This window comes from Cervus canadensis, chromosome 14 (genome assembly GCF_019320065.1).
Source record: "Cervus canadensis isolate Bull #8, Minnesota chromosome 14, ASM1932006v1, whole genome shotgun sequence".
NCBI classification, from domain to species: Eukaryota; Metazoa; Chordata; class Mammalia; order Artiodactyla; family Cervidae; genus Cervus; species Cervus canadensis.
Window position 1 is genome coordinate 9,353,893 of NC_057399.1, and position 71,448 is coordinate 9,425,340.

Below are 71,448 nucleotides of genomic sequence, written 5' to 3' on the forward strand. Positions count from 1 at the left end.
AGCCAGTAGAAGGTGGGAGAGAAATTTAAGAGACTTGGCCTCCCCCCTCTCTCTCTCTTTCTCCCTCCCTCTCTCTGTCTCTCTCAAGGCAGCCCCCAGCGGTGTCTGTTCTCACAGAGGCCCTAGGAAGAAGGATGGTCACTTGCCTTTCTCCCAGAGATAATTGAAGAGAAGTAAGAAAGTACCTATGTTTGAAGGCAAAATGGCGACAATTAATCTCTAAACACGGGGCCTTGCCATTAAATTCTTTGGAGAAACAAGTTTAGGGGTTTAAGGACAGTCAAGAGAATGGAATTGAATTAAGAGAAATAGTAATTAAATCAGGAAAGAAGTTTTTGCAAAGGGGATGGCGAAGGAAATTAAAACCAGTAATGCTGAAAAATGTGGTGGGCAGAGATGGGGCTAGGGTGGGTAAGCTTTGTGGGGAAGAGGAAAAGAGCAGAGAAGCAAGCGGGTCGGGAGGGGCAGAGGGTCTGGCACTAAGGAAAGGCTTTGGAAACCGGTCTCCTTGCGAGACCAGGTGTCCGGCTCAATTTGGGTCTAAATAGGCCACCTCCTAATGGGGACAAGCTCTCCCTTGGGAAAATAGAAATATCAGTTGGATAAAGTATAAAAGAGCCGTGGACTTGAAGTAGGGTGACCAGGTGTCCTGGTTTCGCCCAGGACCACCCCAGTTTTAGAACTCCGAGTGCTGTGTTGCAGGAAGCCCTCAGTCGGGGGCACGCTGAGGCTGCTGGCCTCACTAACATGGAGGCGGGGTGCCCTGGTTCCCAGCTCCACCGCGCAGTCAGGGGCTCCATGACGCCGGTGAGTCATTCCACTTCTGTGAGCCTCAGCTTTCTTACCTACAAAAGGAGCTGTCCTGGGTACCGCAAAAGATTCAAGAAGTTGCCATGTATCAATGTCTAGAACAACGTGCATGAAGTAAAGCTTGATGAATGGGAGTTGAAGTGAACAAGGTGAATAAAGAAAACATAAAATATTAGCAAGCAGAAGCCAACAACATACTAAGAAGTAAAACAGGGATTGCCCTGGTGGTCCAGCGGTAAGGAATCCATCTGCCAGTGCGGGAGACACGGGTTCAGTCCCTGGTCCGGGAAGATCCCACCTGCCTCCAAGGTGTGAAGCCTACTGGCTCAGTTACTGAGCCCCATGCCAGACTACTGAAGCCCATGCACCTAGAGCCCATGTTCCACAAGACGCCATGGCGATGAGAAGCCTGCGAACCACAGCTAGAGAGAAAGACCCTGCAGCAGTGAAGACCCAGCACGGCCACAACTAAATAATAAAATTATGTTTTAAAAAAGAAGAAGTAAAACACTGTGACTCTTTCAGGGATTCCCCAAGACTACTCACATGTTCGACGATTTTCTAGAATGACTCACAGGATTCATCACATAGTTGTGCTCACATCACAGCCGAGGTTTATCACAGTGAAAGGATACATAATAGGGTCATAGGGGGAGAAAGACACAGGTGAGGTCTGCAGGGACCCACGCAGGCTTCCCATAGCCCTTCCCTCCTCTGAGGGACACGTCAAGCATGATCCCTTGTCTAGCAGTGCAGAATGCAGCCGTGTGTACCAAGTTTCTGCCCAGAAAGCCTGTTAAAGACTCGGGGCCCCAGGATTTTATTGTCAGTGGTTGCCAAGGCATTTTCTGCCTGGCAACTACCAAAGTCTCAGACTCTCAGAAGAAGAACTCGTATACGAGAGAAACCACACCATCAGTCAGCTTTATCAGTTAGTTCAATTGCCAAATCTGCAGACCACCAGTCAGGCTCCTCCCTTGCAAACTGACCTCTCCAAAACTAGCAGTGTCTGACCTGCTATGATAACTCTTTTCATCACAGTGACAGAGTGGAGCTCATTCGGGAATGTAAGGAAAATACACCTAAGTGAAAACTTGAATCTGGACCCCCAAGCTGCTGTGTATAGCCTCAAATCCCAGTGGCTGTTCCAGGCCTTCACTGGTCCAGGCTTTATGATTACTGCATGAATGCCATTCACTCTGCTAAACGAGCTCTAGTTGCTACCAAATTCCCTGCCAAGAATTTACCACCAACCATTGTGGTGTTGGAGAAGAGTCTTGAGAGTCCCTTGGACTGCAAGAAGATCCAACCAGTCCATCCCAAAGGAGATCAGTCCTGGGTGTTCATTGGAAGGACTGATGCTGAAGCTGAAACTCCAATTCTTTGGCCACCTGATGCAAAGAGTTGACCCATTGGAAAAGACCCTGACGCTGGGAAAGATTGAAGGCGGGAGGAGAAGGGGACGACAGAGGATGAGACGGCTGGATGGCATGACCGACTCAATGGACATGAGTTTGGGTGGACTCCAGGAGTTGGTGACGGACAGGGAGGCCTGGTGTGCTGTGGATCATGAGGTCGCAAAGAGTCGGACACGACTGAGCGACTGAACTGAACTGAACTGGAAGTCAGTTCTTGAGTCAGAACACTGGGGTTTTCTCAGTTAGCCATGACATGAACAAGTCCCAATCCAAATAGAAATCATGCTTACCTCATGCATGACATAGGCCACATTTACATTTACATTAGGGATATCTACTTCCAGTGATCCAAAATGCTTGTGTTTCCAGTTTGGGTACCACCTTTCTTAAGATACCAGAGTAGTGAGTCAGAGTTTGCTGATTTCTTGCTCCCCAGGAGAGGCGTTAGGAAAATATAGGCTAGTGGTGGGGCAGGGTTTCTAGAGCTTAGAGATGAAGAGGTTCCATAGCAGCTGTAGACGCCAGAGGACTAGGAAGACAGGAGGAGGGCTGGTGGTTAAAAACATCTCTGAGAATTCCCAGCTGGCTTCCCTTTTAATATGTACTGGTTTGCCAGTGCTGCCATAACAAGAACCACAAAGGGGCAGCTTAAATGACAGAAACATATCGCCTCACAGTTCTGGAGCCTAGGAGTCCAGAGTCAAGGTGTTGGCAGGCTCAGCCATGAGGGAAGAGCCAGTGCCAGCCCCCTGCCCTTGGCTTGCGAGATGAGTGTCCCGAGGTTCACGCGGCACTCGCCCTGTGGGGCTGTCTGAGTCCACCTTTCTCCTCCTTAGACGGGTGCAGTTCACATCAGATTACGGACCATGCTAATGTCTCAGTTTGACTTTACTATCTCCATAAGGACCCCATCTCCAAACGAGGTCACCTCCTGAGGTATTAGCGGTTAAGACTTCAGTGTATAAATTTTGGAGCACACAGTTCAACACAACAACTTGGGAAAATGTAAGTGAAAATCAGAATTACTTTTAAATAACTTTCATTACAGGATTGTGTTTCTTAGCACACTTTTCTTTTATTTATGCAAACAATAGTCCAGGAATATTTGAGCTGTGTACAACAGATGAGCATAATGGGAGAGGAGTGGGGAGGCGGAGGGTCAGGGGAAGCGGAGAAAGAAGGAAAAGAAAGAGGAGGAGCAGTGAGCAAGGTGTCAGACCACCAAGCTGGCGGCAGGTTCAGAGATGAGTGGGAATGACAGCTCACCTAAGTTTGCTTTAATCTGGGTTTACTAAACCCACCAACAGGAAGTGCAAAGGATATGCACACATTACTGCAAACATTTCCCGGCCCCTCACACTGTCACTCGAATCTCACTGAGGTGTTTGCAAGTCTGGTGGGTCCAACAGCTCCTTGAGCAGTGACTCCCTGCTTTTCCACCATCAGGACGGATTGGGAGGGGCGCCATGCCAGTATTTATGGTCCACCCAAGAAAGACATCCTCGCCAGCACAGTCATGAAATACTTGAGGCACTGTTCCTGGTTTTACTGCCTCCTGGGCCCGCCTGAGGGTTTCAGCACGGCACTGCTACTGCGAAAGGAAGTCTGACCAGTGTTTGCTCCTTCAGGCAACACGTGCTCTATAAAAAGAGGTACTGCCTTGAGTGGAAGAGAACTAAAGGGAGAGCCAGACTCTGCGGGTCCTCAGGGCCTCCCACCCCACTGCCAGCCAGCCATGCATGCCGCCAGATCACAAACACGCAAAACGCAGAGTCGCCCATGGCAGGGTGAATTTCCCCAGACACAGCGCAGAGGCTGCAAAACAAACAGTGCTGTGGCTGAAGCCTCAAAGAGAAAGGGAGACTCAATTAATACACTGGTACCTGAGCTGGGCCTGGAGGAAACTACGGGCCCCACTGTGTGACCCCCGTTTTACAGAGCCAGGACGCCCGGTCTGAGGCAGGCCAGACCTGCCAGGGAGCAGAAGCAGGTTCCCCCTAGGTGATTCCAGTGCACGCAAAACTCTGAGAACCCCTGTTTAAATTCTATACCCCAAATCAATTTAGACTGGGCCCTAGGAGAATGAGCTTCCATTCTCTTACTAGCATGCTAAGTCATCTCAGTCACGTCTGACTCTTTGCAATCCCACGGACTGTAGCCCACCAGGCTTCTCTGTAATGGGGATTCTCCAGTTAAGAGTACTGGAGTGGATTGCCATTTCCTCCTCCAGGGGATCTCACTAACCATCTTATGTATATTATCCAGTAGAATAGCTGAGACCATAGGAACCAGCAAGGACAGGATTTACCATCTGCATCGCCTAAGACCAGTCAACAGGGAGAAAAGCAAGTATGTTCACAGGACTAATTTAACCCTTTTATGTGTAATTCAAGTTCTTCTCATGTCTTCATTTGCTTTATGAGGTACAGACTTCCAGACCTTTCCCAAAAGGTCTTACCCGTCTAGACTGGGTATGACTACCTTTGAACCCTATTTAGTTTAATTTGCATATTTTATCTTCAGCATGGGAAGGGGACCGAGTTGCCAGAGCAACCAGGAGTAGTGTTTAAAAGTCCAGCTGTTCCTTTACCCCTGCTTGGTCAGTCTTGCTGTGTTTCTGGCTCACACATCCTCGGTCACGGGAACACAGAACAGTGCAGTTCTACCGGTTGTTTCTCCCTCTTCTGTCTCTCCGTCAAGTCTTAGGAACTTGCTGACTTTCTCCTAAATTTACCAGCATTATTTTTCAGTAGCTGACCTTGCTGCTTTTACTCCTTTCCCTCTGAGTCACACTGCCCACTGACCAAAGCCCACCGCTGGGTTTACCCGGTCGCAGAGTCCAGCCTGCAGACAGGTCAGCTGGCTCATGCAGAGGACCCAGACAGGGCTTGCAGTGCTGCTCGGAGCGGGAGCCTGGGCCCGGAGCGGGAAGCCCGGCTCTGGCCTCTGCTCTGCTAGACCGCCTGCACTGTCTCGGGTGAGCCCCTCTCCCTGGGGCCTCGGAACTCTGCTGTGGGATGAGGCGAACACAGCTCTCAGAGCTTCCAGCTGGAGTATCCCAGGGATCCCCGTCTTCCTGTGTTAGACAAGTGACCACACAGTGTAGATTTCCTGGAAGCCAGTTCCAGTTTTGCAATCTCTGACACCATTGCCCACACAGTGAGCATCCTGGTTCTTAAGCTGTGGTCCCAACTACTGATTTCACCAGTAGCTGAGAGGCCCTTGAAGGTACTCCCTGTCTGTTTTATCCATAATCACACAGCTATTGTAGAACTTGGGGCCCCGGGAGGTACTGGGGTCCTAACACCCAAATGCCCAATGAGCTGCCTCACCACTTCTGAAACCCCAGTTGAAAGGCACATCACACCGTGATCAGTACATGTTTGTTGAATGAATAAACACTATGCTTTCTGTACACGCAAGAGTTCCAGAGAATGAGCAGGGTTCAGGGCAGGAGCAGAGAAAGCAACTTCCACAGAACCAGAATTGAAGCTGGGAAACGCCTGGAGTGCACCCAATCATAGTGGGTGCTTTCTTGGAATTGTGGGTTGTTGTTTAAGATTTATTTTTCTGTCTGCTGGGTGAGTCCTCATGGCTGATGCAGGCCTTCTCCAGTTGTGGAGGGGCTGCTCTTTAGTTGCAGGATGCAGGCTTCTTACTGCGGTGGCTTCTCTTGTTGAGGAGCACAGGCTCTAGGCTCCTGGGCTGACAGGTGTGGTGCATGGGCTTAGCTGCCCTGCAGCTTGTGGGATCTTCCCGGACCAAGGGTTGAACTGGTGTCGCTTGGCATTGCAAGGCAGATTCTTAACCACTGGACCAGCAGGGAAGCCCCAGATTCTGTTATTTTTAAGAGCTCTGTGTGAAAGCTCTGTTGTGATACCCTTCCCTGGCCCTCAACCCAAGTACTTAATAATCCTATCTATGTGACTCTTGTCAGTAAGGCAGAGATCTGGAGTTAAATCCCAACCCTTCCACTTACAAGTAGAATGGTTTAAACTTCAGTTTCCCCTTATGTAAAATGGGGCAAATAGTAAATTCCTCATTAGGTTGTTGATTAAATAAAAAACCAAATTCTAAAACTACTGAGAATGAGCACTCATTAACTGTTAGCTAATTAACAAAGCAACCACTGGATCTTCCTTCTCATTTGGACCTCCTCTTTGGTAGGAATTACATTAGTCATTTACAGCTAAGGAAAATGAGACCCCCAGGACAAGAGAGATACTCATGATCTCCCCTCTGATAAATGGCAGGGCCAGCAGGTGGACCCCAGTCAGAAGCACTGCCAAGCCTGGAAGATGGGGCAGTAAGCACAGTGAATTTAGAAGCCCTAGGAGTCCCCCCAGAGAGTGGAACAAGCTTCGTCCTGACTGGAAGCCGCCTGCTGCAGCATCTGAGGGACAGGGCAGTGCAGCTCTGGGGTTCCCCGGGGAGGAGCGTAGAGGATCAAGAGCGAGGCAACACGTGCCCAGGAACTCCACACACTGTACAGTGCTTCCTGCCGAAATAGCTTTGTAGACATTTTCAGTCATTTTAACTTGATGCCAACATTTGCATTTCAGAATTTTTTTTTTCCAGTTCTTCCTTTGAGAATATTAGCACCTGGAGAAAAAAAAAAAAGTGGCGTCTAGACTAAGACAGGTGTGAAAATAGAAACTATATACCATGTTTCGCCTCTTATCCCAGGAATAGATTTCTTCTCATCTACTGTTTTACTGGAAGGCATTCAAGGCACTGTCGGGCCCAGAAACCTCAGTCTCTCCTTCCTTCACTAGCCTTAGGGACTCCTGGGCCCTTTTCCTAACATGGTTGTTCCCCAATGACTTAAAATGCTCAGCTCAAATCGCAGTTATCATGTAATTCACTTTCCCAGTTGTAAACTCAAGAGCTTCTGTCAGCATGTACTGGCTGTGTCTATTCAGTAAAGGCTAGAATTCTATCCCATAGTCAAGAAAGCTTGAGGATCTGGGGAGCCAAGGTAGCCTCAGTGCAGGTAAACGTCCAATCTGTTAGGTTTTTGAAATTACTGTAAATGGCTCATGATCCCCTAGGACTCAAGAAACAAGTCTAAGCATCCCTATTTAAAAAGAAAGGAACATAAAATGTGATATATACACACAATGGAATATTATTCAGCCTTAAAAAGGAAGGAAATTCTGACATATGCTAAAACAGATGAATCTTGAGGACATCATGCTAAGTGGAATGAGTCATTCATAAAAGGACAAAATATTGTATGATTCTCCTCACATGAGGTACTTAGAAAGTCAAATTCATAGAGACAGAAAGTAGAATGGTGGTTGCCAGGGCTGAGGGAAAGGGCGGTGGGGGGAGCAGTTACTATTTAGTGGGTTTAGAGTTTCAATTTTGCAAGATGGAAGAGTTCTGGAGATGGACAGTGGTGATGGTCACACAAAAATGTTAATGTATTCAGTATCACTGACTCGCACACTTATAAACTGCCAATGTGGTACATTTTATGTTATGTGTATTTTGCCACAATTTTTAAAATTGGAAAAAAAGAAAAAGGAACAGCTTGAACACTAAGACTCTCAGCTATGGTATTAGCATTGTATCATCAGAGCCAAAAACAGCTACATAATAGATGTTGTACATCTTTATGCCCGACCCCCACTGTTCCTTCTGTTGAAGGAAGCATGTTGCTCTGCCACTGAAAACTAGTATTTTCTTAAAAATCACCGGCTCAGAAGTCAGTGACTTTCAGTAATCAGTCCACTAGAGACCGCCCCTCTGCAGAGGCGGCCAACAGCAGAACTGTGCAGAGAATTCACCCCTCACAACCAAACAGCTCCCCCAAGTGGCTTTAGCATCTCCCCCAGAGAAAATCCTCCAGACAAGAGGAACAGATTTCTTTTCCAAATTAAATGTGTGACTTTTAACTGTTAATGGTACTGTCAACATGAATATCAGAAAAAGAAAAATTCCACTATAGATCCTATCATCTTTCATTTCTTCCAAATGAAACTGAGACTTCTTCCTCTTACTTTCGAAATGAAGATGCTTATTTCGTGCAATAATCAATTCCCAAGATCAGAAGGAATCAGTTTTTCATTATTTTTTCCCAATTTGCCACCTGTTAGGATTTACAAAAGTATGCATGCACACATACTCAGTCGTGTCTGACTCTTCTGCAACCCCATGGACTAGGGGGACCTGTCAGGCTCCTCTGTCCATGGGATTTCCCAGGCAAGAATGCTGGAGTGGGTTCCATTCCCTTCTCCAGGGATCTTCCCAACCCAGGGATCGAACCCATTGCTTCCTGTGTCTTCTGCCTTAGCAGGAGGATTCTTTACCACTGAGCCACCTGGGAATTTACACTCACCCATGTATTGCCTAAGGGCTTCCCTGGTGGCTTAGAGGTTAAAGCGTCTGCCTGCAATGCAGGAGACCTGGGTTCAATCCCTGGGTCGGGAAGATCCCCTGGAGAAGGAAATGGCAATTCTTGCCTGGAGAATCCCATGGGCGGAGGAGCCTGGTGGGCTACAGTCCACGGGGTCGCAGAGTCGAACACGACTGAGTGACTTCACTTCACTATGTATTGCCTGAGGAAGTCATTTTTAAAGATATACACTTTCACCACTTAAATTTGGCACTTTGGACCTGAAATTACTTTCAGCCAGGATTTAAGAAAAACACTTATGAAACTGCTTACCTCTTCTAAAAAAATTTTAATAAGCTTAGAGAAAGATGTTTTCCAAATTACCAGTTTTTTAAAACGAATGTACTTCTTTATCATTTTGTGATTCTGTTGGACAACTGGGGTGTTTTACATTCTACTGGACAACTAGGGTGTTTCACACGGATCTCTTAATCTTTAGAAATTCTGGCTTAGAGTCCTAGACTCGGAGTGTACACCTTTGAGCTACTCTTGGTATTTCCTAGGGTCCATCAGAAACTGAAGGCTGATAGCCAGAAGGTGATATAAGCTAAGTGACACTTCAAAAATTTTCATTTTTGGTTAGAATCGTAAGAACTCAGTTTAGAAATTCTGGTATCTCACACTGATTATTAAGGTCTTTAATTTTCAAAATGAAACAAAATTTTATATGAGAAATCCAATTTATCAAATGAATTATTTCAAAAGGGGCTTATCGACAAGTGATAAAATAGATTGAAGCCCCTCATCTAGACTCACAGAATTAAGAACTGAAAGAAAGAAAAGGCAAAAACATTATCTGTGGCTTTAAAGACAAAGAACAGAATGAGCAAACATTTCATCCAAGATTTCTGGATGATTTCTATGACGATTCCGCTGGGTACCAGCTGCCTCTGAACACAGATCTGCCTGATGGAGTCATAGGCACACTCCTTGAAAACCACAGAACACTCAAAATGACAATCATCAGGACGGAAATACCTAGAAGAAAACAAACCAAGGCCAATTACAGCATCTTGGATTTGAATGACTACATGGTCATGTGAGAAACTGTCAATCCAATCAAAAAAAAAAAAACTCCACAAAACGATTTCTACGTATTTACTTGTAAATCTAAAGGCAGACTGACTAAGTGCCCTAGCGTCAGGCATCAGCAATGAAGACTTGGTATAAATGAATTAAAAAGTTTATTAGCCATAGAAAAAAAATTGATTCTTTAATTCTCATTAAGTTCCCTGTAAAACAGTAAGCTTGAAGAAAATTTCTTCTTCATGAACAGAAAATCACTATGTTTTTGGTCCAAAATATGTTGGGATTTTTTCCTTTCTTCTTCAGATGACAGACAGATGGATGTAGCCGAATCTATGAACGAGTGTACTTGCCCCAAATGTGCAACATAAATACAGAAGCGATGAACAGAAGACTCATCACCAATACTGGAACAGGGCCCCTGGAAATAAGAAAAGAAGGCATGCTTAGTTTCAGCAGTAATACATTATAATATCTGTAATATTAAAGACGGCCCAGAGGAAAAGGGAGCGGAAAGCACCCAAGATCCAGCGAAGAATATAATTTAGATCATTTAAAAATATTCCAAAAATTATTACTGTGGATATTTTGAGGGTATGGTGACAGCATTGTGGTTATTTAGAAAAGAGGAATCCTGATCTTTTAATAAAACATACTAAAATATATACAGATAAAAGGATCTGTCTCAGAGACACTAGTCTCTCTGATTTTGTGCATTTGATATTTTTCCATAATTAAAAGTAATTTAACAATTTTCGCAAACTCTTTAAGTGCAAATGAGCCAATTATCAAACTATTATTTCAAATTAATAAAGACAACCTTCATTGTCTAAGTATAATAAACTAGGCATTCAAAGATGAATATCACATTGTAAGTTATGAAGTATTTTTAAATATATGATCCCATATGATCAACAAACTCAAGACACAGGCGAAACAAATATTCATCTCTTTTCATAAGGAAGAAAAACTGAGGCTCAGAGAGATTACTTGCCTCAGAAAACAGAGCCAGAATGGAAAGGAGGGATCTGAACTCAGCTTTTCTGATTCCATACATCACTCATTTTACTGCTTTAAAAAGGTTCCCATATTTAAGGAACAAACATTCTAGGCAACATAAAAAGTTTGACTTTTATTAGTTTACCATAAAGAAAGGAAGTCTCAACAGATTTTACTCATCAGCCCTTCCCTAAATCAAATGTTTTTCAGGTTAAGAATTAGTACATGGGTTTCTTAAAGATAGAACTCCTTGGTTTTATGCAAGCTGTGAATGTTGACTTCAGTCAAAGGTTAAGGGCCTCGCCTTTTTGACTCTTCTTGTCAACACCAGTTTTGGAGAATTCAAGATGTCACTTCACCTCCCAGATATAGCTGGTGGTGGACAAAGACCCCAGGAATCTTTATAATGAAGGCAGCAGAATAACCCAGCGGAGCAGCAGGCTAACGTCAATCCACTAGTGGACAATAATCAATGCACAGGGATCCAAGTCCTTGGTACACCATGTTGTTCTTCCAAAATTTGTACAATTATGAGAGTAAGCAATTTTAAAAGTCCATAGGAAGACATCACCATCACCATGCGCTGGATCACACTCCCTCACTATGAAGCGCCATTACAGTAACATCAGCCAGAGAGCGTGAAGCTGAGAGGGCGGCGCTCACAGTCCGGGCGCTGGAGTCAGGAGACCAGCTCTGGCCCTCACAAGCTGCGACTGTGGCCCTGTGACTCACCTTCTCCAAGCCTCGGTTTCCTCATCTGTAAAGTGGGGATAGTCACAGCATCTCTCTCATAGGGTTGCTGAGCTATTAAATACATTCATACACCAGTCAGGCTGCTAGTAAGCTCCCAGGAAATGCCATCATTATCAACCTGAAAAAATTCCTAACTCCCAGGAAGAGCCAACAAGCTCCAAGATGTGGATCTGTGTCCTTTCACCACAAACCTCTCTCTGTGGGATGACAACACTGCGGTTTATGACACTTCAAAGGATTGGCTTCTGTCGCTCCCCGGGAGGACTCACAGCAGCGGCAAGCCCCACTGCACAAGAGCCCAAAGCAAGCATCAGTCAGACTGACCCATGTAAGGACAGTTGTTTTACCTCCTCGAGAAGGGTTAAAATGTTATACCAAGGATACCCTGAAGAGCAACGGGTTTCAAACTCTCTCTCTGAAATGCTCAGAAAAATTACCTCTAGCAAGGACCAGAATTCACATACCCCCAACCTCGAGAAATTACTTCCTTAAAATACATTCTCACAAGTCTTCATCGTAACAGAAAAAAAAAAAAATTCGATAAATAAAACCAAATCTCAAGAATTCTAGGGAAGTCTTCCTAAATTAAATTTGTGATCCAGGTCAAGCTACTGGTCCAGTTAAATAAACTAACCCAAATAAAGCTGATTTTTGTCTTCTGTGTTGCCAAACAGATGGCATGGAATTTAATAGTCACAAGAGCTGCTTCCATCTCTGGCTGGCTGCTGGTTTCTGACAAGTAGCTTTGCCTCCCTGAACCTGAGGTGCTATGTATACAAATGGGAGTTGCTGTCATTATTCCAATTCCTCATCCGCTGAATTTAGTCAGGAAACAGCTTCTCTGATGATTCAGATGGTAAAGAATCTGCCCACGATGTGCGAGATTGGGCACAGGTTCGATTCCTGGGTCGGGAAGATCCCCAGGTGAAGGGAATGGCAACCTACTCCACCCAGTGTTCTTGCCTGGAGAATCCCATGAACAGAGGAGCCTGGCAGGTTATAGTCCATGGGGTTGCGAAGAGTCAGACACGACTGAGCTACTAACAGAGAGAGAGAGCGGGGCCCAGGAGTCCACCCGGTCAGACACCTGCGGGGTCAGGTCCGCCACAAGGTACCAGAAAGGGAAGTGAGCAAGGCGTGGGGAGCAGTCCCAGGCATAAGAACTTGGAAAGTGACAGGGGTCCAATCACCACCCACCAAAGGCAAGGAGGCCTAAGAACTTTTCAGCACAACCTAATGCAGAAACTCCCATTAGGCTGTAATAATATCAGCTTATGCCTCCAGGAGAGCTTTGAAAAATCACCCAGCTCCTATTCAGATGGTTAGTCCTATTTCTCAGTGTGGGACAAGAACAGCAAATGAAGAGCAATTTCATCTAATTAAGCCATTTTCCCTCCAGTTCTCCCTGTTCCCATCATTTACTCTGACAGAGCTACATGAAGGTGTCCCCCTGCTCTCACTCAATTCGTGAACGGATGTCATTCTGAGCCCTAAAGTAACTGGCCGGTACATGAACAAACCAAACCCAGCCCGCCTGGCGCAAAGAAAGCAGCTGCGTATCATCACCCTCATCAGAGCAAACCCCACTGGGGGCAGAGACACAGCGCCGCCGAAAGGCTCTGCGATGCCGGACAGAAGCACGGTCTGCTCCCAAGACTTACACCTTGAGCCCTGGGGAATCCTCGGTGTAGAATCGCCACATCCCCCCGGTGCCCGCCGAGGTCGTGCGGCCTGCGCTCCTCGTTCCACAACTGGCGTTCTTCCTGTGAGAGAAAAAAGTACGTTACGGACGGCCTTTTCCTGGAAACCCTGATCGGAACATTATGGCATACGCTACCATTATATTTTTAAAGAACCAAAAAATTAACTTTTTCTTTGCTAATACCTTCCGAAGTTTTGCTTTGACTCCACTGATCATGATAACCATTAAGAATTTGAGTGCCTGCCATAGGCTGATGCATATAATAACCCAGAAAACTATTAAGATTTAAAAATGACTGCTTTAAAATCTTTTCAAATTACTGTATTTTCTACAAGAGACCAAAAAAAAAAGTTGTAATCCAGGTCTCAAAACAGAGCACACATTTGTTGAAAATTTATTTTGTAGTCTGTTTTTGTTATTTTGATATACTGATCACAGATCTCAGACAGAGGCAGGATGTGAAAAACGCAGGAAATACCCAACCAGAGCTCGTCCCCCCCAAGGGGACCAGGCTTGTGAAGTGAGCCGTGGGGGGCGGGCAGCCTCAGCACACAGAAGCGTGGACAGCACCAACGCCACCGGCTGGAAGGGACCAGGGACTCCCGCCCGCCCGGGGCGCTGGAAACCCTCCCCAGCTGCTCCTCCTCCAGTTCCACTTCCATCCCCACTCCAGAGTGAGAGTGGGACCCCTTGAAAAGAGGGAGTAAGTGTGAGAGAGGTCACAAGAAACCTTCTTCAGCCCATTTATCACCAACTTCTAAGTTCTAGGGAAAGCAAGAGGAAGGGGAGAGATAGAAAGCCCTGTTTTATCACTGCCCCCACCGTTAACCGAATCCTCAAAATCCTGTTCCAGTTATCTGTGGGCTGCTGGCTCTGGACTTTTGAGAAGACGGGCATACAGGGAGAGACCAAAAGTGAACACCCTACCCCCACCATCTCTTCCCACTGTCCTCCGAACTCCGATCCTGCTCCCACCTCGCCCTACCATGGACCTCACCCCACACTCTGAATGCAGGAAGCACTTGGGAGCCGGCCCTGCGGCGCCAAGTGAAGGATGGAGTCACGGCTCCAGCGCGGGTTCTGGCAAAAAGAGCTGCGTTCATGTTAGAAATCTAACAACAGTGATGTAGGCGCACTGTGCTCAAAAGACTGTATTTCAGACACGTCAATCATGGGCCATGTGGTCAGCTGCGAAGTTCTAACTCCATTTGTATGACTGTTTCTACGGGAAAACTGATTGTAAATATAATTACACAGGGATTTACAGACTAATTCATACCCAGAAGATCTTTCACATACAGATACACATCATCTACTCGGTGGAGTAAGCACCTGAAATCTGAACAAGATGAGAAACCCAATGTGGACCTGACAAGTCTTCCACTGAGCCAAGACTAGGACCCGTGTACTTTCTACGGCTCCCACTTCCCCCCGATTCCAGTTCCTGTCTTCAGCATCTCAAGGAGCCCCCCACCCCCTCATGGAATCAGTCTAGCCTCTTTGAAGATTTCTTACATCTGCTGGCACACAGGACACTTTAATTTTAAACTAAACTTCTTTGGGGTCTACTTTACCCTTTCTTTCTGGCCACTGTGTCACTGGCTCCTCTATACCCTAACACAATGGTTTCCGTCACCAGCGTTTAACACACTCTGTTCTAACTTGGTGGTCTTCTGGCTGTTCCGGGGCATCATCTCCTCCCTCGTCTCTTTTAGGTTTCAAGTCACGTGTCACCTACTCTGAACACCCTATCCCTTCCCACTCTCTATTCTACACCCAACTTTTCTTCTTGCCCCGACTGCCTGAAATTATCTATGTGCCTTGGCTATGATCTCTTACATTGGAATGTAAGGTTCAAAGGTCAAACCCTACCTAGCTTCTCCACAGATGCAGCCTCATGACAGGAACAGAGCCTGGCATGCACCCTCAAGTATCCATGTGATCACTTCCTTAATACCCCTGGCCAGTCCATCACCTTACTATCCCTGACTCCCAATAATCCTGAATACCGTAGCTTCTACAGCTTCACAGTTTGTAATGCATTATTGTTCCTCTTCATCCTAGCAACTTCCTTTTATATGGTAACAACAGAGACAGGACTCTAACCCTGTCCTGACCTTAAATCCCAGAGTTTCTTCTCCAAGGTACTACCTCTATTACCTCATTGAACATGGAGACCAACTGCAAATCTGGGAGCTATCTAATGCATAGCACTATTACTAACTATTAGCTTCAACTTTTTCTTACAAACTCACAAAAAGGGAACAGACTTATAGACAGCCAATATCTATTATATCACACTCATGAAGTAACACTTAAAAGAGTACCAAAATTCTAGCAGGGAACTCTGTAGGGTCTCTCAATACAACCATGGTCTGTCTAGTTACACTGGCACCAGCCACACGGAATTCTAAAAGATGACACCAACACCCACAACTTCATAGGCGACATACGTCCTCCAATGTTTATTTCTCCATTTCACTTGTGCAGCAGTTATTTCATTTTTGTTAAGTAAATAATTTTGTTGTATTTAATAAGTACATGATTTCTTTTTTTTTTGCCCTATGAAAGTTCTCAGATGGCCCAACTTCCCTGCCACAATACTACTAATTCTCATTAACTAGACCCATTCCCCAAGGAACTGTACCTACCGTACATGTTTTCCATTCCAGTACCAAGACTCTCTGAAACCCAGGGTGGAAACAAGACAGCACCCCAGGACCGAATAACCCACAGCACAGCTGGTCCGTCCCTGCCTGGCCGTGAACATCTTGATGACGGGGCACAATGAGTCAGGATCATCTTAGCACTTCTGACAGTTCCACTAAAGTTTTTTTTTTTTTTTTTGCTCTAAGATGAAATCTGTCTCAGGTGAGTTCATATCATCAGTTTTAGATTTACTGTAGTCAATAAGGAAAGCCTCATCCCTCGTCACCTCCTTGAGGACAGTTTTCATGTATCTGTTCAAGTTCTTTTCCTCTCTAGATAACAACCCCCCTTCCAAAAAAAAAAAAAAAATCCCAAGACTACAGGGTGGTGTGAATCCTTCCTTCACTCATCTGTTGTTTTATGGTAAGACAGAGACAACAGGCAGTTTCTATCAAAGTCTAAGGAAGGAGATAAATATGGAAACACAAATGCTGTTAGAAGGGCATGAACAAAATGCTTGGGAGTAAAACAGAAGACTAGCAGCTACTGTTGCCTTTGGAGCTAGGAAGGCCTCTAGTGGAAATAACCTCTGAGCCTGGTCTTCAAGATATACAGAAACTTGGAGGGGGGATGGGAATGGATGTACAGTGAGTTCAGAAACAGTAATAACTCACTGTTGCTAGATCATAAAGAAAGAAGAGAATCAGTTAGACTGGAGGGAAAAAAAGCACCACAAAGAGTCTTGGTAACCTTCTCCCCGGCCCCTGCAGTGTTTAAGCAACAAGAAACTAACACTGAAGCTAATCAACAGTGTGACAGAATCAGAGAGGAGGACACTTCAGAGTGCAAATTACCTGGAGAGGAGACGAGTTAGGCGGAAAATTTCTCTAGATGAGAGAAACTGAGGGCTAAACTGAGGCAGCAGAAAACGGAGAAGCAAAGAACTGACGAGAAGGTTTTAGTGTGCAATATAAATGTATTGAATAAAGACTGAGCATTAAAAAAAATCCAAGATGATGCTGAAGTTCTGGTTTTGGGCGAAAAGTACCATAAGGACGCAGGGAGACATAATTAGGGGCGGGAGCTGAGGTGAAAGGAGGCTGAACTGCGCGCTGAACGAGTCTGTTTGACTGGGTGTGTATGGGACTTCCAGATAGAAACGTGCCAGGCTCAGGTCTAAAGATACCAGTTTAAGGGCGTCAGTTTTCTCAATGCTGTGACCTTACTCCAGTTTAACTCTCCTTTTTCAAGAGTGATCCTCAAAACTGAGCAAAGAAAATGTTGTCTCTCTCTCGAGACATTAAAGACCAAAAACTTTTTTACCCGCATGGCCACATTACAAGAAGCTCGTTTTGCCCTGATAGATCTTAACATTCCGGGGTCTCCTTCTCAAGACCAACGAATTCTTGGGCCCCATCCCTAGGAGCCCGCAGCCGAGAAGTTCGCAAAGATCCTCACCTCTGCCGGACCGTGGAGCCCGCCGCCCGGGCCGCCACCGCTTTGCTGGGAGAGCGCCCCGAGGAGCCCACGTTAGTGCCGCTGGGGGTCGGGCCAGGCTGCAGGGAAGAGAAGGAGAGGCTGGTGAGCGCGGCCGGACAGCCCCCAGGTTCCGGGCCCTGACGGCCGAGGCCGGGACACGCACGGGGGCGCTGGGGAAGGCGAGGAAACGGCGGGAGGCAGGAACCGGGGCGCCCGGGAGGAAGCGGGACAAGGAGGGAGGCTGGGGCCACATACCATGTTGAAGACAGGAGGGCGGCCGGGAGCTGGAGTGAACTGCGGAGGAGCGGCAGAGCTTCGCAGCCAGAGAGCTAACCCAGGTCCCGCCCCGAAACCTGCTGGCGGGGCCCTCGCTGAGTCCAGGGACGCCTGGGCTGTCCCGCGATATGCCCGCAGCAGTTCTGCTCCGAGAGGGTTGATGAGCGGCCGTATGGGAATTGCAGGCCTCCTGTATTTTCCCCGTGGGCCACAACGTCCTTCCTAGAACCAGGTCTCTGCCAATGGGAAGATCTAGCCATGGTCAGGCGAGACGTTTCCTCCGGCAGTTACTAGACACCCACAGATTGGCGCTGATGTGGCCTAACCGACGCACGCGCCGCGAGGGCCGGCTGGGAAGCCGGACCAGGGAGCCTGCGCGGAAGCCCTTCGCAGGGCTGGTGGCGCGGGCGTGGCTTCCGGGCCATGGCGGAGAAGCCGGGCCAAGATGCCGACTCGGCTCCTAAGCCGACCGTGTTGTTCCTGCACCCAGACCTGGGCGTGGGCGGCGCCGAGCGCCTGGTGCTGGACGCCGCGCTGGCGCTGCAGGCGCGCGGGTGTCGCGTGAAGATCTGGACGGCGCACTACGACCCGGGCCACTGCTTCGCGGAGAGCCGCGAGCTGCCGGTGCGCTGCGCCGGGGACTGGCTGCCTCGCAGCCTGGGCTGGGGCGGCCGCGGCGCCGCCGTCTGCGCCTACGTGCGCATGATCTTCCTGGCTCTCTACGTGCTGTTCCTGGGCGATGAGGAGTTCGACGTGGTCGTGTGCGACCAGGTGAGGCGGCCACGCCCGACCCTCGCGGTTCCCGCTGACTCACACCTGCCAGGTGCCCCCCGCCCCCCTGGACCCCTGCTGACCTCTCTCGGTCGGTGGTTCGGAAAGGTGGGAACTGATCCGGAGAGGTTAGCGTGGGAGTGACGCCATGGAGCTCGAACTGGAGTGTGGACACGCTGAAGTGGCAGGTTACTTGGCCCCACCCTCTGGAGTTTTCATCCTGGGCCCCTGAGGTGTGCCCCCGAAATGTGCATTTTCACTGGATCATCGGGTGATTGTGAAGCATATGGGCCTTGGTGCTCGCTCTAAGAAACGCAAATGTTAGAAACCAGCCTTCAGTCAAGTTTTACCTCTCAGTAACTTGTACGTCTTTCCTGTTGGCGTTATTCCCGCTGACCCACCTCCAGGCTACGCACACCCTGTTATAACTTTCGCTGTCAAAAGCCACTCTGTTCCTCAGTAGTGTGATGTGTTTAAACAGCCTAAGCTCAACATGTCATGTCCCTGTTAAAACTTTATTAGCCTTTGGAGAAAAGTCCAAGCCCTTTACCTGGATCTGGACTCTAGCTATTCTAGACCCTTTTTATGTCTCCCCCCCAAAAAAAATTTTTTTTTATTTTAAAAAGTAACATTTACTCAGGACTGAAAATTCAAATACCATGAAAGACTAATGTAAAAACCCCACCCTGGTTCCACTCCCTAAAGACAGACACTGTTAACAGTTTCCGTATGCATTCAGAAATTGTGGCTGTACTAGCATGTGATGTCTGTTTATAGAGGCATCTTTTTGTTTATAATTAGGATTATGACACACCCTACTCTTGGTCAGCTTACTCTTTTTCACCAAGAAGTTTTGCTTAGGCCATCCTTACACATCAATATTACAGATTCACTTCATTCTTCATAATGACTGGAAAATTTGCTTTTGTTTGACCGTATCATACTTTATACATTTTTCTGCTAAAGGACAGTAGCAACGTGACCAGTTTTTTGTGTGTGAATAAATCAGTTTTGGCTTTTTTGTGTGTTTTTTTGGCCTCACTGCACAACATGTAGGATCTAGTTCCCTGACGAGGGGTGGAACCCACACCCCCTGCATTGAAAGAGCAATGTCTTGACCACTGGACCACCGAGAAGTCCCAGTTCAGGGTTGTAGTAAACATAATAAACATCCTTATATCTTTATTTTTTTGTATTTCTGCAGGCATTGTCTTTGAAATTCATAGAAATAAAACTGGTAGGTCGAGAGGTTGTGTGTCTTAGATGACAGTAGCTTGCCAAATGTGCCTTCCCGAGAGGCTGTGTCATTCCGGCCTCCCGCGGTGATAGAGCCTCTTACTCTGCTCTCCCCCACACTGGCTGTTGTAAACTACTTTAATCTTTGCCAGACTGACAGGTAGAAACGGCCCCATGTCTGTGTCTGTGTTAATTGTTACTTCTGGGTCACTCTTGTCATCCTGGCTTATGTGCAGGTTACTTCCTTTTGAGAAACATGGGCATTTGCCAAGCAATCCACATCCATAAAGCTAGTCAGTAAGCATCGGGCAGCTGAGACTGTAGTGGATAAACAGCTTGGCCAGCCTGGATTCTAGTTCCATATCTGCTGCTTTCTAAGTAGCTTTGGATAAATCTCTCAATATCCATAAAGCTCACCTTTTTCAGGTGTTAAGTGAGCTAGAGATTAAGTGACTTGTAAAGATGACTCAACAGGAAGGAAAGTCTCTTGTGACGATTATGGTTAACATTTCAGTAAGTACTGAGCACGTAGTCGGAGAAGGCAATGGCAACTCACTCCAGTACTCTTGCCTGGAAAATCCCATGGACGGAGGAGCCTGGTGGGCTGCAGTCCATGGGGTCGCGAAGAGTCGGACACGACTGAGCGACTTCACTTTCACTTTTCACTTTCATGCATTGGAGAAGGAAATGGCAACCCACTCCAGTGTTCTTGCCTGGAGAATCCCAGGGGCGGCGGAGCCTGGTGGGCTGCCGTCTATGGGGTCGCACAGAGTCGGACACGACTGAAGCGACTTAGCAGCAGCAGCAGCAGCAGCAGAGCACAGAGTGTGTGCTAAATTCCTACAGGTTTTACATAACACCAGTGCACTTAATAATGACAAAAACGATATATAGTTTTTAAACTATGATTGTCACCGCCTTACAGAAGAAGGCCCACAGAGAGGTAAGTTACAGCTAGCTAGCAGAGCTGAAATTCAGGCCCTGGCGATCTTGATTCCACTCTAAACTACACTAAACTATCGTTCATTCATTCAGTTCCTTAGGAGGAGGTAGATTCTGGAGTGACTCCAGTGTGGTAGCCACTAGCCCTGGATGACTATTAAACACTTGAAATGTGGCCAGTCTGAACTGAGATGTATTTTAAGAGTAAAATACACTCCTGATTTTAAATATTTAATGTGAAAAAAAGAATAGAAGACCTCATTAACTTCTTAACTATTGATTATGTTTGAAGTGATAATATTTTAGGATACATTAAAATTAACCTTTAAAAAGTTGTTGCGTAGTTACTAGACTTTTTTATCCCCATTGGACAGTGTTGTTCTAGAGGAAACCACTGGACTTGCAACTTTAAATATTTAGCATGTGTCCAGAAAATGTCTCGCAGCCTTCTGCACACCAGGCGTTGTCCCAGGTGAGAGGCTGGGGGAACGCGAAGCAAAAGCGGACGTTGCCTACAAGGGGCTGATGAACCAGGCGGCAGGGCCGGCATCTGTTCGTTTGGTTTGGCTGAAGTTTAGTTGGCCGGTCACTTCATCTCCTGATTTTTGCTTTGGCTAGGTGTCCGCCTGCATCCCCGTGTTCAAGCTGGCCAGACGGCGTAAGAAGATCCTGTTTTACTGTCACTTCCCAGATCTGCTTCTCACCAGGAGAGACTCTTTTATTAAACGCCTATACAGGGCCCCGATTGACTGGATAGAGGAGTATACCACGGGCATGGCAGACTGCATCTTGGTCAACAGCCGATTCACAGCTGCCATTTTCAAGGAAACGTTCAAGTCCCTGTCTCACATAGACCCTGCCGTCCTCTACCCATCTCTGAATGTCGTCAGCTTTGATTCTGCTATTCCTGAAAAGCTTGATGACATCGTCCCCCAGGGGAAAAAATTCATATTCCTCTCCATCAACAGATATGAAAGGAAGAAAAATCTGACTTTGGCCCTAGAAGCCCTTGTAAAGCTGCGTGGAAGATTGACGTCCCAAGACTGGGACGGAGTTCATCTGATCATTGCCGGTGGTTATGATGAGAGAGTCCCGGAGAACGTACAGCACTACCAGGAATTGAAGAAAATGGCCCAGCAGTCTGACCTGGGTCAGTGTGTGACCTTCCTACGGTCTTGCTCCGACGAACAGAAAATCTCACTCCTCCGAGGCTGCACGTGTGTGCTTTACACACCGAGCAATGAGCACTTTGGCATCGTTCCTTTGGAGGCCATGTACATGCAGTGCCCAGTCATCGCTGTTAATTCAGGCGGGCCCTTGGAGTCCATCGTCCACAGTGTCACAGGATTTCTGTGTGACCCTGACCCAGAGCACTTCTCAGAAGCAATAGAAAAGTTCATCCATGAACCTTCCTTAAAAGCCACAATGGGACTAGCTGGGAGAAACAGGGTGAAAGAGACGTTTTCCCCTGAGGCATTTACCGAACAGCTTTACCAGTATGTCACCAAACTGCTGGTATAATCGTGTTTTTTTTTAAGTCTTTATGCTGTATTCATTAATATCACATTTGAAGGTGATACACCCAGTTTTGAAACCAAAGAAAAAAACCTAGTGTCTAGTACAGAAGAAAAGTTTTTTAAATATACTTGAATCTGAGTCACTTTCCTCTACCCCATACCTCCCAGACTACTTTTTCAGAAAAACAATATCTTTTATGCTATAATAATTCTGAGTATTACCAATGTGGTACAGTTCCTTGTTCAGCAGAATATTTTAATTACATGTTCTCTAGATTACTGTTAGTCTACTTACAAACTTTGAGTCATACTGTGCCTTATTTGGTTTTAATACTTAAAGTGTATCATCAAGGTTGATTAATTTGGCTTCATGAGAAGACAATTACTGTAGTTCCCAGAATCAGTCCCCCTCAGTGTTCAGTGACCTCTGTGAGGAAATTTTTGTTAGTCATACCTTTGCCTGGATCCATAGCAAGAATGCGCTGTGTTTTTTGTCTTTTTACAAAGATGATTTGTGTTTTGCACACAGATACGATATTAAAAGATATTTATCATGGGAAGAGAAAAAAATACTAGATTTCAGCCTCCGTGATCTATTGTGTTGTATTAGGAATGTAGACAGCCAAGCCTTAAGTCAGAAACTAGAGTAACTGGATACTGGAATGAATGGCTGTTGTCACGCATGTGGTATATATTTTGTTTAGGGCAGTGCAGCAGACCTGGGTTTGATCCCTGGGTCAGGAAGATCCCCTGGAGAAGGAAATGGCAAACCACTCCAGTATCCTGGCCTGGAAAATCCCATGGACCGAGGCGCCTGGGGGCGCTGCAGTCCGTGGGGTCACAAAGAGTTGGGCACGACTGAGCGAGTAACAGACTTTTGTTTCCTGGTGTCATCTGAGTCGTCAGCTTCATTAATATTTGTATTTTATTAAGTAGGCACCTACTGAATGTAAGGCAGTAGTGTTTTTTTATCCTTCAAGGCCTAGCTCAGATGCCACTGCTGGGAAGCTTTCCTTGACGCTCCACCCAACTCCCGAACTGGAAGCAGCCTTCCCCGTCCACCTTTTCTGACGCTCTCATAGCACTCAGCAGTCTTAAAGATGGTTATTTACCCGCTGGTCTGAGTGCATGGGGCTCCCATGATGGACGGCTCAGTGGCAGAGACTCTGCCTGCCCGTGCAGGTGATGCAGCCTCGACCCCTGGGTTGGGAAGTTCCCCTGGAGGAGGAAATGGCAACCCACTCCAGTATTCCTGCCTGGGAAATCCCATGGACAGAGGAGCCCGTGGGCTGCTGTCCATGAGGTTGCAAGAGCCAGATACCACGCCACCACCTAAGTACAAATAAACAAAGCAGCTTTCAGTGTATCTTTAAAGCAAAATTCATTTTTAAAAAATAATAAAGATCACTGGCCAAAGGCTCCACATTAATCAACTCTAAGAGCAAAGACCTGAGAGCCTAAGGAACCGATGTGACTTTAGGCAAATTGCTTGATCTCTGGCTCAGCTTCTTCGTCTGTAAATGGAGTAACTATTGTACTTTCCTCATAGGGTTGTGATGAGTTATCATATATATGTAAAGTACTTAAAATAGTAGTTGGCACACAGTATGGGCTATGTAAATGCTACCTATTTTTGCACTTTGGGGATATCAAAAATTACTACAGAAGTTCCACCTGGGTTCTGCTACACCACTGTACTGTTCTTTGAGGTTCTTCAGAGGATGGAGTTTCAGGTTGTGATTTGTCATGTCTGTCTATATGCCAGAAGTGTTTTAATGAAATGACTGTACCAGCAAGAAGTTCTCTAAAACGAGTGTCAGGCTTATTGAGTCTTGTGGAATGAGAAGTTCAGTTGAGTTCTGTTCGGTGTTGTGAAAGCTTGCCATCCGGTAAAGTAGATCATTCCATCTTGTGTGGTTGGTACATGTGTTTCTCAGGGAAGAGCAGCCTTTCCAGAAAGACCTGATGACTCTGTCCACTGGATTTAGGAAAGATAGACTCCGTCATGCTCTGAGACATAACTGATGCTCACCGATTCCAGGCACTAAAACTTTTGCCTATTTGGCCATTTTTATGCAGATCCTTCCAAAGTGGACTACATGAGTCTGTGGGTCTTAAGTTTAACTTCCCTTCATTGTCTTAAGCCGCAGCAGGTGACAGTAAGACCACAGATCTGGGAAGGATGTAGAGCCCAGCCTGAGCTCCCAGCCTCTGGCATATTAACTCCTGCCTCCTGGACCTAGGATGGAGCTTTGCCCATAGGAGTAGTACTCACAGCTTCCAGAACTAAGCTGAAATTAAGGAGCAGAGAAGCACGGAAGACTGGAGTAAACTGCCAGGATGTTAACATTAGTCATTCTAACACTTACTTGTGGCCCGTCTCAGACAGCTCCTTTAATCCTGACAGTTCTGTGAGGTTTCGGTGCTCTCCCCTTTAGAGAGAAGTATGGTTAAGCAGTTGCTTGTGTCACACAGCCTGGAGAGACGGGCAGCATCTCAAGGCTTTCTGATTGCTCAGTCCGCCCACTCTACCTTCCTCAGCGCACCTCCGCCCTGCCCCAGCCCGCGTGCGTTTATCCGGTCAGGAGTCCTCTACCCTGCTGCAGGCACGGCCCTTCACTCCGCAGGTTTAGGAAGGCTTTGTCGCTCATCTTCCCTTTTCAGAGGTGGATATGATTGTCCGTCATTTTATACACGAGGAAGCTCGGAGAGATGAAAGACTTGCTGAAAGGCACAATTGAAAAGTGAGTAGACCGGGACTCGACCCCGATTACCTGATCCATCCACGATGGCACTGTACCAGAATCTCTCAGCCAACTCCCCTTTGACAAGCATGAATATCATATCACCTTTAATACTTTGTGAAATTCAGAATAAGTACAGAATTCTTTGACTCACAGCAAAGCTGGGGGACAGGATACTCTGTCTTCAGACTGATGCTCTGAACCTAAGAGAGGTCCTGGTGTCCCACGCACACCCCGTTGCCAGCCCCATGAGGAACCCTGCTCAGTAGCCCTCACGGACTGACACTGGGTCATTCAAAGTCCTAGTGGAGTTATCAGGGTCATTTGCTTTCCCAAAGCAGAAATCCAGGCTGGTGTAGCTCAGAAGATTTGGGGTCTTTTGGTTTTGTTTTTATTTATTTGCTTGTGTCAGGCCTTAGTTGCATCATGCGGGATGGTTCCTGCAAGGGCACAGACTCCCTAGTTGTGGACTCCAGAGCACCGGCTTCAGGAGTTACCACAGGGACTTAGCAGCCCCACAGCATGTGGGCTCTTAGTTCCCCAGCCAGGGATGGAAGCCACATCCTGGGCATTGCAATCCTGCGTAGATTCTCAGCCACTGAACCACCAGCGAGGTCACTCAGAGGGTTTTAAGAGTTGGGTGTTTGAAAGAATCCATGCCAGAAAATACTGTCATGCCGTCCCCCTGCTCCCCGAGCCTGGGTGATGGGAGATGAAAGGTTCTTTCTCAGGCACTCTCTTTCAGAGCGGTGACTGTTCTCCCATGTCGGCTCATTCCCATATGCACGTGGATGCAACTCTTGACCCCTGTTGCCCTTCATGGATCTCTACCAGTTAGCTCAGCTTCTACATACACACACACACACACACACACACACGCAAGTTGGAGGTGGGTGTCCAGTCATGTACATAGAGAAGATATCCACTCGGTCAGCTAAGGGGGAGCAGTATTGTGGTTCTTCCTGTTTGGAAAGGATCTAATGACTAATGATACTGAAGTCCTGTTAGGGAAGGCTTTAGAGTTGGCAGAGCTCTCTTTTTTTTTTGTAAGTTTATTTATTTTAATTGGAGGCTAAGACTCTTGAGGGTCCCTTGGACTGCAAGGAGATCCAACCAGTCCATCCTAAAGGAGATCAGTCCTGGGTGTTCATTGGAAGGACTGATGCTGCAGCTGAAACTCCAACACTTTGGCCACCTGATGTGAAGAGTTGACTCATTGGTAAAGACCCTGATGCTGGGAAAGATTGAGGGCAGGAGGAGAAGGGGACGACAGAGGATGAGATGGCTGGATGGCATCTCCGACATGAGTTTGAGTAGACTCTGGGAGATGGTGATGGACAGGGAGGCCTGGTGTGCTGCGGTTCGTGGGGTCACAAAGAGTCGGACACGACTGAGCGACTGAACTGAACTGAACTACTTCTAGAACATGGAAAAATAGAATTTAAGATGCTTAGTTACAGAGTATTTGTGTGCTTAAGCATACTGTGTTTGTGGGGTTAGGTGGTGGCAGAGCTCTCCTCAGCATCATCCAGGTGATGCTGTAGCCTTGCTCCGTATGGAGAAGCCGAGGCTTGCAGCCCTGAAGCCCTGGGCCGGGTCGAGAACTCTCAGTTGTGCTGTGGGTGCCTCATCAGTAGATGCCTTGCCACCTTCTGCCCAGCCCAGGATGCCAGTTTCACTTTCACCGTCTTCTTCCTTGAAGGAAATGAGGCAGTTGTACACCTCCCTGCCCTGCTTTCTGCTCATCCCCCGTCCCTGTTGATCATCAGCCCTTCTCCCTCCTCCTCGACCAGCATCACTGTTGTGGGACCTCCTTTCTTTGCATATCCAGGTCCCAGGATCACGTCCACTCAGAGCTGACTAGGACCCCAGAAATCCCCCAACCTAACGTGCTCTTCCGTGGGTGGGAATACCGGCCCCCAGAGTACGGGACCTGCCTGAAGTCACGCGGGGACCGTTGAAGCCCTCCTCTAAGTTCATTCTGCAAGCGCCTCCCGCCTCGTCCGCCGTCAGAAGCCCCTTACTCAGATCTCTGAACTCCGTACTACATGCCTAGCCTCAGTCCCCCGAAGCCGTAGCCCCAGCGGCCTGCGAGGCTGTCACCGTCCCGACACCAGAGCTCCCGTGCCTGCTCACCGAGGGGCAGGGGGCTGAGCTCGTGACTGCTGTCCTCTGGTTAAACAGGAGCCCTGGAGGGCGGGGATGGGCAGAGATGTTACCAGCGCCAGTGGCTGCCGGAGCCAGCACTGTCCTTGCCCAGAGGATGGGCATTGGGTGGAGCTCACAGTAAGGGTCAGCCAGCCTGGTGATCCAGAGACAGGACCAGAAGCAAGTGCTGAACGGTTTTGTAGGAAGCACCATCTCTTGACCAGCCACTGATGTCTTCTGAGACAAACACAGCCTAGACGTCTCTTGGGGGTTGTGTGTATGTATGTGTGTATCTGTGTGTGTTGGGGTTTGGTGGGGGGCTGGCGGGGGACAGGCATAGCACAGTTGTGATTTACCTTTGTGACCTATCACTCACCCAAGAAATGGACAGGCAGAGTTAGGACCGACTGCTAAGTGATGATTCCAGGTCAGCCTTTACTTTTCTGTTATTACTAAAGCCAGAATTTCGGGGTTCCACAGCTATTGAGAAGGTGTCCTAAGGTGGCAGTCCTCAAGTCTAGGTTTCTTTATCTATAAAATGGGTATAATCAGGTCTCAGAAGCCCACCCCATAATGTGCTTGTGAAGAGGGTCAGAGGACTGAATGAAATGATTCAGCGACACTCAGGATGTGAAGCTGACGTGTAAACTGTAGACTGCCACAGAATAGAGTTCTAAAATACATCTGCACCTGGGGTCAGTGAATTTCTGCCAAGAACCGTTACCTCATACTACATGCAGAAACGAACTTGAGGCGGATCATAGGCCTAAACATAAAAGCCAGACTGAAGAAGTTGGAAAAGAAAATCTCCACAGCCTTTGGGGTAGGCAAAGATTTCTTCGATAGGATACAAAAAGCACAAACCATGAAAGGGAAAATTGGTAAGTTGATTTCATCAAAGTTAAAAACTGCTTTTCAAAGGACACTGATGTACAAAAAAATTAAAAAGTCACAGGCTCGAAGAAAATATTTTATATATCTGATAAAGACCTGCACCCAGGATATGTAAAGAAGTCTCACAACAAGAGAACAAACAACCCACATGTTTTTATCAGGGAAAGATTTGAAGGGCCATTTCACAGAAGCTCTACAAGTGGCCAGTAAGCACATGATAAGATGTTCAACATCAGTGGTTCTAAAAGAAGTGCAAATCAAAACCACAGTGAGGTATCAGCGCACACCCATAAAATTGAAGACTCAGTAAAAATGCTGGTGAGAGTGTGGAGCTCCTGGGCTTCTCACACATTGGTGTGAGAAGGAATAGAAAATGGAATCAACTCAGAACAACAGTTTGAAAGTTCTGTACAGACTCAGACGTGACACCATACAACCTGTCAATTCCACTTCTAGAAATTTTGTCTAAAATAAGTGAAAACGTATTTAAACGGTGAACAGATAAACAAATCGTGGTACGTTCATGGGATGGGCTATTTCTCAGCAATGAAGAAGGAATGAAATGCTGATGAGCCCAGCGGTGTGGATGAATCTCGGAAGTATGCTAAGTGGAAGTCAGACACAGAAACAGTTTGTATTGTATAATTCCATGAATATGAAACCTTAAGCAAAGAAAAAGCAAAGTTAATCTATAGTGACAGAAAGCTGATTACTGCCTGTGGCCCAGGATGAGAGATTGACTAGGAAAGGGCACAACAGGAGCTTTTTGACATGATGGAGATGTCCCATATCTTTATTATGGTGGTGGTTATAAGGGTCTCTAAATTTATCAGAATTAATCAACTGTATGCTTAAAATGAGCACATGTTATTGCATGTCAGTTATACGTCATTAAGTTGATTTTTTCTTTTAAAAAGCACATGTGCTGTCCCATTTTCTGTAGAAAATAAAAGTCTTGTAAATGAATAAATGTGAGAATGTATATGTATGTGTTATTTATACTGTTGTTCAATTGCTAAGTCGTGTCCAACTCTTTGTGACCCCATGAACTATAGCACGCCAAGCTTCCCTGTGCTTACTATTTCCTGGAATTTGCTCAGACTCATTCCATTGAGTCAGTGAGGCTACCTAACTATCTCATCCTCTGTTGCCCCCTTCTGCTCTTGCCCTCAATCTTTCCCAGCATCAGGGTCTTTTCCAGTGAATCAACTCTTCACATCAGGAGGCCAAAGTATTGGAGTTTTAGCTTCAGCATCAGTCCTTCCAGTGAATATTCAGGGTCGATTTCCTTTGGGAGTGACTGGTTTGATCTTGCAGTCCAGTCGATTCTCAAGAGTCTTCTCCAGCACCACAATTCAAAAGCATTGATTTTTCAGCACTCAGCCTTCTTTATGGTCCAACTTTCACATCTCTACATGACTACTGGAAAGACCATATCTTTGACTATATGGACCTTTGTTGGCAAAGTGACATCTCTGCTTTTTAATCCACTGCCTAGGTTTGTCATAGTTTTTCTGCCAAGGAGCAAGTGTCTTTTAATTTCATGGCTGCAGTCACTGTCCGAAGTAATTTTTAGAGTCCAAGAAAATAAAACCTGTCACTGTTTCTACTTTTTCCCTATCTATTTGCCATGAAGTGATGGGACCGGATGCCATGATCTTGGTTTTTTGAATATTGAGTTTTAAGTCAACTTTTTTGCTCTCCTCTTTAACCCTCATCAAGAGGCTCTTTAGTTCCTCTTCGTTTCCTGCCATAAGGGTGGTGTCATCTGCATATCTGAGGTTGTTTATATTTTTCCCAGCAATCAGATGGGTGTGATTAATCAGTAGGCATTAAAATCTTATTTTGTTTGCTTGTATTTTCTGATACTCCATAAGCTGATTTTCTCATAAGATTAAACAAAATTCAAATATAAAAGAAAACATAAAATCTTATTGGTCACTTATGTTCTTACAGTATATTTTTAGACATTTGTGTTTCCAACTGTTGCCCTATTTGGGATGTATCGTTTGTCCTGATTAATTCCTTACTATTAGGATTGCTCCAGTTGTTTGCTACTATAAGCAACCTAGCAAGAAAATTATTAACTTTAAATTCTAAAGGCAAATATTAAAATTTTTAAAAGCGAAAACAAGGAAAATCAGAAAAAAGTAGGCATGTGAAAAGGTTGCAAAACTTCAGTAATACAAAAAGATAGAAATTTTCAAAAACAAAATCACTAACTGATGATGTTTATTTTCAAACTGAGTTACCTTGTTGTCCACCTTGCTTTCAGCCAAATTATATGCTCCCTTTCACTGTGGGACCTGGACACCTAAGTTAGCAATTCAGTAACTAATACTAAAAAGCAGAGACATTACTTTGCCAACAAAGGTCCATCTTTTCAAGACTATGGTTTTTTCAGTGGTCATGTATAGATATGAGAGTTGAACTATAAAGAAAGCTGAGCACTGAGGAATTGATGCTTTTGAACTGTGGTGTTGGAGAAGACTCTTGAGAGTCCCTTGGACTGCAAGGAGACCAACCAGTCCATCCTAAAGGAAATCAGTCCTGAATGATCATTGGAAGGACTGATGCTGAAGCTGAAACTCCAGTACTTTGGGCACCTGATGCAAATAGCTGACTCATTTGAAAAGACCCTGATGCTGGGAAAGATTGAAGGCAGAAGGAGAAGGGGACGACAGAGGATGAGATGGTTGGATGGCATCACCGACTCAATGGACATGAGTTTGAGTAGTCTCCGGGAGTTGGTGATGGACAGGGAGGCCTGGCACGCTGCAGTCAATGGGGTCGCAGAGAATCGGACACGACTGAGCTACTGAACTGAACTGAACTGAACTAGTACGATATCATACGTCAGGACATACCACTCAATGTCTTTTTAACACAGATAAAACTTTAACAAGGTAACTGTATTAGGACTCTTTTTTTTTTTTTTTGTATTAGAACTCTTGATTGTAAGTGACAGAAACCCAATTGTAGCTAATGCAGAAAAAGGGAATTTATTTAGGAAGGGATAGATGATTCAAGAAAAAAATTGCATAAGTGAAGTGGGAAATGGTAGGCCTGAGGTTCAGATGGAACTAGGAATTCACGTGCTATCTGAAAACCAGTTTTGACGTAATACATGACATCACTGTCTTTCATTGTAGGCTAGTTTCTCATGACAGGAAACATGACCACCAATAGCAGTGGAGAACCTCCATCTTACTGTTTGCATCACCAAAGAGGAGCCAGCCTTCTTTATCAGCATGTGAAAGGACACCATCAAAGGACAGTGATGGAGCCTTCTTGATTCAGATGTCTTCCCCAAAAGTAAGGAAGCTGGTCAGGAGGCAAGGTACTGTTGTTTGCTGGGCTCAGGTGGGCTCCCGTCCACCGTGGGAAGGACCTGAGGTCACAGTGGGAGGAATCACATAGCTGGGAGAAAGGGTCCAAGGGGGTCCAGAGGAAGGAGGAGGAAGCAGTTCCCAGAAGAAGGTGAGCTGGGAAGATAAAATAGGTGCAAAAAAAATGAAGATCTTACACTCAAGGAGCCCTGGCAGACAAACTATCCCTCCCATATACCTTTAGCCCTTTGCTTCCGCTTCCACAACACATCTGGCTAATATCTGTTCACAGCCAACCGCGTGCAGGGCCTGGGGACAAAGAAATGAAGTTAGCAGTTTCATACTCTTTGACTCTACACTGCTTGATATTAATGTTGCCACACCTGACGTTATTTTACTCATTTCAATTTTGAATATTCTACTTTTTATTTTTATTTATCTAATAAGCAGAGAAACCTTGTATTTAAGGGTTTTTTACCTCAGATCTAAGAGTATTGGCCTTTAATGATTTATTATATATATTTTTTAAGTCGTTAAGGATGACTGGGGTAATTTTTATTATACCTTCATTAAACAGAAGTGCATCATCCTTTGTACCTTCTTTTTCTGTTTCTTAATAAAAGACACTTGCTTTTCCTTTCCCCTTCTTCATTCTTTTGATCTGCATTGATGTATGCCAGTAGCCCATTATTTTAGTAAAATAATTTCTTCCAAATATTTTAATCTTTTGATGTCAGTTTTGACAAGATACTTGCTGCAGTTGTTTAGAATTATTTCAATACAATCAACTGGTCTCACCACTTCCTACAAGTTCTGTCTGCCATTCTTGAGTTCCTCCTTCAGAGCTATCATCCTCTTCCTAAGAATACACTTTGAGTACTTTTTTTTTTTTCAGAGAGAATATATGTATTTGCATAATTAATCCCCATTGCCTTCACATATGAATAGCTTGATTTTATATAAAATTCCCGAATCATGTGTTGTTTTTTTTTTTTAAAACCTTTTCAACTGTTGTGTTAACATCTTCCAGGTAGATTTTCCTATAGTGTGTTCTAGGCAAAATCAGGTATAAAAGATGCTCCAGAGAAAAGGGTTTCATGGTCCAATACGTGTGGGAAATGTTCCATACAGTTGTGAATGGACTAGGCGAAGTAGCATGGTGAAGGCCAGGAGACGTCTTGAGATACTGAAGGTGGTTTACTTTTATTTCCAGTGTACCCAACCTATTTGATCACAGTAATCTCAAGAGCAAGCAAGTGACCAATAATATGTTTATAGTTAGTGCTTGTTATAGCCAGGCACTATTCTAGGACTTACTCTATGGGTATCAATTCTTGAGTTCTCATGGCAGCTCTATACGGTCGATAGACTTTTTCAACCCATTTTAACAGGTGAAAAAACAGGCACAACCAAACTTGAGAAAACAGGCTCAAAAATGGCCAATTCAAACTCAGGCAGTCAGTTGCATATTACTCACAGCCCTCACAGTTAGCAAGTAAGGACAGAAGGCAACTTCTATGTGTGTCCCAAGTCTGAAAAGCCTAACAAAACATCTAATTGCACCAAAAAAGGAAAAAAACTTCCCACCAAACAGCCTCTGTAACAGAATTTACCGCTGAATTACTGCAAAGGCACTTTGGGGGGTAATCTGATTATCTCCAGACCAAGTGCTCAAACTCTGCTATTGGCCAATGTCCAAGACCCATCATTGAATACTCATCACCTCATCAATTCAGCCTCCTAGACTGACGGGCAAAACAACATCCAAATATTCATTGCACATCTGTGCTGGGCAGATTATACATTAGCAATTCAAATCCAGCCAGTGTACTGGCCGTTCCTGCAAATGTGTCTGTTTGGGTGAGATGCCTTGTTGTCTGGGACGGATAATAAGGCACTTCGGTCTAATCTTGAAGAACAATCAACCCATCTTGCGAAGGTGACTGTCTGTGTGTGTTCTTGCCCTGGCAGCGACGGAACAATGGCCCCGTAATGCACTCGACTCAGCTGGCAATGAAGTCCCATCCTGATTAGGAGCCTTGGCTGGTGTCAATCACCACGGGATGCACCATTGTCCTCTGGTCCCCAACACAGTTTATTTACAGGAAAACAAAGGCTTTGGGGGGCTATGGCTGCTTCCCAGAGATTGCAAAATAGATTGAGCTGTCAAGCACACAAAGTAGATGAAGATTAATGAGTTGTGTGGACAATAAATATGACGAGATGACCATGAATATGCTAATGGGCATTATCCATATACACCGTAATTGCTACCAAAATTAAAAGGTAGCATGAAGAAGACGGGTCACAAGGTGACAGGGAGATAATCTTAGATGCTTGAGACGCTCACCCCAGATAAGACCCGCTACAGGTTTCCTTACCCCCGATTAAACCATCCTGAAGCAGTATTGTTCACAAGCTGTCTGAATAGGCTCCTTTTAAACAGGGGATATAAGGAGTGGGGTGAAAGAGTAAGCTGGAAAAGTTACTTTAGGGAAAGGTGTAATTAGAATAAGAAAGGTGTTTGTCAAAGGCAAGACGTGCTCAGCTGTCAGGCTCCCTCCTCATCCCCAGGGACAGAACTGATGAGGATGTCACTTGATGCTTCAGCCTCCCACCACCCTAGAGCCACAGAGACTATTATAACTACAAGAATGTTGTTTAGATCGCCTTTTAAGGAGGAGTGGGTGATCTTTCAGAGTATTCCAATACTCTGATGACTTTTTAAAAATACACATATTAGAGACCTTTGAAGTACAAAATGTTTAAAGGCAAATGAAATTCTGTTTCCATGAATGGCTTGATTTTGGAAATCTGTGTCCTGTGAAACTGCGGCATGGCTGTGACATGGCTGATTCCCACCCAGCCTCTCAGCCTGTCTTCACAGTCCCGCATGTGGCAGGTGTTCTCTGACCCTATTCACCCCATCTTCCTGTCCACCCCCGCTGTCTGTGGATGTTGATTAAGTTAGCACCTAGTTTCTATCCTCTGGAGGACCTAGGACAATGGACCTCATCCCCTGGAGATCCATGGAGCATCACCACCAATTGTAAGAACTCACCTTTGCTCCTAAAGATAGAATCCGAATATGTATTTCTTGGCCCACACCAAGAAGAGGGCAGAAGGGTGGAAGAGAGGAAGGGAAGTCAGGAGAAAAATGCAGTCCCAGAGACGGTCTGAGGCTGACTACACGGACTGAAATCTGCCTACCAGGAGAAAAGGGAGATTTGTACAAATATGTGAAACAACCGCTCTGAAGGGGTGGGGGAAAAAGATCGTTGTCCTGTTGTCCAGCCGCTAAGTCCTGTCCGACTCTCTGTGACCCCATGGACTGCAGCACACCAGGCTTCCCTGTCCTTCACCATCTCCCAGAGTTTGCTCAAACTCTTGTCCATTGAGTCAGTGATGCCATCCAACCATCTCATCCTTTGTCGTCCCCTTCTCCTCCTGCCTTCAGTCTTTCCCAGCATCAGGGTCTTTTCCATTGAGTCAGCCAGGTAACTCTGGAAATCATGGAGTCTACAGAACCAAAGGCACATAGGCATTTCACTCTGGTTGACAAAGTTGTTTCCGTGTGCATACAGGTTAACAATTTTGAAACCACTGGAATGGAACAAATGAGTCTATAGATGGCAGATGGTGGAGCCAGGAATCTCCTTGTTGAAGTGGAAGTTTTCAGGTAAGCAAGGGGAGATGGCTTTGAATGATCAACATGGTGATGTGGTTGGAGATATTAGTTTGAATTCATGTTTAATGTAATATAGACACAGATGGTTGCACAAGAAACCTCTATAGATATGTGTATACATAGGTTGGTGTACACACATATATTACCTTGTGTCTCACCTGGCAAGGTGACAATGGCAACAAATGACTCAGTAGCAAAAAGCAAAAGAAAAGTGAAATGTTAGTCATTCAGTCATGTCCGAGCCTCTGCAACCCCAGGTACTGTAGCCAACCCGGGTCCTCTGTCCAGGCAAGTACTGGAGTGGGTGGCCATCCGCTTCTCCACGGGATCTTCCTAACCCAGGGATCAAACCCAGGTCTCCTGTATTGCAGGCAGATTCTTTACTGTCTGATCACCAGGAAAGCCCAGGAAATAGGAAAACCTGGTACCAGCTCTTGGTTTCTAATACCAGATTCCAGTAAAAGAAAGGATTCATGGAGAAATGCCTTAGCCTAGGAGAGTGTGGAAAACATACAAGATAAGCCTAGAGCTTCTTATAATGCCAAAAAGTAAGAAATTGCTAAAAAAAAAAAAAATTTTTAAAACCCACATTGATGCGGAGTATATCAGTGGGACAGAGGAGCAGGAAAATAAAGTAGTATTGGATTATAACCCAAAATATAAAATAAATATCCATGAGTCCAGACTGAGATAGATAAATGATTGAATAAATAAGTAGGAAAATAGAATAGACAAATTAGCCATGCAGAAGAATTCCCAAATAATTTACGTAGACGCCCCACCACCCTCAACAGGTGGAGTATAACTTCTCTCTGTTAATTTTAGGGCCTCCCATAAAGGGTGCAATATGAAAGGGGAGATCTGAGAAACACTGCCTCAGCCAGCTGGTCAAGGTCAGCGTCAGCAGTGATAGGTCAAGTCGCTGGGATGCACTCTTGATATAACGTGATGAGAGAGACAGTTTGCGTCTGTGGCCTTCCTCCCCCAAACCCATAAACTCAATGTGTCAGGCAAGTTTCTATAGGACATGCTGTGAAATACCTGACCAGCGTTCCTCAAAACGGATCATCAAAAATAAAGACACTCTAATGTTAGCTATCTCAATTTTTTTTAAATACAAATTAAAAAACAACAACAGCAGCAAGACAAGCCTGAGAATGTCACAGCTATCCCAGCTTTCCCGATACCACTTGCTGAGAAACTTTTTCCCGCTGTGTATTCTTGCCTTCTTTGTCAAAGATTAATTAACCATGGGTGTGTGGGTTTAGTTCTGGGCTCTATTGTCTTCCATTGATCCATATGTCTGTTTTTGTGTTGATATCATGCTGTTTTGATTACTGTAGCTTTGTAGTATTGTCTGAAGCCTGAGAGGATCATGCTTTCTGCTTTGCTCATTTTCTTCAAGATTACTTTGGCAGTTCTGGGTCTTTCCTGACTTCACATGAATTTTCTTTAGTTTTGTTTGTTTGTGTCAGCGCTGCGGCCTTCTCTAGTTGTGACAAGTGGGGGCTGCTCTCCAGTTGCAGCTCACGGGCTCTCGTTGCCACGGCCCCTCTTGTTGTGCCACAGGAATTCTGGGGTGTATAGGCTTCAGCAGTTGTGACTTGTGTGCCCCGAGGTATGTGGGGATCTTCCGGGACCAGAACTCGAACCGGTGTCCTTTCCATTGGCAGGCAGACGCTTAACCCCTGGACCACCGGGGAAGCCCCATATGAATTTTAGGATTATTTGTTCTAGTTCTGTGAAAAATATCATGAGTAATTTGATAAGGATTGCATTATATCTGTATATGGCTTTGGGTAGGATGGCCTTTTAGCAATATTAATTCTTCTAATCCAAGAGCATGGGATATTTTTCCATTTGAATCATCTTCAGTTTCCTTTGTTAATGTTTTATAGTTTTCAGTGTAGAAGTCTTTCACCTCCTTGTTCTGGTTTATTCCTAAACATTTTATTTTGAGGAGTTCAATTTTAAAAGGTACTGTTTTTCTTTTAACATGCCCTGTCTGATATTTCATTGTTGGTATAAAGAAATGCAACTGATTTCTGTATATTAATCTTGTATCCTGCTGCCTTGCTGAATTTGTTTATCAGTTCCAGTAGTTTTTGTATGGAGTCTTTAGGCTTTTCTACACATCATGTCATATGTGATGGGCTTTAAACAGGGAAAAAGCCTGACCAAGTCTAACAGGCAAGAAGCAAACATGGGCCTTCTCTCTCCCAAAGCCGTGCTCCCACCTGAGGACCCCCAAAAGCCAGTGCACCCTCCTCTGCCTCTGCTGTGTGGGGTACCACTGAAGGGTGAGGGGACCCCTTCTGATGATCCTGGAAAAAGGAACTGCTTCATTTCATATGACCTACTTACAGACCTTGGTGACTGTAGACCATCGATATAAATTCCTAGTTTCTATCATATTTATTTTAGTTGGTGACTTGTAATGTTTGAACAGCATAGAGATTTATGGTCAGAAAATATTAGCTCCTAAACACTGCAACCCTGCCCCCCCAGTCACCTCTTTAAATTCAGATTGTTTCCCCCATTCCATCATTTGTGATCAGATTTGTACAGGTCAGCCCTAGACTGGGGATTTATTTCTGTCCATAAACAAAACCCTGATATTAGTCACAAACTATTTCTGATTCTCAGTTAACATTCTTAAACATCTTGTGTCCCAGGGGACTCTTTTCCCTGTCATATGAAGATGATGTTTCAAGATTTATATCTCCCCCAAGAAGCAAGTGGATCATAAAACCTAATGTATTCCGTGGTTTGGAATGATAATTTTGCAAAGAGGTGAGGGAATATTTCACTGTGGATCATTACAACATCCACGTAAGTTGTTAATATACTACTTACTACTTCCCTTTAAATATTCATCCAGCTCGCGTTTATGAACTGCTCCTGTGTCCCCAGGTTCGGCTGTGAGGGGGCCATGTAATGGTGGTGGGGGCAACGCTGGGGACACCTCCCTGACTTGGGTGGGAGGATTGTGGGTGGGGACAGAAGAGAAGCTGGCAGAGGCAAAATGACCAGTTGTGGGGAGCACGCTGGAGACCGCAGGGGGAGAGAGCTTTGGCAAGGGGAGTGGGCGACATCAGAGTCCAGGCAGGACCCTGTACATGGACACGAGGATGTCTGTCCCTGGAGACTCGGGCAGAGGCACAAGCAGAGCCCAAACGCAGAAAGGATGAGGAAGCGGGTAAGAAAGGTGTGTGATACAGGGAACCTACCAGGGCAGAGGAGGGTTCAAGTTAACCAGTGTTTTCTGAGCATCTCTGCCTTCATCCTCTGCTTGAGTTGTTTCCAGTCTAGTAACAGAGCAGAGAGGCACACGGCAAAGTGTCTTTCCAGGGGGATCATAATGAGGAAACCTGGAGGCAAAGATAAAGACACTTTGAACTCTGTCCCTCAAGAGTAATCTCAGGAAGCTTCTCAAAACGATGAGACGGGATTGTACTGTGATAAGCAGCAGTCTTCCAAAACCGGATTCAAATGCCAGCGCCATCCTTTCTGACTCAGTGACTTTGAGGTGGGCTCACTTCTCAGTGCCTCAGTTTTCCTATCTGCAAGAAGCGGATAATAACATGGCCCACCTCTTAAGATGGCTGTGAGGATGCAGGAAGTGGAATACATCCAGCACTCAGCAGAGAGCCTGAAATGCAGGAAGTACAATGGAAGTTGATCTTTGCCATTTTTCTACGTGGCAGCAACCTAAGGACGGTGGCGCTGGGCTCACCTGGAGGCAGAGAGGGGCCTCCTGTATCTCTCAGCAAGAGACGGATGGTCCAGTCTTCATCTTAGAAAGGAGCCTAGAGGAGGTTAACGCTGGTGTCACAGCCAGGGAAGCGGGGAGCCGCTTCCTACCTCCTGCCCACTGTACGGACTGTGTCCTAATGTAAGCACAGCAGCGAGGAAGGCTTGTTTGAAACTGGGAAGTAATGTGCCTTGTATAGAGCAAAGAGGATGGCAAGGGTAGAAATGCAGATCTTGGGGGTAGGGGGAAGTAATCCTAGTTCCAAGTTGAAGAGATTTTAGATGCCTTCTCCTTTCCTACATTCCATAAACTTCAGTTGGCTTTTCCTTTGCACTGGAATTTAGAAATCAGTGGAAGCACTAGAAGACTGAAGAAGCACGGGCCACACCATGTGACGGTGTTCCATGAGCCCCTGGAGCCACAAGAAGACCAGGCGTCAACGTGGGGCTGACAGAGCCTCCGTCTGTTGGAAACGAGGACACCAGAGACTGGGCACGGGGCAGCCATGGCAGCAGCTTGCAGGTGGGGCTCAGCGTCCGCGCCTGGAGCATCAGAAAGGCAGGTTAGCCCATCGTCTAGAGGGACGCAGGGTTCCAGCATCTACCCTCTAATGATAGCAGCAGGAAGGACCCCAAGTGCACATGGAAACGTTCTCCAGCCTCCGCTCAGCTGGGACACTTGGGGGCACTCTAGAGGTCAGGACCAATCTGAGGGCAAAGTGTCTGCTTGCTTGTCTGTTTTCCTAATGGAATCACAGTCAGGGAATTTTATAGAGTCCATATGGATTCTATGGGTATTTATTGAGACACAATTGCGGGGAGATAATAGTTGGACTAGATCAACGAGCCCAATCTGCCAGTTCCACAGATGAGAAGATCAAGGCCCAGAAGAAGGGAGAAGTCCCAAGGTTCCCTGTGCATCAGGGGCTGCTCTTCAGCCCTCCCCTCCAGCTCCCAGTATGAGCAGCCTTTCTCTCCCTGCGACTTCCCTGCTGTGTCATAACGATTCAGGGGGCGCTGCAGGCTGGGAGTAGCTGGAAGGGCAGAGAGATCCTACTGCCCGCTGTGTGGATGGCGAGACTCGCCTTAAGTCACAAAGCGAGTCAGCGTGGGCCAGCATCTGTGCGCTGTGACCACCACCCCCCCCCCCGGGCGCCCCGCACCCCTCGCCCTTCATGTTTCAGATGTAGGGACACCACTGTGCCACTAGCCAGAGCGGCCAGCTTCCAGGACACAGAGGCTGCTCCCTGCGAGCGCAGAGCAAGCAGCGGGCTCCTCGGGCTCCGCCTCCCTCTCCTGGCAACAAACACAGCAGCTTTGATCAAAATCCCTTGTCTTTACAAGTCATATCGCTCAGAGCTCCTTCACTTCCTCTGTCTCGTTGAAACGTTGTGAGCGCTTGGGAAGATAGGTGGACAAGCAGTGTGATCCCCGCTTTGCAGATGAGGCAACTAAGGCTGGGTGGGGCTTAAACACGGCCTCTGAGCATCAGAGCTGGGGTCTGAGCCCAGCTTCTCTTGTGTTCTCCCAAATCAAGCGTCTCTGAACCTCAGGAACCCTTCTTAAACTAGACTGCTCCCTGAGATTGGGACGCCACCGCCATGAAGGTTTTAACAGCTCAGGGGCTGGAGGAAATCCCTAGCGTCAGCCCCAGGTCTCCCAGGCGGGTGCTGCCTCTGCCCCCGCAGGAATGTCTGATGTGTGGACGCCGTCGCCCTCTGGTGGCTGATGGGCAGAGCGCCGCGTAGACCCAGCGGAACAAAGGCCCTGCAGCCTCCCAGCCGCCCCTCGCTGGCCCGGTGGGAAGCGGCGGTGGCAGGCTTTTTTTATTCTGGGGGCCCGGGTCTTCACTGTCTCAGCTTGACCGACTCATGAAATGCACATCATCCCGTGAAGCGGCGGCTGAGAGGCTGAGGGGCCGAGCCTGAGGGGCTGAGGTGGAAGTGTGACTTCGGCCCGCCGCTTTGGCAGGCTTTTGACGGCGAGGTCAGCAGCCACCGGGTTTGCTGCGGTGCTCTCGTGGCCAGCTGGAGCGTGTCGATTCCCGCCCAGAGCCGCCCCAGCTCGCCCCTGGGCCGACCCGGGATCCAGCTCCTGCGGGGAACCGCGGCGCTCCCTAGCGCTCGCTGAGCGTGGGGACGCCCGCACGTCTCCGGTCCCTCCGCCGGCGGGTCAGAGCCGCGGCCTGCCTGAGTCTGAGACCTCGCTCTGACGCTCCCAGCTCGGGCACGACCTGTGTGTTCCACGGGTGGCATGCCTCAGACGGCCCATCAGGGAAGGGTGATGGCCGCGGCGCTCAGGCCGCAGGGGGGCTGGTGAACACATGTAAAGAGGTGAGAGCTCTTAGGAAACGCTCAGGAAAGGGAGCTCCTCCTGCATTATGATGTAGAAGCTGCTTCTTACGGGCTTGCCTCCGCCTGGAATGGTGTACCTCGGAGTTGGAGCTGAGCTGCCTTTTGTATAAAAATTGATCTTTTTGATGCACACATTTGGTATAACCTTCTTCACCCTGTGGTCAGTATGCCCCTGATGTGAGAGGAAAGGCTGAGGAGGCCTTCAGGGCATTTGCTAGTCTAATATTTATTGATCAATGGGGTTCTTTCCTACATAGATTTGCATTACATGCATGGATTTGTAAATTAGGAAATGGTAACCTACAACTGAAATACCGGGTGTGATCCAACCTATAACTGTACAAAGCAGAGGCCAGTGGCAGATATGGAAGCCATACATCTACTTACAACCCTGAAGACCTTCCTACCAACCCAGGACCATTTAATATTTTCATTAATGACTTGAAGGATGGAATCGAGACCCAACTAATCAGATTTCTGCATGATACAAAGCTGGAAGGGATCTTAGCTACTTTGGAGGACAAGATTAAAATACAATCCAAGCTTGACGAATTGCAGAGAAGAACCTAAATCAATAAAGAGACAGGCAATAAAGATAGATGCAAGTTGCTCTGAAGAGAGCTGAGAAAATTAGCCAGATACCAAATGGTGATGAGAGAAATGAGTTTTGAGGGGGCCAGGAGGAGCTACCTGGATGTAAATTTAAGTCATACTCTTTGTGAAGTGAGGGCTCAGCTCTGTCATCTGGTAGATTCTCAAACTTCAGTGAGTGTAAGAATTATCCAGGAAGCTTGGGAAAATGCAGGTTTCCAGGCCAAAGCCCTGAGATTGTGATTCAGTGGGTCTGAAATGGGGTTAAGCTGGTTCTGGGCTAAGTGGTCCATCGGTGGCACTTTGAGAAAGCCAGAGCCCAGCAGATAAGGCAGCAGCCTCTACCCACACCACTATTTCCCCAGTATTTAATCTGGATGCATCCCATGGGACCCTCTGCAAGAAGTGACTTCCATGGTCAAACAAATTTGGAGATACTCTCTTTTAGGAAGAAAAGCAAAAAATCACAAGCTCAGTGAGCATGTTAATGATTCCAACATATTCTGCAGTGAAATAAACAGCTTCACTTAGGTTAATCCAGAGCTTCCCAAATGTTTTGACCCGGGAGCCATTTCTTCATGTGTTAATGACTTCCAGTAGCATCTTGTGACTCACACTTCAGACACTGTGATGCCACTCAAGCCCTGCTCCGTCAGATTCTCCAGGATCTCTCAGTCTGTCACTGCCCTGTGCTAAAACCACCTAAGGGGTGAGAACCTGAAATCCTTTTAAGTTATGCTCTATCTCCTCCGCTTCCCTAGGCCTGAACTTTCCTCTTACCTTTTAAGAAGATGGGAGCAGATTAGTTAGAGCTTCGAGTCTGGAGCCTTCTCTTGCCTGGTGACAGTGCTCTGTGCGTCCTGGGTCACGGGGGGAGGAAGGGCGCTTCGCCGTCTTTGTTCACTGTCTTCCTTGAGCTTGTATCACAGAGTGCTACTTGCCTGGCCATCGTCTGTTCTCTCCTCTCCCCTTGTAACAGAATCCCCCTGATTGTTGAATGCGGCCTCGTGCCACACTACAAAGCTGGTGTCTCAGCCTCCTTTCCTGAAGAAGGGAATGTCAGTCCACTTCAGTGTTCTTGGAGAATTCTCCAATGCCTGGAGAATTCCATGGACAGAGGAGCCTGGTGGGCTTAAGTCCATGAGGTCGCAAAGAGTCGGGCACGACTGAGCGACCGACCCACACGTAGCCTCCTTTGCAGATGGGGTGGTCCATCAGAAGTGCGCGGAAGTCACTGGGTGAGTGGCGGGGTTCTGGGGAACTGCTCTATGAAGGGCACCCACAAACTTGGAAGGCACCCTTTGTGCCCTTCCCTGCTCCCTTCTTCTTCCCAGTAGGAGCACTGGCAGCCGCCACGGGCCGTGAGGGGAGCGGGCAGAGGGAAGCCGCTTAGGAAGGAGGGCAGGGCAGAAGGTTGAGACGGCTGGTGAGGCCGCGGAGCCGCCCTGCGCTGCCCACGAGGAAAAGTGCACCCCTGTTTCACTGAAGCCGTCGTTTCCCAGGTCACTGTTCCCAGCTGTTAAATGCAGCTTCAGATTCACACAGAGCACAAAGATTTTTGGCTTTGCTGATAGCTCAGTTGGTAAAGAATCTGCCTACAGTGCAGGAGACCTGGGTTTGATCCCTGGCTCAAGAAGATCTCCTGGAGAAGGAAATAGCAACCTACCCCAGTATTCTTGTCTGGAAAGTCCTATGGATAGAGGAGCCTGCTGGGCTACCGTCCACGGGGTCACAGGAGTCGGACACGACTGGGCAGACGTGTCCGCCACCACGCAGCCCAGCCACGCCGGCTCCGTGCTGAGCGCGGCCCCCGGCCCTGCCCACCTCCGGCAGCTCTGATGTGCTGCGTCTCCGGCCGAGGCAGTCATGCTCCTCGAGCCTGGCCCCACTTCCTGCCCAGCCATGCCTGTGCCTTCGGCTGCCTCTCTCTTTTCTCCTTTATTGGAATTAACTGTGGAATTAAATTAACCCAGAATGACAGTTTTGAGAGTTTCACATCCCTCCAGAATGAACTTCTCTGTTAAAATGTTTGTATGTAAAACAGTCTTTTCCCTCAAGTGGTATAACCTACATTCCTGTCTGTAACTAGTTAGCAACTCCTGAGAAGAAGTGGGGACTTCACTGACTGGGGGCAGGAGGAGAAGGGGACGACAGAGGATGAGACGGCCGGATGGCATCACTGACTCCATGGACATGGGTTTGGGTGGACTCCAGGAGTTGGTGATGGACAGGGAGGCCTGGCGTGCTGTGGTTCATGGGGTTGCAAAGAGTCAGACACGGTTGAGCGACTGAACTGAACTGAACAGGACAAGAAGATATCGCTGCAGCTCCCTTCTATTTCTGACCTCGATGCCTCAAAGCAACACAAAACTCTGGACTTGTCCTCTCCTGTTCTTTGGGAAGCCCATCTGCATGGAGCTCTTATCCAAGTTCAGACCAAGTGAGGCTGTTGCAGCTCTGAGAGCTTCATGTGGGAGACTCTCCTGGGAGAAGGAACTAACGTCCACTGAATGCCTCTGGGCTGACTGGTGGGTACTCATCACCTTTCCCCTTCAGTCCAACCTCCTCTCATCCTCTTCCAGATCCCTGAACCAGCCTCACTGACTTTGCTATCTGCTCTCTGCAGATATTCATGTTGTGAACCCGAATGTGGATAACGTGAACCCTTGCAAAGTGTGTTTTCACTCAGTAATACAAGTGGCATGTACGTGTCTTAAAACAGGCAGGAACCCCATATAATGCATTCTACATCCACTGTGCCTTCTGGTGATTGCATGGATGAATGAACAAACAAATGAATGCTGAGTAAATACTTAGCAAATTAAATACTTATAAGCATGTGCAAACCATGTTACTCCCATGGTGAAGAAGTTTAAGGTGAAACTTGCAAGGTTTCACTGGACGATAGTCGGACTCTCAGTCCGATTATTAGATACTCAAAACAAAAACTACCCCTGAGCTAGTCTTTCCTGAATAGCTCGCAGATGATATCCTCTTCTTGTAAATGAATCTATTCCCTCTAAACATTTCATGAAGCGGAAGAGGTAGACGTCTCTGACTGTTAAGTCATTTTTTCAGTATGCTCACCAGGTTGCTTATTGGATGTCTTGTGCTTTATCTTCAGCATCCTTTGGCCAAATAAACCAGTCAGTGCTCAATTCTCCAATTGACTGGATAGCTCAGGGAACAAACCCTCAAATCTGATTACAGGAAAATTCATTACTTTAAGTCCTCCCTCAGGGTTCAGAGCTCATAAAAGAAACCTCCAGAGGCCCCAGCTCAGGGGAAGAAAGGCTCTGGGCTGCGAATCTACAGATCGGCAATAATTAACCTGAACTAATTATGGTCAAGCCCCAGGTCAGTCTTCCCAGATCAAGACTGCCTCCTGACAAGTGGGCTTTCAGAGGAAGAACTTTTCACTCAAACGCAAAAGGAACATTCAGCAGATTTTAATATACAAGGGCAAGACCCAAATGGCCTCCTCTACCAGGCAAAGACCAGCCAGGTCAGAGGTTCACTGGCAGGGAACACAGAGCCCCTAAAAATCAAATACACAAGGATGCTGTCCCTGGCCCTGCATATGATCAGTTCAGTTCAGTCACTTAGTCGTGTCTGACTCTTTGTGACCCCATGGACTGAAGCATGCCAGGCTTCCCTGTCCATCACCAACTCCCAGAGCTTACTCAAATTCATGTCCATCGGGTTGGTGATGCCATCCAACCATCTCATCCTCTGTCATCCCCTTCTCCTCCTGCCTTCAATCTTTCCCAGCATCAAGGTCTTTTCCAATGAGTCAGTTCTTCGCATCAGGTGGCCAAAGTATTGGAGCTTCAGCGTCAACATCAGTCCTTTCAATGAATATTCAGGACTGACTTCCTTTAGGATGGACTGGTTGGATCTGCTTGCAGTCCAAGGGACCCTCAAGGGTTCAAAAGCATCAATTCTTCGGCACTCAGCTTTCTTTATAGTCCAAGTCTCACATTCATATATGACTACTGGAAAAACCATAGCTTTGAATAGATGGACATTTGTTGGCAAAGTAATAATGTCTCTCCTTTTTAATATGCTGTCTAGGTTGGTCATAGCTTTTCTTCCAAGGAGAAAGCATCTTTTAATTTCATGGCTGCAGTCACCATCTGCAGTGATTTTGGAGCCCAGAAAAATAAAGTCAGTCACTGTTTCCATTGTTTCCCCATCTATTTGCCATGAAGTGATGGGACCAGATGCCATGATCTTAGTTTTCTGAATGTTGAGCTTTAAGCCAACTTTTTCACTCTCCTTCTCTCCTCTTTTACTTTCATCAAGAGGCTCTTTAGTTCTTCTTCACTTTCTGCCATAAGGGTGGTGTCATCTGCATATCTGAGGTTACTGATACTTCTCCCAGCAATCTTGATTCCAGCTTGTGCTTCATCCAGCCCAGCGTTTCTCATGATGTACTCTGCATAGAAGCTAAATAAGCAGGGTGATAGTATACATCCTCGACGTACTCCTTTCCCGATTTGGAACCAGTCTGTTGTTCCATGTCCAGTTCTAACTGTTGCTTCCTGACCTGCATACAGATTTCTCAAGAGGCAGATCAGGTGGTCTGGTATTCCCATCTCTTTAAGAATTTTCCACAGTTTGTTGGAAAAACATGTCATGTTGCATATGATATTCCTAAGGATTTTAAAACAAATACTACCGTAGATATCAAGGCAGAAAGACAAACACCAAGCTATGAAAAGGATGTACTTTTTATTTAATAAATTAAAAAATGACAGAAAAATAAGAAAGAAATAGAATATTCCAAAAGAAAAAATGGTAAATTATAAGGAGAGATAGTTCACCACAGAAACTATAACCAATGAATACAATCAACATGGTATTTTTAATGTTCAGCTTTAGTAATAAAAAATCAAACAGTGAGAGAACTTTGTCTTAATAAATTATTAAATGATGGGTATAACACTCATATTCGTAGAGTGATGAATCGAGCACTCTCATACATTCTTGGAGTGTAAAGAGATAGACATGCAACTTTTGGAAGGCGATTTGGCATAGGTAACAAAAGTCTTAAAATATGTATATCCTTTAACCTTTTGATTTAGGAGTTTTTATCCTTCGGGCAGTGGTTCTCAAGCAGGAGCGTTTTGCCAGCTGGGGACACTGGCAATCTGGAGATGATGATTGTCAAGATGGGAGAAGGGTTATGCTGCCGCTACTGACATTTGTGCGTGCGTGTCAGCATCAATTTACGATAAAAACTCTCTAGGAAGTAGGGATAGAAGGAACCTACCTCAGCATAATAAAGGCTGTATACAACAAACCCACAGCAAACATTCTCGGTGAAAAACTGAAAGCGTTTCCTCTAACATCAGGAACAGGGCAAAGATGTCCACTCTCGTCACTTTAATTCAACATAGTTTGGGAAGTCCTCGCCACGGCAATCAGAGAAGAAAAAGAAATAATGGGAATCCACATTGGAAAAGAAGTAAAACTGTCACTGTTTGTGGATGACATGATACTATACTTTGAAAATCCTAAAGACACTACCCGAAAACTACTAGAGCTCAACAATGAATTTGGTGAAGTTGCAGGTTACAAAGTTAACACACAGAGATCGCTTGCATTCCTGTACACTAACAGCGAAAGATCAGGATGACAAATTAAGGAAACAATCTCATTCACCATCACAACAAATGGAATAAAATGCTGAGGAATAAACCTAAGGAGGCAGAAGACCTGTACTCATAATAAAACTGTAAGATAGTAATGAAAAAAATCAAAGGTGACACATTCTACAATGCACGGAACAGCCCTCCGAGGATAAGAATTATTGGTCCAGAACATCAATAGTGTCATTGCTGAGAAACCCTGACTTAGGGGAGAAAACTCTAGTAAGTACACAGGGATATGTATTGAAGAATAGTCAGTGCAGCACTGTGTAAAAAGTTAAACATTAGAGGCAGAGCCCAGCCAGAGAGGACTAGTAAACTCACACCCCTGCATATATGCCACAGAGCCACTGAAAGGTAAATAACTCTGTGTTCATCAGTATGGAAATACATTGTGCTAAGTATCTAGTTTCAGAATCACGTGCCTCATACGATAATATTTCGTGTTCATTCCCTGGTAGCTCAGCTGGTAAAGAATCCTCCTGCAATGCAGGAGACCCGGGTTTGATTCCTGGCTGGGGAAGATCCTCTGGAGAAAGATGGGCTACCCACTCCAGTAGTCTTGGGATTCCCTTGTGGCTCAGCTGGTAAAGAATCCGCCTGCAATGTGGGAGCCCAGGGATCAATCCCTGGGTTGGGATGATCTCCTGGAGAAGGGAACGGCTACCCACTCCAGTATTCTGGCCTGGAGAACCCAATGGACTGTATAGTCCCATGGGGTCACAAAGAGTTGGACACAACTGAGCGACTTTCACTTTTATGTGTATAGAGCAGGTCTGAGTGCTTTTAACCACCATGTCATTTATCTGACAGTGGTTTTCTCTAAGCGGAAACATGATGTGTGTGTGTGTGTGTGTGTGTGTGTGTGTGTGCGCGCGCACATGCGTGCTCACTCACTTAGTCGCGTCCAACTCTGCAACCTCGTGAACTCTAGCCCACCAGGCTCCCTCGTCCACGGAATTTTCCAGGCAAGAATGCTGGAAACGTGGTGGGTGATTGTAACTGTTTATTTAGCTTATCAGTGTTTTCTATTTTCCTTTCAACAACATGGCTAATGGAGACCTTGTGATGTAGCGTTTAGGACCAAGGACTTTAGAATCAGACACCGAGAGGCCTGGCGTGGTCCCTTCCCCGCAGTGTGAAGACGCACGTGATCTGGTACCAGGGAGCCTGCAGTCTACATGCCCACAAGCTGCTGGGGCCGCCCCCACAAAGCTTCAGCCCGGTCCCCATAAAGTCACCCCATGGCATGATGTCACCTTATCCCTTTTCTTTTCCTGAAAGTCATCCAACAGCAACAATCTTTGTTGAAACTGGAGACCAAACTTTAAATTACTTGGAAGAACTGTCCAAAGCAGTCGAAATAGAGCAGGAGAATGAACAGGGGAGACTGTGAGGAGGTGAGAGGCTGCAGACCTCCGAGAAAGCCAGCCAACGTAATTCTGAAAGTGAGGAACACCCCCTGACGTGCAAAACTGGAGTAGCTTGTTTTTTGCGGTGGGAAGGTAGGAGTTATCTGCTAGTATGAGGAGGCTTTACAGATGGAGTTTGCTTTTAAGAAGCCAGGGGGTGGAGCTAAGTGAGGGATCACCCAAGCCAGTGGTATTTGCAGTCTTCCCCGAGAAGCTGTGAAGATGGAATCTGTATGGCAAAAATAAAACAAAAAATGAAATAAAAACCAGCTTCTTATCTCCACTAGCTGGGGAGCAATGCAATGCAGGAGAGCCGGGTTTGATTCCTGGGTCAGGAAGATCCGCTGAAGAAGGAAATGGCAACCCACTCCAGTATTCTTGCCTGAAAAATGCCATGGACAGAGGAGCCTGGCTGGTTACAGTCCATGGAGTCACAAAAGTCAGACACCACTGAGCAACTAAACCATCACCACCAATAAAAGTTAAACAAACTTCTGTGTAATACCTTGTATCCTTTTTTAAAAATCATTGTGCTCAGGACAGTGGTGAAGCAATCAAGCATGCTCCGCATCTTTGCAGAGTTTTCAGTCTGTTCAGGGAGCCACAAGTTGGTCAAATAATTCCACAAATTGCAAATGTGACACGGTGAGTCAGAGCTTGGACTTTGGAGGTAGACAAACCCAGGATCTCGGCCTTGCTCGCCCATTTAACCTCTCAGAGAGTCGTTGCTCACCCGCCAAATGGACAAGTACAATAGCCCTACCTCACAGGGCTGTTGCAAGGCATGCAAGACACTTAGCGCGGTGCGCAGCACCCAGTGAGTGCTCACGAGATGCTGGGTTTGCTTTACTGTTTGTACAACTGACCATAGGTGCAACAAGAGCGGCAGGAGCACAGTGAAGGGAAGACGGCATTTGTAAGACCTTAAAATGGAACGGGCCGGGGAGGTCTCATTTAGATGGTGGGTCGTCACAGCTTCCTTGGGGAAAAGCTAAAGGGGACAAAAAGAACATTCATCTCCACGAATTTACCAAAGCTTTGGGAATGCTTCAGATTCTCCTGGTACATGGTACCAGTGTTCTAGCAAAGCTTAGGGGCCAGGAGACCCCCGCCACCATGACATATGAAGCCCATGATGAAGCAGAGGCCCCTCACACACCCCGTTCTGCCTCTCCGTCAGCAGGTGCAAGCAGCCTGGCAGGAGCTAATGAAATGTTTACTGAAAAGATTAGCTTATCAGTGGAGCCGGACAGATGGCTATTGATCCTTTGCTCATCCATCATTCCAATCCCATCTGAGACTAGGTGTGGAAGCAATTCTCTCTGACCCAGAGCTCAGGGTAAGACTCAGGCCCCAGGCACAGGGCAACAGGAAGCATGGGCAATGTGAGACGGCCTCTCGGATCTGTGATGTGATCGGGGTGATCTCTGAGTCGCTGGAAGACCCCTGTTCTGCTCCCTTGGATTATTGAGCTCTGGGATCATGGAAAAGGCATGGTAAGTCTCCTGCAGGAGTTTACATCCTGCCATAATTATTTTGGGACCTCAGACTCTGTGAGACTCAATTATTCTCATCTGTGAAATGGGGGCAGTAATGCCTACCTCATGGAAGTGTTTTTCATGTCTTAAATCAGGAAACAGGTATCAAAGTTCTAAGGCTGTTGCAGGGATGTTTGATTTTTAAGAAGAGAGAATGGAGCCCGAGATGAGAACACTGTCCTAGTCCATAGATTTTTCCGGTGTGTGGTCTTGAAGAATCTGGCATTGTTCTAAAGCGCTTGACCCTTGACCTGGGGGCAGTCCTGAGCCACTGAAGGGTGCAACTGGATAAAATAGAGGTTTAGCAAGATCACCCTGGTAGCAGGGAGGTGAGACCGGAATTTGTCACAGCTCAAGTCATGGGAGCGGGGTACAGAGGCCCCTCGGAGAGTGAATATACAGGGCTTGATGATTAACTGATTGACTGGGCAGGAGAGGTAGGGGGAGGGGTGCCCCCTGTGCAGCGTGGCACTTTCAGTGACACGGGAAGCCCTCAGGGAGAAGCAGACAAAGGAAAGACAGCGAGCTCAGTTTGAACTTGGCGAGTGTGAGATGCTTCTCAAAGTCCCAAGTGAGATGCCTGCCAGGTGGCTGGAGATGATCCCGATCCTCAGGAGTCAGATCTGGGTGCATACGAGCTGAGAGTCGCTGCCGTCACCGTCAGCACCGCCTCCACCACCATCGTCACCGCCGTCATCACCGAGCTGGCAGTGGAAGCCACCCGTCTGGATGGGGCTGACCGTGGAGGATGTCTGAGGAAGGGGCAGGTGGAAGAAGACACCTGGAAGGTGAAAGGTGGTTCCATGGGAGCCAAGGACCATGAGCCTCAGGAAGGAGGGAGTCATCAGCAGTAGAAAATTCCAAAAAATGGGGTCATATTTAAAAAAAGAAACTAAAAGCACATCTCCCGATTTAGTAACAAGGAGCTAATTTTGAATTTAGGGAAGAACATTTCTGTAGGGCAATTGAGAGTGGGTAGGAGGTTGAGAGTATACGATGACGCTTGAAGAGGCTTCCGCTGTGCCGGAAGAATCCCGGGGAGAGTGAGGTTGAGGAGCAAGGTCCCAGAGGAGGCGCAGACCGGCCCGGGTGGGGACGCGGGACCGCTGCAGCGTCAGGGCAGCCCCGCAGGAGGGCAGGTGAGCCCCGGGAGGGAAGGGAGCGAGGCAGGGTCCCCGCCCCCACGGTGTCCACCTTCTTGAGGAGGGAGGGGCAGTCATCTGATGAGAACAGGGCGACGGGCGAGGGGCTTGAGGAAGGTCAGGAGACCGTGACAGGCGCCGTGGAGAATGGAAGAGAGAGGTGACCTCGGGCACCGCCAGGCCAGGCCGGGAGGACGCCCAGCTGGGACGGAGACCGCGAGCCTGTGCAGGAAGAGAAGAGCTGGGTTTGCATGAAACCAAGGCTTCAAGTGGACAGGACGTGGGAACAGGGGAGAGAGAGAAGTGTCTGCAGGACCCTGGGTTGCTGGGCTGGGGGATGCTGGGTGCCCTTCAGCCCGGCTGCATCCCTGGGGAGGGGCCAGGGAGTGGGCCTGGGCGGGCGTTGGTTTTACAGCAGGCTGCCCTGAGACCCTGCGCCTGCGCCCCGACGTCGTCACCCCCCACCTAACTTTTCACCCTCTGTCAACCAGCATGAAAGGTACCAGACTTGAGCGTCCGTCACCTGGGGGCCGGAGCATGCGGCCTCCAGTGCCCGGGGCGGCACACGGAGGGCCCCGCCGAGGAGGCGCTGCCGTCTGCATGTGCGACCCCGGGCTGTCCTCCTTTTTTCTCTGCCTCAGTTTCCCCAGCTAGACACTAAGAAGGCTGTTTCCAGGAACCTGTTAGGACCCTGTCAATGTGGACATCCTTTAAAAAGAAGTTTCACTTCTGAGAGTGTTTTTTATAATCTGAGGTACTGGAGGGGAGGGAGTGGGGAGACCAGAGCCAAGCTCAGAAACACAAACCCGTGTTAACAGCGAACCAGCCAAACAAGATCTGAATGTGCAGCGTTTCCTGTTAATTAATGGCTTCTTTTGAGGTTATTAAGTTAGACTGGGTAGGTGTGTGGCCTTTCTTTCTACTGCCCTTCCAATTAACAGGCACTTTGCTTGGTAAATGTTAATTTAGAGTAATTGGGCGTGCAGATGAGGGCGTGCAGGGGGGGAACAATGCTCCCTTCACTGTAGGTTAATTGCTACTAACTGTTGTCCTGCAGCCCTGGTCCCCAGTGATTAACGGCCTGGGAGTCCAGGCTGAAATCCCTGGGGGTCCGCAGAGGCTTAACCCCTCGCTGACCGAGATGAGAGCAGGTCTTCTGGGTTTGCAAACAAGGCCTGTGCCGTGCTGCTCACCTGAGGGACTGACCCTCACATCTCCTGCCCCTGGTCTGTTCCGAAAGTCAGCTCTCTGTGAAGAGAGCTCTCTGTGTTGGCAAATTTGCCGCAATGAGGACGGACCTAGAGATCATCACACTACAGGAAGGAGGTCAGACAGAGAAATACGTGATATCACTTGCATACAGAAACTACAAACATGAACTTATTTACAAAGCAGAAGTAGATTCACAGACATAGACAACAAACTTATGGTCACCAAAGGTGAAGGGAGGGTTATTAGCTATAACTGCCGTGCTGTACATTAGGTCCCCAAACTTGTCAATCATAATGGAAGGTTATATCCTTTGTCCAGTATTTCCCCACAGCCCAGCCCCTTAACAACCATTCTATTGTGTTTCCATTGGTTTGGCTTTTTTAGATCACATTTACATGATGTATATATGAAATACATATCATACAGAACTTGTGTTTTTCTGCCTGCCTTATTTCACTTAGCATAATGCCCTCAAGCTTCATCCAAGCTGTTGCAAATAGCAACAGGATTTTCTTCTGTTCTCATGGTTGAGTAATACTCCATTGTATTAATGTGTGTGTGTACATGAATAGCTTGAAAAGGCAAAATGATAGGATACTGAATGATGAACTACCCAGGTCATTAGGTGCCGAATATGCTACCGGAGATCAGTGGAGAAATAACTCCAGAAAGAATGAATATTCAGAGCCAAAACAAAAACAACACCCAGTTGTAGATGTGACTGGTGATGGAAGTAAAGTCCAATGCTGTAAAGAGGATTATTGCATAGGAACCTGGAATGTTAGAGCCATGAACCAAGGCAAATTGGAAGTGGTCAAACAGGAGATGGCGAGAGTGAACGTTGACATTTTAGGAATCAGTGAACTAAAATGGACTCGAATGGGTGAATTTAACTCAGATGACCATTATATCTACCACTGTGGGCAAGAATCCCATTGAAGAAATGGAGTAGCCACCATAGTAAACAAAAGAATCTGAAATGCAGTACTTGGATGTGATCTCAAAAACGACAGAATGATTTCTGTTCATTTCCAAGGCAACCATTCAATATCACAGTAATCCAAGTCTATGCCCCGACCAGTAATGCAGAAGAAGCTGAAGTTGAATGGTTCTATGAAGACCTACAAGATTTTCTAGAACTAACACCCATAAAAGATGTCTTTTTCATTATAGGGGACTGGAATACAAAAGAAGGAAGTCAAGAGCTATCTGGAGTAACAAGCAAATTTTGCCTTGGAGTACAAAATGAAGTAGGTCAAAGGCTAACAGGGTTTTGCCAAGAGAATGCACTGGTCATAGCAAACACCCTCTTGCAACAACACAAGAGAAGACTCTACACATGGACATCACCAGATGGTCAATACAGAAAATCAGATTGACTATATTCTTTGCAGCCAAAGATGGAGAAGCTCTATACAGTCAGCAAAAACAAGACTGGGAGCTGACTGTGTCTCAGATCATGAACTCCTTATTTTCAAAATTCAGACTTAAATTGAAGAAAGTAGGGAAAACCACTAGACCATTCAGGTATGACCTAAATCAAAACCCTTATGATTATACAGTGGAACTGACAAATAGATTCAGTGGGTTAGATCTGATAGAGTACCTGAAGAACTATGGATGGAGGTTTGTCACATTGTATAGGAAGCAATGATCAAGACCATCCCCAAGAAAAAGAAATGCAAAAAGGCAAAATAGTTCTCTGAGGAGGCCTTACAAATAGGTGAAAAAAGAAGAGAAGTTACAGGCAAAGGAGAAAAGGAAAGATATACTCATTTGAATGCAGAGTTCCAGAGAATAGCAAGGAGAGATAAGAAAGCCTTTCTCAGCGATCAATGCAAAGAAATAGAGGAAAATAACACAATGGGAAAGACTAGAGATCTCTTCAAGAAAATTAGAGATACCAAGGGAACATTTCATGCAAAAATGGGCTCAATAAAGGACAGAAATGGTAGGGACCAACAGAAGCAGAAGATATTAAGAAGAGGTGGCAAGAATACAGAGAAGAACTGTACAAAAAAGATCTTCATGACCCAGATAACCATGATGGTGTGATCACTCACATAGAGTCAAACATCCTAGAATGCAAAGTCAAGTGGGCCTTAGGAAGCATCACTATGAACAAAGCTAGTGGAGGTGATGGAATTCCAGTTGAGCTATTTCAAATCCTGAAAGATGATGCTGTGAAAGTGCTGCACTCAATATGTCAGGAAATTTGGAAAACTCAGCAGTGGCCACAGGACCAGAAAAGGTCAGTTTTCATTCCAATCCCAAAGAAAGGCAATGCCAAAGAATTTTCAAACTACTGCACATTTGCACTCATCTCACACACCAGCAAAGTAATACTCAAAATTCTCCAAGCTAGGCTGAAGTGTACATGAACCGTGAACTACCAGATATTCAAGCTGGGTTTAGAAAAGACAGAGGAGCCAGAGATTAAATTGCCAACATCTCTTGGATCATGAAAAAAGCAAGAGAGTTCCAGTAAAACATCTACTTCTGCTTTATTGACTACGCCAACGCCTTTGACTGTGTGGACTACAACAAACTGTGGAAAATTCTGAAAGAGATGGGCATACCAGACCACCTGACCTGCCTCTTGAGAAACCTGTATGCAGGTCAGGAAGCAACAGTTAGAACTGGACATGGAACAGCAGACTGGTTCCAAATCGGGAAAAGAGTACATCAAGCCTGTATATTGTCACCCTGCTTATTTAACTTTTTTTTTTTTTTAACTTCTATGCAGAGTACATCATGAGAAACGCTGGGCTGGATGAAGCACTAGCTGGAATCAAGATTGCTGGGAGAAATATCAATAACCTCAGATATGAAGATGACACCACCCTTATGGCAGAAAGTGAAGAAAAACTAAAGAGCCTCTTGAAAGTGAAAGAAGAGAGTGAAAGAGTTGGCTTAAAACAACATTCATAAAACTAAGATCATGGTGTCTGGTCCTATCACTTCATGGCAAATAGATGGGGAAACAATGGAAACAGAGACTTTATCTTTGGGGGCTCCAAAATCACTGCAGAGGTGACTGCAGCCATGAAATTAAAAGACGCTTTCTCCTTGGAAGAAAAGCTGTGACCAACCTAGACAGCATATTAAAAAGGAGAGACATTAGTTTTCCAACAAAGGTCCATCTATTCAAAGGTATGGTTTTTCCAGTAGTCATGTATAGATGTGAGAGTCGGACTCTAAAGAAAGCTGAGTGCTAAAGAATTGATGCTTTTGAACTGTGGTGTTAGAGAAGACTCTTGAGAGTCCCTTGGACTGCAAGGGGATCCAACCAGTACATCCTAAAGGAATCAGTCCTGAATATTCATTGGAAGGACTGATGCTGAAGCTGAAGGTCCAATACTTTGGCCACCTGATGCAAAGAACTGACTCACTGAAAAAGAACCCTGATGCTGGGAAAGATTGGGGGCAGGAGGAGAAGGGGATGACAGAGGATGAGATGGTTGGATGGCATCACCAACTCGATGGACATGAGTTTGAGTAAGCTCCAAGAATTGGTGATAGACAGGAAAGCCTGGCGTGCTTCAGTCCATGGGGTCACAAAGAGTCGGACACGACTGAGGAACTGAACTGAACTGATGTGGCCACCTGATGCGAAGAGCTGACTCATTGGAAAAAACCCTGATGCTGGGAGGGATTGAGGTCAGGAGGAGAAGGGGACGACAGAGGATGAAATGGCTGGATGGCATCACCGACTCAATGGACATAAGTTTGGGTAAACTCCAGGCGTTGGTGATGGACAGGGAGGCCTGGCGTGCTGCGGTTCACGGGGTCGCAGAGAGTCGGACACGACTGAGCGACTGAACTGAACTTGTGTGTGTGTATATCACATCTTTGTCCATTCTTCCTCTGATGGATACTTGAGTTGTTTGCATATCTTGGCTGTTGTAAATACTGCGGCTATAAACATGGAATGCAAATATCTCTTCAAGATCCTCTTTTCACTTCCTTAGGGTATATACCTAGAAGTGAGATTGCTGGATCATATGATAATTCTGTTTTTAATTTTTTGAGGAACCTCCATACTGTTTTCCATAGTAGCTGTACTATATGTGGATTCTTTGAGTATTATTTATTCAAAACATAAAAATTTTAAAATATCATTTGTCCCACAAGAATCTCCTAAGATCCTAAGCACCTCTGTGATGGACTCTATAAACAGAGAAATAAATCAGAAACAGCCTCTGTGCACACAGTGTGTGTGTGTGTGTGTGTGTGTAAGACTGACAGGCAAGCGTTGCTAGTTTGGAGACAGGCCTACCCAGAGGGGAGGACGTGACTCTGAGCCTTTCTTGTGGAGCTGGTTTATTGGTTCTGAACTCGTCCTTATCTCTGCTTCAGATCTGAATGACGGCTTGGCCGCGTATCCTTGGTTGTAGACCTTTTCCCTTCAGTACTTGAGTTGCAGTGCACCTCTCCCTTCTGGCCCGCGAAGGTTTTGCTGCGAAGTCTGCTACAGCCCCCGGGGGGCTCCCTGCTCACAGCGGGTTGCGTTCCCCTCGCTGCTTTTACAGTCTCCATCGCTCACTTCTCTCGTTTTCGCTCCGCCGTGTCTTGGTGTGGTCCTCCTCCCGTTGATCTCGCTCAGGGCTCTCTGTGCCTCCTGGGCTTGGCTGTCTGTTCCCTTTCCCAGGTTAGGGAAGTTTTCAGCTGTTGCCACTTCAAGTAAGTTTTTTGCTTCTTTCTCTCTCTCTGTTCTACTTCTGAGACCCCTATTATATGAATTTTATTATTCTTGATGCTGTCCTATAGGTCTCTTAAACTATCCTCATTTTTGGAAATTCTTTTTTCCGTTCAACTTAAGTGATTTCCATTGATTCTGTCTTCTAGTTCACTAATCCCTTTGTTTGTATGATCTAATCTACTGTTGGTTCCCTCGGGTGTATCTTTTCATTTCAGTTATTGTGTTCTTCAGCTCTGTTTGGCTATTTTTCATGAGCTGGGCAGAATTCAGACAGGCCGCAGCAGTAAGGAAGATTAGGAAGACACAAATTTGACAGTTCCACGGGAGCCAAAGCCACACAGGAAGCAGCCCCCTGTTGATCACCTCTCTGCTCTGAGACTGACCCCGTCTACCCCCACACCCTTTCCAACACACATACCTTTTCGCTTTCCCCACCAACCCAGCTGGATTCCTGACTTCTGCCATCTATTTAGAAAGGATAGGAAGTTGAGAGGAGATGCTTGCCAGTCTCCAGTACTTGCCCTCACCAGGTCAGTTCAGGGCACTGGAATCCAGCATGGGGCATGGCAGTGGGGCAGAGGAAGTGGGCAGAGAGCAGACAGACCATGCAAGGAGCATCCAACAACGTGCTTCATTCTTCAGCAGAGACGCCTGCACTGAACGCTCCCACAGGCAGCTCCAGGGTTGGGATCATGGGTGGGACCCCCGGGCAGCCACTGGAGCAGCAAAGCCATTCCTGCACAAGCTCCAGAAGGGTACGAGATGGGGAAAAGGGGATTTACTGGATGGAACTCCTCACAAGGAGATTATTCTGTGTGGTTGCAACATTTCAATAAGTCTTTATTTTTAGGGAGAAAGAAGTAACGAGTCCTCTGAAGAACATGCTTGTAAGAAGAAACCGTCATGGAATGGAGTGAGTGGAGCTTCTCTTTTGTTGGGGGTGGTCTCGTGTGTGTGTGCATATTTAGAAGGGTGTGCATAATTGTCAGCACAGAATAGGAAAAACTGAGTGAGGGCTATCACCAGCAATCCTCCTTCTCTAACAAAGTTTGGCCTCTTCTTTCAATAACAGCTCTTTGGTACAGCACCATTTAACTAAAAATGGAAAGGGGGCACTTGTATGTATGTACCTGCATGTGTATATGTATAATCTCACGCATGTGAGTATTAGTCCATGCATGAAATATCCCTGGAAGGATTCAGCAATGTGTTCATGTTGGCTGGAGGAGATCTAGAAGGTCAACACCCACTCATTCAATATAAGTTTGAGAAAGAACCAAGAAAAGGCGGGCAAGTAACAGAATCAAAAACACAATAGAAAGTTTTTCTGAGCTGGGGGATAACGTAAATCGACAGATTGAAAGAGCCCACCAGGTACCAAGCAGGTAAATATAGATATCCATACCCAGACACTTGCAGAAATTTCAGAACCCCAAGAACAATGAAAAAGTCTTAAAAGCTTCCAGATAGGGAAACAAACATCAATCTCAAAGGAATAAGAATCTAACATCAGATTTCCCGTCAGAAACCTCTTTTAAACCATGTCTTTAAAACTCCAGGGGAATATGAATTTGAGCCTAAAAACTCCAGGCCAAATCAGCAATCAATGTGGAGAAGGTACTTTGAGTTCTGCAGAGAAAGCTTATAACAGATGTACTAATATTTACCAATTACCCAGGGAGGTGCTTGAACAGAGCAAAAGGGACAGAAGAATGAGATTTCAAGAAACATGAGACTCAAACAAACTAATAAAAACCAGTGATAACTGAGTAAAAGTAAGGAAAATAAAAATGAAATTAAAACACAGCTTTGAACATTGACAATTGTATGGTAAGGGTTAAGTACCTGTGATTCTCTTTCCTTCCCTATAGATCTGATCACATTTTGTATTGCAGTGATTAATATTTACATAACCACAATATGGTAAATGCTATTTTTATCGAGTATTCAGAAGTTCAAGCCTAGAAGACTTGACTGTAGTTCCAGAACAGAATGTAAATGTTACAAACAATGAAAGTGTGAAAGAATGAAGATCCTATGTATTGACGTGAAGGAACCCATGACATAAGAAGCGAGTTGTAGGATAGTATGACTAGTGTGACCCTACACACATATATGTAATGTTACTAATATCTATTACATGCATAGGAAAACACATGGAAAACTTTTATTCAAGTTTATTTTCTACATTGCTGTGTCTTTTGAATTTTTACAACCATGTCTAACTGTGGTAACTAAAACATTTTAAACAGAATACTAGTTTGAAGACTTACTTATTAGCCTACCCAAAGGACTCAGGGTTTTTGGTAAGGTCCTGAACAAAAAGACTGATTGAGTAGAAAGAACTACATTTTGTGGAACCCACAGTCTAAAGCTGGACAGAAACCTCAGCTGTTCTAAATCTTACAAAAACAAAAACAGAAGAAACACCCCAGACCCAGAACCGATCAAAGAGCAACACTGCCATCTACTGACGACTTTTGGAGAATAAGTTGCCTTGAAAGGCTTGTTTTATAAATAGAAAACAAACAAAATCCTTGTGAGACCTGCATAGACCTAAAATCTGGTTTACCTTCTCCAGGAGCATGAATTAGTAGCAATATGAGTAAGAAATCAGGATCATACAGAGAGACGCTTGGGAAAAGCGTGGACAGCAGGTTCGGAAGTGGAGTTCATTCCCCCGAGTAAAGATCTGACACAAAGGACGTGGGCTCAACTCCTGACGCGGCTCTTCTGGGGCAAAGGCTTGATGTGTGGGGCCAATAAGAAGGAGTGACAGGGCACCAGAAAGACCTTCTAAGAAACACGACTTCCTTAAAATAACTTCTGTTGTCCCATGAAATAGATGCACCCCTGCTCACTGCAAATGGGAGCCCAGAGAGGCAGGACCTCTGTCCTGTAAAGTGGAAATAGAGTGTCTGCATGTCTAAAGGGAAATTAGAGCACATGGTCTTGGCAGGCAAGCAGGGGTCCAAGAAATACTTATCAGGGTTCTATTATATGCCACATACTATGCAAGTCCCCTCACACCCTGAGTCACAGACCCTCAGCCTGACTTACCCGAGGACATTGATGCATAGCCAAAGCATCAGAGAGTCTAAGAGAAATCAAACTATATCTGGTAAGTCATCCTGCCAAACCCAACCCAACCTGTATTTATCATGCTTACCCATGCCTGGGACACACACCTTAAAAATCCAGGCTCTACAGTCTAATGAACCAAACTCCTGTTCCTTTTTGGGTTGAAAATATTAACACCCCCAATAAGATCAAAGCAGACTGCATTCACTTATTGGTTTAAGAAAGAAGGTAAAAATGTATATTAGAATCACAAAATATTAGAGCTGGAAAGGCTTCCAAAATCATCTGGTTCACTAAACTTATAAGCTGGACTGGGATCAGGAATGCTGTAAATAAGAATTCTGGTTGCTTTTTAATTTGGAAGGGCAATAAGAAAAGAAATGGAAGGTGAATGATAGGTACACAGTTTGTTTTGTATGGTCCAGGCTCAGTAAATATTTATTTACATTATAAATAATTACTAATAAATATTTATTGACCATGTAAAAATATTCTTCACTTTAAATAATTTAAAATTTAAAACCAATTTAACTTAAAATTTAAAACCAAACTTCCATCTTACTAACAGTGCTGGATTCTAAGGAAAGCCCACTTTTTTGTTTTGTTTTGTTTTGCTTTAATGACATCACGTATAAGAAAAAGAGAAAGTAATAAAAGGATAATGAAAGTAGTTGATGGAACCGGTAAACAGAATAGCGAGAGAGAAGCCATCTGGAGATGGGTGGGGTGGTGAGTAAGGAAAATAAGAAAGGTCTTCTCTAAGAGCACCTGAGAGGTCCTGGGGGTAGGGCTGGAATGCCTTTTTAAAAAGCTGGCACACGCTTCATCTGGGGACTCCCCAGGATGAAGGACTTTGCTTTTATAATATAAATATCCAGCTTATTGGATGGATTCCGTCAGATCAATTATATTCTTTTAGGATTCCCTTAACTGGATGATCATTCATTCAACAAATTCTCCTTGGGGTTTGCTCTGCTCTGGGCTACGCAAGAGGTTCACGGAAATGAACGAGACACGGTCCTCATCCTTGAGGTATCCCTATCTAGTTGGCAGAGATCTGCCTTGGAACCACTCGAGGACACAAAATTTATACAAGAGCTTAGAGGGCAGCATGGGGACGGATGACATGGCTTCATAAACAGTGTGGTGGGAGCATAAAGCAGACCCTCCCAGAAAGGGCACTGTGCTTCTGACAGGACACATCAAACTTAGGCCAGGCTCCTGCGAAGACAGGGTCCCGGCAGAGCTGGGGGTGAAGAGGGGAGTGTTAGTCACTCAGCGTCCGAGTCCCTGCGACCCCGCGGACTACAGCCGCCAGGCTCCTCTGTACATGGTCTTCTCCAGGCAAGAATACTGAAGTGGGTAGCCGTTCCCTTCTAAAGGGGATCTTCCCACCCCAGGGATCAGACCCGGATCTCCTGAATTGAGGCAGATTGTTTACCATCAGAGTCACCAGCGAGTTAGCGTCCAAACGATCCTGCATCTATCTTGTTAGTTCTCACGGGAGGTACTCGGAAAGGGACGAGTGTGAACACCATCTTCTTGCTTCAGTGTGAAGAGGGAGAGAGTCCTGAATATCCCCAAGGGGGTTAAATCAGTAAAGAGGTGCAATTAGAAGTTAAACCAAATGACTTGGAAATACTGCCGAGGTCAGTGACCTACTAGCAGGCAGCGTGAGTGAATGCGGAGGAAATGACATCTGAGCTGGGCCTTGGGGATGATCCAGTTGGCAAGGCAGAGGAAGGGGCGTCTGTGGTCCCAGCAGCCCAGCAGAGCCTGAGCAAAGAGGCAAAAAGCAGGGTGTGCTGGCAAACACGAGGGTGACTCCATAGGACTGGCACATAAAGTATGCTGGGGGGTAGGGAGGTGGGTAAGAGTGGCAGGAGGGTTTTTTTTAAATAAATGTGTGCTTAGTCGTCTCCCACTTTTTGCGAGCCTGTGGACTGTGGCCCGCCAGGCTCCTCTGTCCATGGGGATTCTCCAGGCAAGAATACTGGAGTGGGTTGCCATGCCCTCTTCTAGGGGATCTTCCCAAACCAGGGATGGAACCTGGGTCTTCCTCATTGCAGGCGGATTCTTTACCATCTGAACCACCAGGGAAGCCTCAATAAAAATAGATTTATTGAGGTATAATTTACACAGTACATAATCACCCACTATATGTGTATAATTAATGAATTTTACTGAATTTATAAAATAGTGAATTCATCACCCAAATCCAGTTTTAGAACATTCCTGTCATTGCAAAAAGTCCTCTGGTGCCCGTCTGCAGTCTCTTGGTCATGCTTATTTCACGAGCCATGATGGTGTTGAGGTCCATTCACGTTGCATCAGGTACCAGTCGTCCATCCCTTTTGATTACTACATAGTAACCCAGTGAATAAATATAACACACACAAAAAAAATCAGTATCAGTGGTAGACATTTTGATTGCTTCTGTTTTGGGCTATGATGCACAGTGCTGCTATGAACATTCACCTAGGAGTCTTTGTGTGGATGTTTTCATTTTTCTTGAATTAGGGTGTCAGATTTAGCAAGTAAAGGCAGATGACCAAAAGTGTGAGTTAAATCCATTTCATCTGCCTTCTCTAATCAAGGTCATTTAAAGACGTGCATGTTTTCCACGTGGCAAGTGGTCCAAAAATGAGATGTTTGCCCGAGTTATTTTCTAGGAGCTTGTAGTCAGCAGCGTCCGGTTAAAGCTAAGTCCGTTTTAACTTAGTGGAGAAGCCAGCCTTTCCACTGAGCGTGAGCGAGCATGACGTTTTGGCCACGCAGAGGCTGACGTCATCACGTCCGCCTGCGCCGAACGCACTACCGCTCTCGGGCCTCAGCCCCACAGCGGTTTCTGCCTCAGCCCCACAGCGGTTTCTTCCTCAGTTACACCTCCAGTTTCCCAGCCTCTTGCCTTTGGGAGGGCAGACGTGAGATTTGTCGTCCGACCTCCTTGCTCGGCTGCCTGCAAAGTAAGCCCTCTGCTCGCTGCAGGCCTCGGTGTCTTGGATTTTGGTTGGTTTCCTGCGTGTCCGGCAAGATGAGCCAGCCCGGAGGTAAGTCGAAACGGAGCTTTGGCCCGCTCGTCAGCCAAAGCTTTGGTTCGTCGGCCCCTCGCGGGGCCTGAGCGCCTGTGCGCGAGTCCAGGCCGCGGCCCGGCCCGCTAGTGCCGGGGACTGTCCTCAGGAATCCCCAGGTGAGCTGCCGCTGGCCTTCGGTGCCTAGGTTTTGTTTTGCAGCGAAAGGATGGTTTTCGGGGGTTGGCTGTGGAAGATGTGTTTCGGGTGAGTGGCCTCGTTAAAGAGGCGCCCCTTCGCACAGGTGTTTCGTGTGATCTTGACCAAATCGTGGTGGGCGGCCTACCCGGTGGGATGTGGGCAGTCAGTGCGGAAGGTTGCAGCTGCTGACGGAGGTACCTGAATTAAAGGCCCAGGACTGCGTTTCTTTCTTTCTTGTTTGTTTGGGTGGTTTTTCTTTCTTTCTTTTTTTTTTTTCTGTCTGTTTGTTCTGCTCTTGTTTGCCCATGTCTGTCTAGGTCGGTCTGAGTTAATTGTTAAGAATTGGCCGTTAGGGACTGAGCTTCTCGGTGCCCAAGAAGCACCAAGAGGAGAGGACCTGTAGAGAGATTTTGCTGCTATAACCACCTGGAAGCAGAGCCCCTTCCTAATGGAAAATGTTGATTCAGTTCCTCTCGCAGCCCTCTAGCCTGCATTCTTTGGAGTTAGGTGACCCTGGGTTATGAATCCCTGGAAGAGAAAGAAAGAGATGGTATTTTTTGTAACACTGTGTATAGCCACAATATCCTTTAGACTCCAGAGCAAAATGGCCTGAAAATGGATTCATAAATTACAATAAAATCTCACAACTTGATTTATTTTGTAAATGGGAAGGAAAATGAGATAAAATACCTTTCATACAGTCTTAGGTTATTGCGTCAGAATAAACCTGTGCAAAGACAATGAAAGATTATGGCCCAACAGGAAGGGCAGGAAAAGAAACCTATTATTTCACTTGATTCTAAAGAAAAGGAGGAGGGCTTGCTGTTAATTCTAATACTTGGAGGGCTCCTTCCCCGGCGCCACACGCTGGTGCTGCTGCTGCCTCAGACTCCCCCCAATCCCCCTCTAGTCCCTGCTGGTGTCTGTGGGTAGAGAAATAGGAAGTAGGACTGGTCTTCCCCTCTCATACCTGCCAGGGTACTCCATTTAGCCAGGAACCTACTCAAACTCAAGTGGGGCAAAATCCCTTAAGGTAAGTCTCCAATGAGGGATGTGAGTGCTGAAACTGGGCAGCTGGTGGTGTTGATCTTGGTCCATTCTCCTTTTTCAGCTTCAGGTTTGTTTAATTGGAAGAACAATATGCTAACTTAGAGAGATGACCCAAAGAGTTGGAAATTTTTTTTCATTAATTTTTTGCAACCTATTACCCAACCTAGGCCGATGTTCAAAATTTGTTAACCACCTTCCTCACTTCAGGACGCAGAAGGTGCTGGATAAAGCTGGGAGGAAGCAGATGGGCTTCATTCAGAAGCCCCTGGTAGCTCGATACAGGCTGCTACAAGCACAGCTGAACCTACAGTGGGTTCTGTTTGGGATGTGATGTTGAGGACAGGTCCAAACTTGGACGTTATCAAGGTTGCATTGTTGCATGGTTGTGAAGAGGCGGCTGAAACAAAGACGCCTTAATAAAGCCCAGGAGGGAATACAGAAACCAAATGAAGATCATTCAGAATTTCTCTTAAGCCTATAGGCATATACAGATGCAATCCCTGAGGTGCCAGAGAATTTGAAGATGGTTAATATGACTTTTGTTGGTCAGAATATCCCTGACAGAAAAGTGCAAAAGGTGGAAAGGGCTTTAGGAATGCATATGTCTCAACTTGTTGAATTTTCCTTCAGAAATTTTAACAGCAGGGACCAGGGTTCCCCTCTCCACATCCTTTCCAACATTTGCTATTTGCAGACATTTTGATGATAACCATTCTGACAAATCCATGGGGTGTCTTTCCATTTATTTGAATCATCTTCAGTTTCCTCTATCAATGTTTTATAATTTTCATCAATGTTTTATAATGTTTTCCTCTTTCACCTCTTTAGTTTATTTCTGTTTTTTTAATGCAATTTTAAACAGGATTGTTTTACTTTCTCCTATTGTTAGTGTATGGATATGCAACAAATTTCTGTATTTTAACCATATATCCTGAAACCTTGCTGAATTCATTTATCCTAATAGTTTTGGTAGAGACTTTAAGGATCTTTATGTAAAGCATTATGTCATCTGCAAAGTAGTGACAGTTTTACCTCTTCCCTTGCTGTCTGAGTGTGGTTTTTGTTTTTTCTCATCTGATTGCTATGGCTAGGACTTCCAATACTATGTTAAGTAGAAGTAATGAGCTCTGTTGGGGATGTGAGTGAGTCCTGTTTGAGAGGAAGGTGGGAGAAGGGGTTCAGGATGGGGGAATACCTGTATACCTACAACCAATTCATGTTGATGTATGGCAAAAAAGCATCACAATATTGTAAATAAATATTAAAATAAATTTATCCTAAAAAATAAATTAATTAACTTTTTAAAAATGTAAATGCACACACACATAAAAGAAGCAGTGAGTGGACATCTTGTCCTGTTCCTGAATGTAGTGGGAAGGCTTTTACTTTTCACTGTTGAGTATTATATTGATGTGGATTTGTCATAAACTGTTTATTATGGTGATGCCCCCTTATACCCACTTTGAGAATTTTTATCATGAATGGATGTTGAATTTTGTCAAATGCTTTTTCTGCATCTATTGAGATGATCATATGATTTTTATTCTTTTGTTTATGTGGTATAAAATTGATCTTTTTGTTGTGATTGTTGAACCATCCTTGTGACCCTGAAATAAATCCAACTTGATTGTGGCGAACGAATCTTTCTGTGTATTGTTAGAATCAATTTGCTAATATTTTGAGGATTTTTTGCATCTATATTCATCAAGGATACTGACCTGTAATTTTTTTTGTACTGTGTTTGGTTTGGGTATCAGGATAAAGGTTTCCTTATATAATGATTTTGGAAGTATTCTCTCCTCCTCAGTTTTTTTTTGGAATAGTTTGAGAAGGATAGATGTAAGTTCTCCATATGTTTGGTAGAATTCCCCAGTGAAGCAGTCCAGTCCTGGACTTTTGTTTGTAGGGAGTTTTGCGTTGTTTTATTATTATTATTATTATTATGGATTCTGTTTCACTTCCAGTGACTATTAGTCTGTTCAAATTATCTGTTTCTTCTTGGCTCAGTCTTGGCAGGCTGTTTATTTCTAGAAATTTGTCCATTTCTTCTGGGTCATCCATTTTGTTGGCATGTAACTGTTCATAATATTTACCTAATGATTTTTAAAAATTTCTTTGGCATTGATATTTCTCCTCTTTATTATTTTATGTGAGTCTTCTCTCTCCTTGGTGAGTCTAGCAAACGGTTTATCAATTTTGTTTCTTTTCAAAAAACTTTAGCTCTTGAAACTTGTTCTTAGGTTCATCTTTTCTATTTTTTTATCTCATTTTATTTTCTCTCTGATTTTTCCTTCTGCTGACTTTGGCCTTTGTTCCCTTTCTAGTTCTTTTAGGTGGAAATTCAGGCAGTTTGGGGATTTTCTTGTTTCTTGAGAAAGACGTATACCACTATGTTCCCTCTCAGAATTGCATTTGCTGCATCCCATGGATTTTGAAAAGTTGTGTTTTCATTTTCATCTTAAGATGTTTTCTGATTTCCTCTTTGATTTTATTGTTGATCCATTGGGGTTTTTCTTAGCAGCATGTTGGTTACTCTCCACATGTTTGTTCTTTTCTTGTCTTTCAGTTGATTTCTAGTTTCTTGCCATTGTGATTGGAAAAGATGCTTGATATGATTACTTCCCTCTTTAATTTGTTGAGGTTTGTTTTGCGACCTCATGTATGATTGATCCTGGAGAATGTTTCATGCACTCTTAAAAGAATATGGTTTCTTTTTTTTTAGATATGGTATCCTGTAGGTATCAGTTAAGTCCAACCGGTCTATTATGTTGTTTAGGATCTCCGTTGCCTTATTACTTTTTATCTGGTGGTCTGTCCATTGATGTCAGTGAGATGTTAAAAGTCTCCTACTATTACTGTATTCAATTCTCCCTTTATGTCTGTTAGTATTTGTTTTACATATTTAGGTTCTCCTGTATTGATTGCATGTATATTAACAAGTTTAATATCCTCTTCTTGTATTAATCCCTTTATCATTATATAATGCCCTTTGTCTTTTCTGTAGCCTTTATTTTAAAGTCTATTTGGTCTGATATGAATATTGTTATCTCAGCTTTCTTACTGTTTCCATTTGCCTGGATATCTTTTTCCATTGTCTCACTTTGAACCTGTGTATATCTTCCACCCTGAATTGAGTCTCTTGTAGACAGCATATTGATGGATCTCTTTTTTAAATCCAATCCTGTCTTTCGATTGAGCATTTAGCCCATTGGCACTTGAATTATAGGTATATACTTATTGCCATTTTATTCCTTGTTTTCCAGTTGTTCTGTTGTCCTTTTTTCTTTTTCCCCATTGTGTTTTTATTGTCTTTTGTAATATGTTTGAGTTCTTTTCTTTTTGGTTTTTGTGTATCTCTTGTAGGTTTTAGATTTTGTGGTCAACATTGGATTCGTGTATTTTGACCCATAATTATATCTGCCTGCGTCAAACTGATAAGTCATTTAAGTTCAAACACATTCTAAAAGATCTACATTTTCTACTTCCCTCCCCAACATTGTCTTCAGTGGCATATTTTACATCTTCACATATACCGCTTTATGTTTATTGTGGTCACAGTTGCTTTTTCAGTTTTTTTGTTTGTTTTTAGATCAGTGTACTAGCTATTTAAGTGATCTTCAGTCCCTACTATATATTGACCTTTCTTACTGGGATTTTTCCTTTTCTAAAGGTTCTTGCTTTTCCATTTAGAGAATATCCTTCAGGATTTCTTTTAGGGTATGTTTCAGTCGCTCAGTTGTGTCCAACTCTTTGCAACCCCATGGACTGCAGCACACCAGGCCTCCCTGTCCACCACCAACTCCCAAAGCTTACTTAAACTCATGTCCATAGAATCGGTGATGCCATCTCACCCTCTGTCGTCCCCTTCTCTTCCCGCCTTCAGTCTTTCCCAGCATCAGTCTTTTCCAATGAGTAAGTCCTTCGCATCAGGTGGCCAAAGTATTGGAGCTTCAGCTTCAGCATCAGTTCTTCCAATGAATATTCAGGGCTGCTCTCCTTTAGGATGGACTGGTTGGATCTCCTTGCAGTCCAGGGGACTCTCAATAGTCTTCTCCAACACCACAGTTCAAAAGCATCAATTCTTCGGCGCTCAGCTTTCCTTATAGTCCAACTCTCACATCCATATATGAAATATCATAGCTTTGACTAGGTGGACATTTGTTGGAAAAGTAATGTCTCTGCTTTTTAATATGCTGTCTAGGTTGGTCATAGCTTTTCTTCCATGGACAAAGCATCTTTTAATTTCATGACTGCAGTCACGATCTGCAGTGATTCTGGAGCCCCCCAAAATAAAGTCTCTCACTGTTTCCATTGTTTCCCCATCTATTTGCCATGAAGTGATGCGACAGGATGCCGTGATCTTAGTTTTCTGAATGTTGTTTTAAGCCAACCTTTTCACTGTCCTCTTTCACTTTCATCAAGACACTCTTCAGTTCTTCTTCCCTTTCTGCCATAAGGGTGGTGTCATCTGCATATCTGAGTCTATTGATATTTTTCCCGGCAGTCTTGATTCCAGCTTGTGCTTCATCCAGCCTGGCATTTCACATGATATACTCTGCGTAGAAGTTAAATAAGCAGGGTGACAATACACAGCCTTGATGTACTCCTTTCCCGATTTGGAACCAGTCTGTTCTGTGTCCAGTTCTAACTTGCTTCTTGACCTGCATACAGATTTCTCAGGAGGCAGGTCAGATGGTCTGGTATTCCAATCTCTTTCATAATTTTCCAGTTTGTTGTGATCCACACAGTCAAAGGCTTTGGTGTAGCCTGTAAAGCAGAAGTAGATGTTTTTCTAGAACTCTCTTGCTTTTTTGTTGATCCAACGGATGTTGGTAATTTGATCTCTGGTTCCAGCTTGAACATCTGGAATTTCATGCTTCACATACTGTTGAAGCCTAGCTTGGAGAATTTTGAGCAGTACTTGCTAGTGTGTGAGATGAGGGCAATTGTGCGGCAGTTTGGGCATTCTTTGGCATTGCCTTTCTTTGGGATTGGAATGAAAATTGACCATTTCCAGTCCTGTGGCCACTGCTGAGTTTTCCAAATTTCCTGACATATTGAGTGCAGCACTTTCACAGCATCATCTTTTAGGATTTGAAATAGCTTAACTGGAATTCCATCACCTCCACTAGCTTTGTTCATAGTGATACTTCCTAATGCCCACTTGACTTTGCATTCCAGGATGTTTGACTCTATGTGAGTGATCACACCATCATGGTTATCTGGGTCATGAAGATCTTTTTTGTATAGTTCTTCTGTGTATTCTTGCCACCTCTGCTTAATATCTTCTGCTTCTGTTAGGTCCATACCATTTCTGTCCTTTATTGTACCCATCTTTGCATGAAATGTTCCCTTGATATCTCTAATTTTCTTGAAGAGATCTCTAGGCTTTCCCATTGTATTATTTTCCTCTGTTTCTTTGCATTGATCACTTATGAAGGCTTTCTTATCTCTCCTTGCTATTCTCTGGAACTCTGCATTCAAATGGGTATATCTTTCCTTTTCTCCTTTGCCTTTAGCTTCTTTTCTTTTTTCAGCTATTTTTAAGGCCTTCTCAGAGAACCATTTTGCCTTTTTGCATTTCTTTTTCTTGGGGATGGTCTTGATCACTGCCTCCTGTACAGTGTCATGAACCTCTGTCCATAGTTCTTCAGGCACTTTATCAGATACAATACCTTGAATCTATTTGTCACTTCCACTGTATAATCATAAGGGTTTTGATTAAGGTCATGCCTAAATGGTCTTGTGGTTTTCCCTACTTTCTTCAATTTAAGTCTGAATTTTGCAATAAGGAGTTCATGATCTGAGCCACAGTCAGCTCCCAGTCTTGTCTTTGCTAACCGTATAAAACTTCTCAATCTTTGGCTGCAAAGAATATAATCAATCTGATTTTCTGTATTGACCATCTGGTGATGTCCATGTGTAGAGTCTTCCCTTGTGTTGTTGGAAGAGGGTGTTTGCTATGACTCAACCTTTGCTCTGCCTCATTTTGTACTCCAAGGCCATATTTGCCTGTTACTCCTGGCAACCTAGGATATTCTAGCCATATTTGCCTGTAAGAATACTGAAGTCAAAGTATCTCTTGACTTTCTACTTTTGCATTTCAGTCCCCTATGATGAAAAGGACATCTTTTTTGGGTGTTAGTTCTAGAAGGTTTTGTAGTCTTCATAGAACCATTCAACTTCAGTGTCTTCAGCATTACTGATCGGGGCATAGACTTGGATTACTGTAATATTGCATGGTTTGCCTTGGAAATGAATAGAGATCATTGTGTCATTTTTGAGATTGCATCCAAGTACTGCATTTCGGACTCTCTTGTTTACTATGATGGCTACTCCATTTCTTCAAAGGGATTCTTATCCACAGTGGTAGATATAATGGTCATCTGAGTTAAATTCCCCCATCCCAGTCCATTTTAGTTCACTGATTGCTAAAGTGTCGATGTTCACTCTTACCATCTCCTGTTTGACCTCTTCCATTTTGCCTTGGTTCATGGCTCTAACATTCCAGGTTCCTATGCAATATTGCTCTTTACAGCATTGGACTTGACTTCCATCACCAGTCCCATCCACAACTGGGTGTTGTTTTGCTCTGGCTCTGTCTCTTCTTTCTGGAGTTATTTCTCCACTGATCTCCAGTAGCATATTGGGCACCTACCGACCTGGGGAGTTCATCTTTCAGTGTCCTATCTTTTTGCATTTTCATACTGTTCATTGGGTTCTCAAGGCAAGAATACTGAAGTGGTTTGCTGTTCCCTTCTCCAGTGGACCATGTTTTATCAGAACTCTGTACCATGATCCAGCCATCTTGGGTGGCCCTACAGGGCATGGCTCACAGTTTCATTGAGTTAGACAAGGCTGTGGTCCATGTGATCAGTTTGGTTAGTTTTCTGTGATTGTGGTTTTCATTCTGTCTGCCCTCTGATGGAGAACGATAAGAGGCTTGTGGAAGCTTCCTGATGGGAG

General features: G+C 45.5%; 2 protein-coding genes and 1 long non-coding RNA gene across 3 annotated transcripts; 2 read left to right on the forward strand and 1 right to left on the reverse strand.

Moving 5' to 3' along the window:
- Positions 1-9,795: 9,795 nt before the first annotated feature.
- SEC61B (SEC61 translocon subunit beta) lies at positions 9,796-17,799 on the reverse strand. Its single transcript, XM_043487113.1, has 4 exons — positions 17,492-17,799; positions 17,216-17,313; positions 13,068-13,169; positions 9,796-10,075 (listed from the first exon to the last, which is right to left on the reverse strand). Exons 1-4 carry the CDS (start codon positions 17,492-17,494, stop codon positions 9,988-9,990), a joined length of 291 nt encoding a protein of 96 aa, XP_043343048.1. The 5' UTR covers positions 17,495-17,799; the 3' UTR covers positions 9,796-9,987.
- An 87-nt stretch (positions 17,800-17,886) lies between these two features.
- On the forward strand, positions 17,887-22,555 carry ALG2 (ALG2 alpha-1,3/1,6-mannosyltransferase). Its single transcript, XM_043487112.1, has 2 exons — positions 17,887-18,283; positions 21,080-22,555. The coding sequence occupies exons 1-2, from the start codon at positions 17,936-17,938 to the stop codon at positions 21,980-21,982; spliced, it is 1,251 nt and encodes a 416-aa protein (XP_043343047.1). The 5' UTR covers positions 17,887-17,935; the 3' UTR covers positions 21,983-22,555.
- A 3,491-nt stretch (positions 22,556-26,046) lies between these two features.
- On the forward strand, positions 26,047-49,709 carry LOC122453213. Its single transcript, XR_006272976.1, has 4 exons — positions 26,047-28,394; positions 30,917-31,104; positions 34,678-34,772; positions 48,208-49,709. It is a non-coding gene; the product is annotated as an uncharacterized LOC122453213 (long non-coding RNA).
- Positions 49,710-71,448: the final 21,739 nt, after the last annotated feature.

Excerpts from the sequence above, each read along its gene's own strand:
- ALG2 (XM_043487112.1), top strand. The coding sequence starts at position 17,936 with ATGGCGGAGAAGCCGGGCCAAGATGCCGACTCGGCTCCTAAGCCGACC. Across the intron at positions 18,284-21,079 it reads ACGTGGTCGTGTGCGACCAG|GTGTCCGCCTGCATCCCCGT; the intron begins GTGAGGCGGCCA and ends TGCTTTGGCTAG.
- SEC61B (XM_043487113.1), bottom strand. Across the intron at positions 13,170-17,215 it reads GGCTCCACGGTCCGGCAGAG|GAAGAACGCCAGTTGTGGAA; the intron begins GTGAGGATCTTT and ends TTTCTCTCACAG. Across the intron at positions 10,076-13,067 it reads GATTCCCCAGGGCTCAAGGT|GGGCCCTGTTCCAGTATTGG; the intron begins GTAAGTCTTGGG and ends TCTTATTTCCAG.